Source organism: Anabrus simplex, chromosome 6 (assembly GCF_040414725.1).
Source record: "Anabrus simplex isolate iqAnaSimp1 chromosome 6, ASM4041472v1, whole genome shotgun sequence".
In the NCBI taxonomy this organism is placed as follows: domain Eukaryota; kingdom Metazoa; phylum Arthropoda; class Insecta; order Orthoptera; family Tettigoniidae; genus Anabrus; species Anabrus simplex.
This window is the reverse complement of record NC_090270.1, coordinates 89,698,909-89,770,997: the sequence shown is the minus strand read 5'-3', so window position 1 is coordinate 89,770,997 and position 72,089 is coordinate 89,698,909. Positions and strand designations below refer to the sequence as shown.

The window sequence follows — 72,089 nt, the reverse complement described above, 5'->3', positions numbered from 1 at the left end:
TTGCGGTCGTTGCTATGACTTATCAAGGGATTTTAGGAGAGAATATATTAATATGTCGGTGAATTTAATACTTCGGCCAGATATTACGTAAATCAATAAACGAACACATCTTCTTTCTTAATTAGTTAATAGTTCTGTGTGAAGTTATTTGTTCTCAAAATATCTCTATACATGACCAACCTGAAGTATACAACCTCCACACAATTTCAGTTACAATGACAAACTTGTTGTTTTGGACTACCGGTAGATCAGTTCTATCACTCAGGGATATTGATAATTTCGTAACAGATCTTCTTCATCTTTTCCCTGTTTTTTCCCCCCAATTCCTTGAGGTTGGCACTTTGAATATAGTAAGCCAATTTTGACGGCCAGATACACTTCCTAACGCCAACACTATTTAGTGGGATTTATTCACTATTGCGTGTTTCTGTGGTGTATTGTGTGTATACGAAGAGAGGTGCTTAAGTCGAACACAAACACCCTGTTCCCATGCCAGAGGAATTAAATATTCACAGTTAAATCCTCCAACCCTCCGGGAATCCAACCCGGGACCCCCTGAACTGAAGGCCGGGTCACTAACCATTCAGCCAAGGAGTCAGACGCATCTTTCGAATAATCACAAACAAAAGTGGAGGTGTTGACATTTTTCTAGTTACTAATTTAGTGAAATTCAAATTATTACAGCTCAAATTATTATTACCCAGCGCGTTTAACAAACATTCATTATCATTCACAAGATAACTGCTCAGAACTGAACAAGCTTAAAACTGAGAAATAGAAAAGATCCAAAGGAAAGCAGCATTATTTGTTCTGAATGATTTCCGACAAACGAGTATGTTAATAAAATGTTACATTCTTTGGGCTGGGAACACTTGGGAGTGAAAAGACTAGCTGTTTGTATAAGCGGTATGTCCCAAAATGTCCATGCAGAGATAGCGTTGAATATTAGTAGACGAATAAGTTTGATTGCTAACGGTCGCAGCCGTGTTGAAACACCGGATCCCGTGAGATCGCCGAAGTTAAGCAACACTGGGCATGGTCAAGATTTGGATGGGTTGCCACGCGCTGTTAGTTGGGGGTAAGGGAATGGAGGAGCGGAAACTCCGGCTCAGACACACCTCTGCGGAGGTTCGGACCTGCCTTCGCGCAAAATACACCCTTACCTTACCTTACCTTAATAAGCTTGATTGTATTTTTAAAAGTAGGAAAGAAGATAAAGTTCTAATTCAAAAGGACAAATTGGAGAAAATATTAGTTTACCGGTTTTTGTGGTAAAGAAAACACGTAATTTTCAAGAGAAATTCATTTTGTGTTTATTCAAAATATTAGCCATCGGCTTTTACACACTTCGCCCATCTTTCAGGAAAGTTATGAGTACCGTGCCAGAAAAACTGCTTGTCTTTTGCGGTAAAACACTCGTCGAGTGATTTTCCAACTTCCTTGAAATTGCGGAAGTGCTGTTCTGCGAGCGCGTGTTCCATTGATGCGAAGAGGTGATACGCAGATAGCGCCAGTTCGGGACAGTACGACGAGTGCGGAAGGATGTCCCATCCAAACGATTTCAAGGTGTCTTTCACTGGTTTTGCTGTGTGAGACAGCGCATTGTCGTGTAACAAAATCACTTTGCCATGTTTTCTGGCCCATTCCGGTCGTCTTTCTATCAATGCGTGATTTAAATTAATCATTAAATGGCGATAGTGTTGTGCATTGACGGTTTCGCCGGACTTCATGAGTCTTCGCTCTTTTGTGGTCTACCAGAGCGCGCACTGTCCTTCACATTGAAATCACCACGTTTAAATTGTCGAAACCATGTCTCACATGTTCTAATCGATGGAGCGTGTTCACCGTATGTTTCTACCAGCAAACGACGACTTTCCACAGCTTTTTTATTTTTATTAAATGAAAAAAGCAATGCGTACCGCAAATTTTATTTTTCAGGCACAAACGTCGACATGATAACTGAACGATACAACACAGAAGCTAGTGTTTGACGGACTCAACTTGTGTTTGTTGGTAGGTTAATGTCAGACGAACACACTGACGTATGTGTCAAATTCATACGCTGAGGAATGCTCGCTGGCGCCATCTCTTAGTGAAACCGGAAAAGACGTAGGCCTATCCATAGATCTGATATAGAAAGAGGAATTAGGGATTAAGGCAAGGGTGTATTCTGCCTTTCAACTTGAAATCATTTAAGAAAGTACCAGCTAAAAAGCACACCTCGTATCAATTGTTGATGGATGCAGTATTTTTGCACTCGCTTGTTAACTTGTTTTCTTGTACAGCTCACGAGCATTCACTAAGTTACTGAAGATCAATGGAACGACCTAAACGTAATTACTTGCATCTCCTTAATAGAGAATTATACTGTTTGATCGCTAGTTGGATCCATGTTGTAATCATTGTATAGTCTGTAATAGTGTATCCATGTATCCAGTTTACGATATTCTCCCTATAAGAGTTGATGATCCGTGAAACTTCTCTCCATTTATGATGAATAAGAAAACAGGCTTCAAGTTAACTGCACCAGCGTTTTTCAAAAGATCTTATTTTAGTGCATCTTCTCGGGATTCTATTCCTTTTTTTCAAACACTCTTACCTATTTTATTAAATACCTATCAGTACAACATCTAAAACATTAATTACATAGTATAATGATGCGTGACATCTCTTTTGTGCTCTCTTGTAAAAAGCGTTTTCGTGACATGAAAGAGCTTATTTAGAATATTTTCATTCTCAGTAAAAGAATAAGCTGTCTGCTGTCAGGATAAATTCTATAACTAGAAGTTAAAAAGAATTCAATTACCGTTAATGTGTACTATAAAGATAGAATTAGTTCTCATTCACTTCTGTGTTTTGTATGAGCCATATTACATTCAACAGTTCTGAGAATGTGAGACGAGATTTTGCTGCTGTTTAAAATTGCATTAAACACTTAAATAGTAAAGCAGCAGAGGCTCTTTTACCAGATATATTAATTAAATGTTAAATAGTATGTAATCTGGAACAAGAAGTACGTAGAAAAACACTTCGAGTGCTTTGTGAAGGTTTTAATAGTTCCATTAATTGGTGCCATGAAATGCATTGATTTTAAGATCACGTTTCTCATAAGAAAAGGAAGGTATATAGCATTAAGTGTATTTAAGACGAGGAGGTCGTGAGATCATCAAAATTAAAGTAACATCAATGGGGGAAGAGAAAAAACATTAGCAAATAAAGAAATGTAGAAACCGGACACACAACACAGAAACAATGTCATAGACATAATTAAGTTAAATCCACAAGCCAGGCTGAGTAATTCAGAACACCGGCCTTCTTAGCCCAAGATGGATGAGTCCGATCCCAGTTCACTGGCATAGGATAACAAAGCTTATGTAGGACAAAATTCAGGTAACTCGGCGTCTCCGAAAACCGTAAAAACAGTTAGTGGAACGTAAAATCAATAACATATTATTCGTCGCCATACGACTTCCCTGATTCGATGTGACGTAAATCAAATAATAAAGAAGAACTACCTATATATTGTTTAAAATTCGGGAAGTTTTCGTCCGAAAAATTCATCATAAATATTGTAATTAATTCGTATAAACAGATTTTACTTTTATTGAGAATGTTTTACAAAATTCAAAATATTCATTCTTGGTTGTATTGATCACCTCGTTTTTAATAAATAAATAAATAAATAAATAAATAAATAAATAAATAAATAAATTAATTAATTAATTAATTAATTAATTAATTAATTAATTAATTAATTAAATAAATAAATAAATAAATATAAATCCTTAATGATAAATGTGAATTTTGGTCTGTTTGTCTAACTTTCTTTCACGTAAAGCTACTTGACCCAGTGAGCTCAAATTTGGGAAGCTTGTAGCTGATATCTCCGGTTAACTCGGAGTTAACTTATAAGCAACTTAAAAAAAAAATATATATATATTACAAGTCTTTACGTAGCACTGGCACAGATTGATCTTATGGTGACGATGGGATAGGAAAGGGCTAGGAGTGGGATTGAAGCATCCGTGGCCTTAAAGAGCGAAAATAGGTAACCACGGAAAACCATCTTCAGGGCTGCTGACAGCGGGGTTTGAACCTACTATCTTCCGGATGCAAGCTCACAGCTGCACGCCTCTAACCGCATGGCCAGCTCCTCGGTGAGACTGAAAAATAAATACTGAAAAATCCGAAATATTTACGAAAATGTTAACAGTAATTCGGGGTGTCTTCAGAAGGCTATCTAGCTGTATTTCCTCTTTTATTTTGAAAAAAAAAAGAATACCCATGTATATAAGTGTTATATTAGGAGAAGTGGCAGGCTGCATAGCCGAGATGTGCTTTTGGTTTACTTAGAATGATGTGAGTTTGACTCCCCGCCAGAAATTCTATATAAATTAAAAAACAAACTTCTACCCCTGGAAGCCATAAATAACTCTCTAGTTAACGTAGCCTACAACATAAATATGAATGTTAAGTTAAATCCTTGGAAGAACGGTCGCCGGGTACGCAGCTAACCACTCAATAATGTTATTTACTTTACGTCCCACTAACTTCTTTTACGATTTTCGGAGACGCCAAGGTGCCGGAATTTAGTCCCACAGGAGTTCTTTTACGTGCCAGTAAATCTACCGACACGAGACTGACGTATTTGAGCACCTTCAAATACCACCGGACTGAGCCAGGATCGAACCTGCCAAGTAGGGGTTAGAAGGCCAGCGCCTCAACCGTCTGAGCCACTCAGTCCGGCTCAACCTATCTTGGCCCTGAGGTTACAGATAGTAGAGACCTTTATCCACCTCTCCTCCAGGAGCCTTCGTTGCCTGTACGGAAAAATCATATATTTTAAACATCGAGTGTTTTGGTGAGGTATTCCATTTCAAAAAAGTTTTCATATATTGTACATATTTCCCTTCTTCTTCTTCTTCTTCTTCTTCTTCTTCTTCTTCGTAATCTGTTTACCCTCCAGGGTTGGTATTTCCCTCGGACTCAGCCAGGGACCGCACCTCTATCGCCTCAAGGGCAGTGTCCAGTGTCTAGTGGGTCGGGGGGATACTACTGGGCAGAATGACCTCACCTGCTATGCTGAACAGGGGCCTTTTGGAAGGATGGGAAGATTGGAAGGGATAGACAAGGAAGAGGGAAGGAAGCGGCCGTGGCCTTAAGTTAGGTACCATCCCGGTATTTACATGGAGGAGAAGTGGGAAACCACAGAAAACCACTTCCAGGATGGCTGAGGAGGGAATCGAACCCACCTCTACTCATTTGACCTCCCGAGGCTGAGTGGACCCCGTTCCAGCCCTCGTACCACTTTTTAAATTTCGTGACAGAGCCGGGAATGGAACACGGGCCTCCGGGGGTGGCAGCTAATCACACTAACCCCTACACCACAGAGGCGGGCATTGTACATATTACTTACGGCATTTTCTATGCTTATTTTTCATAATTAGTTGCTAAACAAAAATTTCGAGTAGTTAAAATGATGTTCCATGAAGAGAACAGTAAATAATTATTTAGTTAATTAATTAACAATGTTATTCCTTTAACGTCCCACTAACTACTTTTATGGTTTTCGGAGACCCCGAGACACCGGAATTTTCCTTCTTTTATATGCCAGTAAGTCTACCGACAAAAGCTGGCGTGTTAGAGCACCATCAAATACAAAAGCCTACACCAAAATGAGTACCACGTTAATTCTTGGAGGCAAAGGCGGCCGGGCGTAGAGCTTAGACCTAACCACTCTAGCCCATTAAGTGCCAAGGTTACGGATAGTGGAAGGCTTTACCTTCCACCCCTCTAAGGGCCTTCATGGCCTGTACGGAGATGAATTTGCTTTAAATACCACTGGACTAAGTCAGGATCGAGCCCAGAAACACAGCACTCTGCCATCCGAGCACTCAGCCCGGCTTAGACTAAGAATGTCCATCTAAACAGAATTATTAAAATGGAGCCTATCTAGATCTTATTCTGAACTGTTCGTGTTTCATGAAAACGGCATTTTACGGTATATTAAGGTATATAAGTTTTTATATCCAAATATGTACATATTCATTTTCCGAGCACTCCACAAAGGATTAAGTATCTATTCTCTGTATTCTTCTTCCTACTCCTTCTTTTAATGTATTATTCATTAATATTCTTCTTCTACTGCTTTTCTCACATCTGTGGGGTCGCAGTTGCGAACGGTGTCACACATATGGATTTCGCCCGGTTTTACGGCCGGATGCCCTTCCTATATATGGAGGATGTGATCACTATTGTGTGTTTCTGCGGTGGTTGGTGGTGTAGTGTGTTGTCTGAAGATGAAGAGGAAAGTGTTGGGACAAACACAAACATCCAGTCCCAGAGCCAGAAGAATTAATGAGGCGCGATTAAAACCCGCGACCCCACCGGGAATCGAACCCGAAACCCTCTGAACCGAAGACCTCAACGCTGACCGTTCAGCCAATGAGTCGGAAAATTAATTATTAATTGATGTTAAATAATAATTAACTAGTAATAAATAATAAGACTGTTAATGATTTTACATCCCGCTAACTACTTTTACGGTTTTGGAGAGGCCGAGGTGCCGAAATTTTTCTCCGCAGGAGTTCTTTTTCGTGCCGGTAAATCTTCCGACATGAGGTTGGCATATTTGAACACAACCGAACTGAGCCAGGATCGAACTCACCAAGTTGTGTTCAGAAGACCAGCGCTGCTACCGCCTGAGCCACTCAGCCCGGATTATTATTTTCTTCTTCTTTTTATTATTCTTCCTAGCCTTTCCCCAATTATTTGTGGTCGGCACTTTGTATGGATTTTCCCCTTTTTACGGCCGAACGGCTTTCCTACGTAGTCCTACGTAGTGGGATATATTCACTATCACGTCCTTCTGTAATGGTTTTAAATGAGTATGTGTATTAAGATGAACACTAACACCCAGTCCCCGAGCTAAAGGAATGAACCAGACGAGGTTAAAATCCCCGGCCCGGCCGGGAATTGAACCGGGCGCCCTCTGAACCGAATGCTACTAGGCTGACTATTCAGCCAAGGAGCCGGACCTTATCATCATCATCATCATCATCATCATCATACTGCAATCTATGTATGTTGTTCAGTAGGAAATTAGGTACTGTTAAACTGAACTCAAGTAAATCATTTGTCTAAACTCCTAGCCCTCATCCCTCATAACTCCCAATTAAATTTACCTCCTTGTAAGCATGATGAGCTACAAACATGTTATTTATTATCTATCTCCTTTGATATAAACCAAACGGGATGTTTTTAATTTCAGGTCCCAGTACCAGCTGATAAGGCACTGTGCCCCACTGAAGGTTTCCACCCGTACGAAGGAGACTGTCACATGTTCTACAGGTGTAAGAGAAGCGCCACTACAGGTCGAGTAGAAGGCTACATGTACCAGTGTCCACCACAACACGCTTTCTGGGAGGTTTCTCGACGTTGTGAGAAGGTATCCAAACTTCCCGCTTGCACCAGAGGTTCCTACGACACCGAGACGTCGCGTGTCCCTGCCTGGAGGTTCTCAAATGGTCCACCAGTTGAAACGAGGAATGTCGGAGCTCGCCGCCTAGTGTCAACGTGATGAACTAACTGCATTAGATCTACGGCTTCCAACGCCATCTTTCCTCCGTGTGTGAACGATAAAGAATTTTATCAAAACTCCATGAGAATCGAATATCTTCTCCCTTTGCTAGTGATAGGGCAAGGTACGCCGACATAGAATGCTCACATGAAAGTCCTCCTATTATACTTCTCATCGTACTACGCTTAAGCCAATGTTTTAGTACCTTGTATATCTCGATATAATATAAAGCGGGCCACGAAATCATTGGCTTAACCTCATTTCAACACCCTGTACAGTAATTCGAAAAATAAGGAAAAGTACCGTACAAAATCTAGGACATGGACTTTTAAATTTTAATCTGTGAAGGTTGTGTTCGAGGTGGACGTTTAGATCAACCAGTGTGACTGTATTCGTAACTTCTCAAGCAACGGAAGGAATATGTTCCATCTTAGTTTTGATACATTTCTTGAACAAGTACGATACTAGAATAACCAATTACTGTCAAGTGTCTGAACTGTTTCATAAGTCTCATATTGTTCCTGTTTACTAAACAATAACCAAATGAATAATTTTTTAAAAAAGTCGTAGCATATTAAGTATTTCTGCTTCATGAAGATGTGCCGTTATCGATGTTGACTAATGTCTACAGAACTGTAAGAAGTTTGCTGTTTTCCTTGTTGGCCAAAATAGAATAATTTGGAAGATGCTGGCGTCATTCAGTTTTATGCTTCTGCCACCGAAGTTGGAAATCAGAAGTAATCTTCTGAAGAAGGAAATGATAATGAATTACTTTACTCAACACCTCGATTTCTATTCATCATTTAGACATCGAAATGTAAACAAAGAACAAGGCTATGTTAATCGCTTGAAGACATGGGGTAGGTATAAAATGGAGTCAGATTAAAGTACGGTACATCTTTCCCCATTTTCCGATGAAGTGCCACAATATATCATATGAAACAGATAATATTTAGTGCATCGATCTAGTTTGTGAAAGTTGTTCAGGAATCCCGGTAACGAAAATTACAAAGACCCTCAACTCTGATAGTAGAATTAATATATTATTTTTCAACTATGACATAGACATTTTACTAAGTCAGGCGGCCATTGATTCTAACGCGTACCGCTGCAGTAAAACAAAATCAGCTCTCTAATTTGACGTCCAGTGTTAATTTTAGACTAAGTTGTTGCAAATGAGATTTCTGAAACATAATACGGATTTCTGGGATATTGGTGATGGGAAAATTGCTGACTCAAACCAGTCAAGATGATCTTTCAAGGAAGGTAATATTTCTTTATCTTTTAAGGACGAAAGAACGTAAAGAGAATATACAAGCTTGTGTCATTATAATTAAGGGAACAATTCATATCAGTTCCACACCCCAGTAATCATTGAGGAAGAATAAGATTTATTGAGACATACACCGTCAATATTAAGACATATTAAGTCAAAAGTACGGTACCTTCTTTGATACAATCATCTGTCGTTTGTGAGGAAAATATTGGCTCTAGCTGACACTAAGCTATGTTTATTATATTCAGTTTTACATAACTTCTTGATGAGTAACACAGTGTACATAGCTTTTTGTTAGTAGAAGCCTCTTCTCATGATCGAAATAACCTATGTTACTAATGTATTTATTATATTTATTAAATTATTTTGAAGATACTTTTTGAGACTTGAATATGATATAAGTACCAGTATCAGATACTTAGCAACTAGGTATCAGTACTTAACACATTTTCTCAGTTCAAAGGATGTCCGAATCCGAAAATAAATAAATGCAGGATAATTTAATTCTCATTTGATATTGAAAAGCATAAATAATATGTCTTCGTGAAATAGTTCGCAATTTATTGGGAATCTTTATCACAATTAATTCATCAAAACAATGCACAAGAAAAAAATTGTTATTTCAGCCCCCTCCACGTTGTATGGGATTGTCAGGTAGACTCAACGAGAATTTCTTATTCCTTTCTTTCCTAAGGATGAAGACCCGTGTTACAGTATTTTGTAAATATTTGATGAACTAATAGTGATAAACAAGCCTGCGAAAATATTCCCATAAGCAACTCTCTCTTATTTAATTATCAGTTCTAAATGTCCCTTATAATTAAAAGTATTCTATTTAGAATGCAGTGCATGTATACATTGTAGAATATATGGAGTAATATTAACTTTTTCTTTTCAAATTACGGATTTCCAATCAATTTTGTCTACATACAAACATGTTTGCTCAATCGTTTCCTTTTCTAGTTTGCATGATTTGAAATTTGTTAATATTTGCATTTTCCTGACATTTTAGGTGATTTTTTATAACATAAAGATTACTGAAATGGAGAGTACGGTTTCGCATAATTGTGTCAAAACGTGAGAAAATCACAGTTTGAGCGAAGATAAAAAGGAACTGATAATTAAATAGACAAAGTTTTCCATAAAACATAGGGTCTAGTTTAACATTCTGATAAGAAAAAATTGTGTTAAATTGCTACAAAACTGTGTACAACAAAACAAATGTATGATTTATAATAAAGATAATAAAGACAACCATTTGTAATAATATTGATTTATAAAAGTCTCAGTCAAATTCCTTTATTCCGCTTTTCGATCCAGATATTAATAAACAGATGTCGAAGTATAAGGATGTATAAAGGTAGGTATGAAAATGAAACTAACATGAATTAAGGAGGTATTTCCAGTCATGTTAGGAGCTTGTGCATGTGAACCGGATACCCCGAAGATCCCCAGAAAAATGGAAAATTTCCAATAACCCACTAGGGGGCGAAATGGTGTGTTGAAAATTGAGGCTCAGAAGCAAAACGGTGTAAGTACTCAAGCGCAAGCAACTTTTTTTTCATTTAGTGAGAAACTTCCTTTCCGAAGACATAAAGTACATGTACTTGGTAACAAGTCACGCGTATTGACACTTAAGAGGAAAGAAATAATATACCCCTATTTTCACACCAGACAAATGTTGGGTCTGTACCTTAATTAAGCCCACGGCCGCTTCCTTTCCACTCTTAGCCCTTTCCTATCCCATCGTCGCCATAAGACCTAATTTTATCGTTGCGGCGTAAAGCCAATTGGTAAAACAAAATAAAAAATAATGTACCTATATACATGTAATACAGAATGTATTTTGGCCCTTTAACTTGAAGAAAGCTTTGGACCTGATTCGCCAATTTATTAAGTATATTATAGTACAACACGACCCCTTCAAATGAAAAAATGATTTTTTTCTTAAGCCTCATTGCGATTTTTAGCGCATGGTTACCTTTAGTTCATTCTTCTTCTACTTTTCTACCGCTTTTCCCACACCTGTGGGGTCACGAGGGCGAACTGTGTCGTACAAGTGGATTTGGCCCTGTTTTACGTCCGGATGCCCTTCCAGACGGCAACCCTATATGGAGGGATGTAATCACTATTGCATGTTTCTGTAGTGGTTGGTAGTGTAGTGTGTTGTGTGAATATAGAGAGGAAAGTGTTGGGACAAACACAAACACCCAGTCCCTGAGCCAGAAGAATTGAAATGAAATGGCGTATGGCTTTTAGTGCCGGGAGTGTCGAGGACAAGTTCGGCTCGCCAGATGCAGGTCTTGTGATTTGACTATCGTAGGCGACCTGCGCGTCGTGGTGAGGATGAAATGATGATGAAGACGACACATACACCCAGTCCCCGTGACAGCGAAATTAACCAATTAAGGTTAAAATTCCCGACCCTACCGGGAATCGAACCCGGGACCCCTGTGACCAAAGGCCAGCACGCTAACCATTTAGCCATGGAGCCGGACGCCAGAAGAATTAATCAGTGGTGATTAAAATCCCCGACCCGGCCGGGAATCGAACCCGGGACCGTTTGAACCGAAGGCCTCAAAGCTGACCATTCAGTCAACGAATCGGACGGACCTTTAGTGCATTATAATCATATAATGAATGTTATCGCTTTTTATCATTTCTGTCTTTACACTCTAATCATACTACTTAGTTAATTAACTTGAGCATTTCCATATCATTTTTGGAACTTCCACAGAAAAGTCTTGGAAAGTTTTTCATTCTTTCTGACTTGAAAACATCAGTCAAGAAAGTAACTGGTTCTTCTGATAAACCACTCACCAATCTAGGATATATTGCACTCGAAAGCTCCGAAAAAGAAGGTGACAAGCATATTCTTTCTCAGTTCTTTGAGTCATGAATGTTAACGTTAAATCCATCGACGGATAGATATGTTCGATGCACGCCGATTACGTCACATATTTTACCGCTGAGTTCCTGAATGCCGTTCAGACTGCTGAGGGATTTCAGCATCAAGTGAAGGTGGAGGTGGTGGTGGTGGTGGTGATTATTGTTTTAAGAGGAAGTACAACTAGGCATCCATCCTCTATTTAACACTAATCAGAGGGAAAATATGGAAGGGGCCCGACACTTCGAAAAATGAAGGTATCGGCCAAAGAAAGGCAAGGGCCACGAAGGGCGTGAAAATGAAAGACTCTCTAGCCCTCGCAAACCTAATAGCGTCGGGGTCGGAAAAGAACAAGAGTTGATCAAGGGAGGTCGGATAGGATAGATGAAAGTCAGGAGCCTGGCACAAGTAAGTGGAAGCAATACCAGAACTCAGCTAAGGCCCCCGTGGTCGCCAACCCACGCTCCAAAGTTCAGAGCCCCTGAGGCCTCTTTAGTTGCCTCTTACGACAGGCAGGGGATACCGTGGGTGTTATTACACACACACGATTCTCATCGTATACTTTTATACTACACTAAGTACATAATTTGAAATCTATGTGTGTAATTTTCTTTTTTTCACATTTTGAAACAGAATTCAGTAGTAGTGGTTAGCGTGATAAGCTGCCACCCGCGGAGGCCCGGGTTCGATTCCCGGCTCTGCCACGAAATTTGAAAAGTGGTACGAGGGCTGGAACGGGGTCCACTCAGCCTCGAGAGGTCAACTGAGTAGAGATGGGTTCGATTCCCACCTCAGCCATCCTCGAAGTGGTTTTCCGTTTTTTCCCACTTCTCCTCCAGGCAAATGCCGGGATGGTACCTAACTTAAGGCCACGGCCACTTCCTTCCCTCTTCCTTGTCTATCCCTTCCAATCTTCCCATCCCTCACAAGGCTCCTGTTCAGGTAGCAGGTGAAGCCGCCTGGGAGAGGTACTTGTCCTCCTCCCCAGTTGTATACCCCGACCCGATGTCTGACGCTCCAGAACACTGCCCTTGAGGCGTTAGAGGTGGGATCCCTCGCTGAGTCCGAGGGAAATGCAACCCTGGAGAGTAAACAGATTAAGAAATAAAGAAGAAACAGAATTAAATGTACTATTTGCTTTACGTCGCACCGACACAGATATGTCCTATGGCGACGATGGGATAGGAAAGGCCTAGGAATGGGAAGGAAGCGGCCGTGGTCTTAATTAAGGCACAGCCCCAGCATTTGCCTGGTGTGAAAATGGGTAACCACGGAAAACCATCTTCAGGGCTGCCGACAGTGGGGTTCGAACCCATTATCTCCCGATTACTGGATACTGCCCGCACTTAAGCGACTGCAGCTCTCGAGCTCGGTGAAGAATTAAGTCATTACCTTCGCTTTCAAGTTTCGTATTCTGACGATACACAATTTTTTTTTTTTTTTTTTGCTATTTGTTTTACGTCGCACCGACACATATAGGTCTTATGGCGACGATAAATACACAATTCAGCAACTTTCGAACGAAAATAAACTGCACTGTCCCGTTTCTCTACGGGGTCGGGTATGAAATTAGATTAATCTTCGTAACGAGTTTTTACGACCGGATGCCCTTCCTGACGTCAACCTCAATAGGGGAGTCAATAAGATGAAATGAATGACGTGATATACGATAGGAGGAAGGGAGAATAGCGTCAAGGAGTCTGCTCAAGGATTAACGTCTCCATCCCACGGACAAATCACTATCATATGATCTCACTCCATATGAAGACTGCGGAGAGGTTTGGAAATAGCGCGCAATCTAGTCATTGTAGATTGTATACCATCAACTTGCCGGTCAACATTGTGATAGTGGATATTTTTTTCGACCAACGGGACTCGAACCTATTAACCATGTGTCAGACTATTTAGACTTGACGCGTTAACGATGACCACCAGGCGAGCTAAAATAAACTCCATTACTACTGTGAAATATCGGCTGTTTTATAGCCGACGAAAACATCATAAAATTAGTTCCGCAAATGCAATGACAATCGACACATTTCGTCGCAGGATCACCAACGACTTTGCTGATTCATCGGTTAATTTCAGTTTACTTTAAGAACTGATTGATTCCAACGAAGAAGTCTCCAGTGACTGTAAAAACTCACTCATATCAATATTTATATAAAATCTCTATCTACGAGATAGCTTCCGGAAAGAAGCGAGCCAGAAAGCGAGATGTGTTAATTCTGGCGTTATCCGCTGCACGGCGCTGCTATGGCCTATTTCGTAATCCGTAAGAATTGGATGAAATCTTAACTTCAAGAAGCAAGGAAAAACACTATTCTCTTCACTGTCACTGAAGAAGAAGCTCGTTTTGAGATTTACATTCTATCAACTCACCTCTTAAGCTATTAATGTAGCAAATAAATATTATGGTATTTGCGGCTCAAAAGCTTCAACCCTAGACCACTACTGACTTCTCCCGAAGACATAAACTATACGGTTCAAAAATTTCGTGACAAATATGTTACCGAGAGTCTGTTGACTGCGTTCATGGCACCTGAACGCGTTTTTAAATTTACAGACGATAGTATATTTACATAGCCTACTTTATATACCAGGCAAGTTAGCCGTGGGGTTAAAGGGGCGCGCGGCTGTGAGCTTGCATCCGGGAGATATTGGGTTCGAATCCCACTGTCGACAGCCCTGAAGATGGTTTTCCGTGGTTTCCCATTTCCACACCAAGCAAATGCTGGAGCTGTACCTTAATTACGGCCAAGGCCGCTTCCTTCCAACTCCTAGGCCTTTGCTATCCCATCGTCACCATAAGACCTATCTGTGTCGGTGCGACGTAAAGCCAAAAGTAAAAAAAAATGCATACTGTATATTGTACGTACTGGTACATAAGATTGTAGCGCTGCAACCAGTTACTCAAATCAAGTTTCTATTCCAGTTTTCATGACACTGACTCAAGGATTCAACTGAATTTTATAAGATAAAATATAACCTTGAATAGCGATGCATCAGAATTCTTTTTATTGAAATCTTATTCGAATCTAGTTAAATAAATGGGGCCGATGGCCTAGATGTTAGACCCCTTTAACCAACAACAACAATACTCATCATCTCTCCTAGTAAAAAAAAAAAAAAAGAAATCCATGTTTGACCCCCACTACACCGAGTCATGGTAGCGTCCATTTAGTAATTTTGTCTAAATTATTATTCACTAAAGTAAATAAGTCTGTTAGAAGGCCATGATAAAGGACAGATTCAAAGAAATTGTAGTGTCAAAGAAATTGAATTTCCCCCAGAGAGCTTGGTATACTAGAGTGAAATCCAAACAAGTCGCAAACAAAATATTCGTCAGCTGTTCCATTGTTCCAGTTGCACGTTTCTCGTCAAATGTCAGTCGAGCTGTCCCCGTAAGGAAATGCTTAGTCTGTACTTGGTGTCAGTGCAGTAGGACAGTGAGGCCGAATAGTGCAACTTCGGAATGTGGAATGCGTCAGACACGATAGCAACGACTCGAGGCTTGCAAGTCCACGAGGGACGTGGCAGATTCATGTTCATATGGTGCAGTAATAGTCAGATATGCTAGCATAAGGAAGTGCTCTATCAGCAGTCATGGATTCACTGTCTAAGGTAAGAGAAAATTTATTTTAATCTAAAAATTAGCACTTGTAACTCCAATCCTCTAAGCTCAGAAATTACTCTCGACCTGGAGACGAATGTTTTTATTACTGTAAGTATATTGTGTATTGATTGGGAATGCAAGGAAGGCCAATCAATCTATCAATCATTGATCTACATTTCGGGCTGTCGTCCATGTGGGAGATTTATCATTTGCTATTTGCTTTACGTCGCACCGACACAGATAGGTCTTATGGCGACGATGAGACAGGAGAGGCCTAGGAATGGGAAGGAAGCGGCCGTGGCCTTAATTAAGGTACAGCCCCAGAATTTGCCTGGTGTGAAAATGGGAAACCACGGAAAACCATCTTCAGGGCTGCCGACAGTAGGGTTCGAATCCACTATCTCCCGGATGCGAGGATTTATCATTTGTTTACGTAGTCTTTCCCTAAATGATTTCAAATAACTTGAAATGTACCGAACATTTTCCTTGATAAATTAGTCCATTTCCTAATTCCTCTCCTCATAAACAAATGTTTGCCCCTATTTTTACTCTTGAATTCCAACTTTATCTTCATATTAAGATCTTTCATATCTGTAAGGACTCCACTCTAGCTTATTCGTTTACTAATGTCATTCTACCCCATCTCTCCACTGATAACTCGGAACATACCTCTTAGCCGAGTAACTCATCTCCTTACTCCCACGTCTTCCCAGACCAATGTTTGCAACTTTTTCGTTACACAGTTCCTTTGTCGCAAATCACCCATAATAAAGCGGGCTGCTTTCCTTTGGATTTTCTCCAGTTCTCGTATCAAGTAATACTGGTGTGGGTCCCGTACACTGGAACCGTACTCTAATTGGTGTCTTACCAGAGACTTAAACGTCCTCTTCTTTACATCCTTACTACAACCCATAAATACCCACATAACCATATGAAGAGATCTGTAATCTTTATTTACAACCTCTTTAATGTGATTACCCCAACGAGGATCTGTCCTTATATTAACACCTAAATACCTACAGTGATCCCCGACAGATAACTTCACCCCATCAATACAGTAACTAAAACTTACAACCTGACTTATCATCCCGTTTTTCATTATACCATTGTCTACTCTCTATCTCACATCATAGTCGAGGTCTTTATCCTGTGGCTCACAATCCTTTAACTTATTTACTACTCTGTACAAAAAGTCTCTTCCGTGATTCTATTTCTTTTCTCACATTTATATACATAAGGAAACCTAATGTCCAATAACACTGCCCAGCGATACCCCTTTCTTAATCGTTAGAGGATCCGATAATGCTTCACCTACTCTAAATTCTGTGAGATCTATTTTCTAGAAATTTAGCCACCCATGCATTCACTGTTTTATATAGTCCAATTTATTGCTCTCATTTCCGTCCACAATCTCCCATGGTCTACCCTTGTATAGGTCAACAGCAACACAGCCAATTTGACCTCCTGAATCTAAAATATCTATTATATCTTGCTGGAATACTAAAAGTTGAAATTCAATGGAATAACCTTTACTAAAACCGAGCTGCTTTCTATCAAACCAGTTAGTAAGTTCGCAAAGGCGTCTAATATAATTAGAAACAATGCTTTCCCAAAGCTTACGTGCAACTCATGTCAAGCTGACAGACGTGCAGTTATCCGTTTTATGTTTATCACCCTTTCCAATTTTCAACAATAATTGATTTAAACCTATCCGATAGGCTGTTTACATTTTTATTTACCCTTTTCCACTGATCATAATTACGTTTTAATTACTTCCTACCATTCCTGTGTTATAGATGCATATTAAATGCTGTAGGAGCCTACCCGAACACTTCAAACTTCTCAGTAAATTTTTGGACATAATCCAATGTTTTGTTTTTGTTTTGTTTTATACAATATTTGATTAACTTCGCACCGACACAGATGAGTCTAAGAGTGGGAAGGAAGCGGCCAAGCCTTAATGAAGGTACAGCCCCAGTATTTGTCTGCTGTGAAAATGGGAAACTATCTTCAGGGCTGCCGACAGTAGGGCTCGAACCCAGTTTCTCCCGAATGCAAGCTGACAGCTTCGCGCACCTAACCGCACGGCCAACTCGTTCGGCAATAATCCAGTGTTTGTCTTACGTTAGTTCAGTTTGTGGTGGTGCTTTTGTACCCATCCCGCATGTTAGGAGTTATAGAAAAATATCTTTTTTATGATACCTCAAGTAGCAGAGAGGAGAGATCCTTCCTCGATGCTCGCCAGATACCCCCCAGTTATAATGCTTCCTAAGTAACAGACATGTCGCACTTGTTCTGGTTTAGAATTTCCTATTCTTATGTTTGTATTAACTTCACTGCCATCTTTGCTCATAACCAAAAATTTGGTTTTCTTATTATTGATTTTAAGTTTGTAATATTTCAATGTATCGCACACAACAGTCTATTTAATTCCTTCTCAGAGTCTGCTAATATGGAAATGTAATCAGCAAATATAATACTGTGGATTATTTTCCCATTTATCTTTATGCCTTTCCTTTAAAACACACATTGCTTCTTCAATAAAGAAATTGAAAAGGTATGGTGAAAGTGGACAACCCTGCATCACTCCTTTCTTAATTCTTGCCATTCTTGTACATCCATTCACCACTACATTTTCGTACACTGGTTCTTGTAATTTTTCCAGATGAGTCTCCTATCTTTGCAGTCAATTCCCACTTACTTCATACATTTAAACAATACTTGCCAGTTTATCATGTCAAAAGCTTTTTCCAAGACAATGAATGCTAATAAACACCTTTCTGATCATTAAAAGCGACACAGTCTGCCTCTGTGGTGTAGTGGTTAGCGTGATTAGCTGCCACCCCCGGAGGTCCGGGTTCGATTCCCGGCTCTGCCACGAAATTTGAAAAGTGGTACGAGGGCTGGAACGGGGTCCACTCAGCCTCGGGAGGTCAAATGAGTAGAGGTGGGTTCGATTCCCAACTCAGCCAACCTGGAAGTGGTTTTCCGTGGTTTCCCACTTCTCCTCCAGGCAAATGCCAGGATGGTACCTAACTTAAGGCCACGGCCGCTTCCTTCCCTCTTCCTTGCCTGTCCCATCCAATCTTCCCATCCATCGACAAGGGCCCTGTTCAGCATAGCAGGTGAGGCCGCCTGGGCTAGGTACCGGTCATTCTCCCCAGTTGTATCCCCCACCCAATGTCTGAAGCTCCAGGACACTGCCCTTGAGGCGGTAGAGGTGGGTTCCCTCGCTGAGTCCGAGGGAAAAACCGAACCTGGAGGTTAAGCAGATTAAGAAGAAGAAGAAGAAGAAAAGCGACACAGCCTATAAGTGAAAAATGGGACCATTTTCTTTGTTGTTATTGGCCAGCTGTGATCGGCTGTGATCAAGGGTTGAGTCATGAGACCCATTTTTTGGATAATTTAAATATTTCGTTACACTAATAATCATACACCATATTAAACCGACTGTTCTATGTGATGCTTCATATCCACTGCAGACGAAGCCCACTTTCTCCATCTTCTCCACTACTTCCACTTCCACAGAATGAAAATCCATAGCAGATTTCCAGTCATTCAACCGGGTCAAGAATGGAATGAATGAAGCCCCCATCTCGCGGCGAAGACAGGAATTGTGCCGGCTGCCGAAGCCTGTCGCACTCCTCTGGGGCAATGATTATGACTGACAGATTAAATGAAACGATATCGGAGAGTTTTGCTGGAATGAAATATGACAGGTAAAACCGGAGTACCCGGAGAAAACCCTATCCCGCCTCCGCTTTTTCCAGCACAAATCTCACATGGAGTGACCGGGATTTGAACCACGGAATCCAGCGGTAAGAGGCCTGAGCCAGGGAGGCTCTTTCCACTTCCATTACTTCCTCCATTTCCTTCCACCATTGCCCTCATTTTGTCCGTTACCTGCACTTCCGTCGCTGCCACTAATTTCTGTCGTCTATTTATTCTAAAACAAAGTTTTCAACATTATGTTTGACACTATAATTCATAGAGAGCCTCCGTGGCTCAGACGGCAGCGCGTCGGCCTCTCACCGCTGGATACCGTGGTTCAAATCCCGGTCACTCCAAGTGAGATTTGTGCTGGAAAAAGCGGAGGCGGGATAGGTTTTTCTCCGGGTACTCCGGTTTTCCCTGTCATCTTTCATTCCAGTAACACTCTCCATTATCATTTCATAGCATTTATCACTCATTAATAAATCACCTTGGGAGTGGCGACCCCATTGTAACAACAGCCTATATATGCTTCATTCATTACATCCCTGACCCGGTCAATGACTGGAAAACAGGTTGTAGGTTTTCATTTTCATACTATAATTCATTACTGAAGTTAAAAAGCATACATGAGACATTTCGTTGCGCAAAAACACGTGCATGATTCATCACTGTCAGAGGGATTTTGTTACAAATTAGCTCGCAGTCTAAGCTGCCAATGACAATAGTTTTCGGTGGATCCTTATTAAGCCTGCTGTATGAATAATGCTTACGTGACCACAGCTAACGTAACCTAGATTAATATGACGCAACGTAATCTGGTTTTGATGGCAAGTATCACTGCTGGTTAGGTCATTCTACCACCTCATGAGTTATTTTCTTCTTCCATTAATATTAAGAGGGGCTAAATAATCACCTTGTTTTGATGTTCGGCGGATCAATTCTTAATCGATCAGGTTGATATTAATATTCTTCCCGACCTTTTATCCAGTTATCTGCGGTCAGCAATATTGTGGATTAAGACCAGTGTTACAGTGATAAAGCCTGAGACTTATCTGGAGTTAAGTATTCACTAATTCATTTTACTTCGTCGCACCGACACAGATAGGTCTTACGGTGACGATGCGATATGAAAGAGCTAGGAATGGGAAGGAAGTGGCCGTAGCCTCAATTAAGGTACAGCCGCAGCATTCGCCTGGTGTGAAAATGACAACGGAAAATCATCTTGAGGGCTGTCGGGAGTAGGGTTCGAACCCACTATCTCATGAATGCAAGTTCACAGCTGCGCGACCCTAACCTCACGGCAAACTCGCGCGGTATCTTATAAATAAAATTCTAGGGGGCCCGTTGTCTGTAATGTCAGTTATTTCGCCAAATTTTGATATATTTGACCGTTTTAGGTCAGTTCAAGACCGTATCAGTAGCTTTTAGCTTTCGTGTTTGTTTTTTGTTTATTTGTTTGTTTCTTCCACCATCACGGATAAACGGATGAATAGATCTCGACCAAACTTCATATTTAGAGTGTACTCATCAAGGAGCAGGTTTCGATATGCATATCATTTAAAATCACTAAATAGACTGGCGGTTTATGGGAAGACTAGAGGAGTTCCTTTCAATTTCCTCTTACACTATTGAATATATTTCGACCAAACTTCAAATTTAGGAGCAAGTTCCAATATGCATATAATTTAAAAATCTCTGAATAGACTGGGAGTTTATAGGAAGGCCAGAAGAGTTTATTTCAATTTAATCTTACACTATTGAATTTATCTCTACCAAACTTCATTTTTAGAGTCTACTCTTCCAAGTGCATGTCTTGATATGTGTATCATTTAAGAAACCACTGAATAGACTGAGGGTTTATAAGAAGACTGGAAGAGCTTTTTCAATTTTCTCTTACACCATTGATTATATCTCGACCAAACTTCGTATTTAAAGTCTGGCCCCATGGTTAAATGGTTAGCGTGCTGGCCTTTGGTCACAGGGGCCCCGGGTTCGATTCCCGGCAGGGTCGGGAATTTTAACCATGATTGGTTAATTTCGCTGACACGGGGGTTCGGTGTATATGTCCTCTTCATCAGCATTTCATCCTCATCACGACGCGCAGGTCGCCTACGGGAGTCAAATCAAAGGACCTGCATCTGGCGAGCCGAAGTTGTCCTCGGACAGTCCCGGCACTAAAAGCCATACGCCATTTCATTTGTTCGCATTTAGAGTCTACTCATCCAATCATGAATAGAGTGGGGTTTTATACGGAGACTAAACTTTTTTTCTCAATTTTCTCTTACACTATTGATTAAATGCAAAATCTGTAGACTATAATTGTGTGAAACGCCCGTTAAATAATTTTTGTTATGTACATAATTTCGCTTACTCTTCAAATGCTCTGCTGCCAGTGACGGACACCCTCGCACACCTACAGTTATTTGAAGGACCCCTAACAAAGAAAATCAGAGGATGCATAATATTTTGCTGGGCTTGAAAAATTAACCCCTACCTAATGTATCTGAACACCGAGGTAACATGAGGTAGAACTTTTCTCTTTGGTGTCTGTCTGGTTATCTATCTCTTTGTATATTCTTAAAGGTGGAAAACTGCTAGATTAACTTCAACCAAACTACGTATTTGGATTCTACTCACTCGGGATTGTGATATCAGATGCATGTGATGTCGTGATCATCACATGTAGTTGGTATTTATAGGAAGATTATTCTGAAATATTTTCGTTAACATTAGTTTATCAAAAGACTGTATACAACAAATGTTTTAAGAATATGCTATTTCCGTCCCTTTATGCCATGTACGTATTTATCGTACGGCGGATAATAACGCAGATGTTTACGAAAATTTGGATTTTTAGTCCAAGTCCCGTGGGACATGTCGTGCATGTCACTTTCAAGATAGGCAACGGAAAAAACTAAAGAGCCATTTTACTCTTTTCGACAGTACAGATATTAAGGGAGGTGTCATTAATATCAGAGTGCCATGCCATTAGTCAGAGAAGCAATATGCAACCTTTGAAGCTGGGAGAATTTCGCACAACTCTGATACCGTACAATAAATTGGGAAATCGTCATCACTCTCTCACGACTTTGTTCAACTTCATCATATTTCACGTTACAGCCACGTTTTTTGTACGAAAATATCATTTTAACGCGTCGCATTAAACGTAGGAATAGAGCCATGTTACTTCGGATAAATTCCAGAGGGTAACATGTAATCCACTGCAAATTCCCGTGCGAAGAACGGGTACAAATGCTAATTATTATTATTATTATTATTATTATTATTATTATTATTATTATTATTATTATTATTATTATTATTATTATTATTATTCCTGTCTCAGTAGCGTAACGGTTAGCACTATTAGCTGCCGTCATCAGGGACCAGGGTTGGATTCCTGGTACTGCCAGAAATTTAAGAATGGCAGGAGGGCTGGTATGTGGTTAAAATGGTACATGCAGATCACCTCCGCTGCTAGTGTGCCTGAAAACAGCTATACCACCTCAGGACGAAGACATGAGTTTACTTTTTACTGTTATTATTATTATTATTATTATTATTATTATTATTATTATTATTATTATATGCCTTTGCTGGTAAGATGTAGTGTTTACAGTGCGCTATATCTTATGGTATGGGCTAGAATAAAATTGTTACTTTCATTGTCCTGTCTCAGTCTCATCCTTGGCTTTGACAATATGAAAGTGGCTGAGGTATGAGTGATGCTAGTAGTGCCATTCCTTATGCAGCCAGTCCCTGCTATGAATGGTGTGAAAATGTCGCTCATAGGGTCGGTTGGTGCAGGCATTTCAGTGGGCTTGGCAGACTGATGTGCAATAGCAACTTCTGGCTCGGTGAAGAAAGCAACGGGAAACTACCTCACTCCTCATTTCCCTAGTACGCCTCTTCAGTGACACCTAGGCCATCTATGACAGCTGTTGGCGGAGCTGCAGAGGATCAAACCAGCCTTCGGGCTGAATACCCAACATACATATACATATATTATTATTATTGTTATTATTATTATTATTATTATTATTATTATTATTATTATTATTATTATTATTATTATTATTATTATTATTATTATTATACGATCGTCACTCCATGTCGTAAGATGCCGGCATATGAAAGATTACTGGTGACACATTTGATGTTTACTCAACAAAAGTAATTAAATCTGTCGCGTAGCTGTGAGCTTGCATTCAGTAGATAGTGGGCTCGAATCCTACCCACCGAGCTAGATAGATGCAGTCGCTTAAGTGCGGCCATTGTGCAGTATTCGGGAGATAGTGGGTTCGAACCCCACTGTAGGCACCCCTGAAGATGGTTTTCCGTGGTTTCCCATTTTCACACCAGGCAAATGCTGTGGCTGTACCTTAAGGTCACGGCTGCTTCCTTCCCACTCCTAGCCCTTTCCTGTTCTATCGTCGCCATAAGACCTATCTGCGTCGGTGCGACGTAAAGCAACTAGTAAAAATGTCGAATCCTACCGTCAGCAGTCCTGAAGACTGTTTCCCGTAGTTCCCCATTTTCACACCAGGCAAATGCTGGGACTGCACCTTAATTAAGTCCATAGCCACTACCTTCCCAATCCTTGCGTCGACGAAAACCTTCGATGTGATAGTGCAAGATTAAACCACTAGCAAACAAAAAAGGAACAAAAAACAAACCAAAAACTAATAAAACTCAGCCGAAGTTCATCCAGTAGACATACGTTTCTCTGCCATCTAGTAGAGTAAATGAACGTCGAAACTGACACACAAGCAGCCTAAATGGCATAAAATCAAGCTGCCTGCATACGGTAACTGAGGCCATATGATTATCAACATATTTTTTTTATTCTTTTCAATAGCATACAGGCCTAGGCAGTGGCCACATTCTTCTCGATCCTAGGACAGATTCTTTACAAATTACAGATACTACAGCCACGAAGGTTATCACACAGTCTTCCCAGGCACTACGAAGTCTGGGTTCTTGATCACGATGATTCAAAACCCAAATATGAAATATCACCAAATAAAAAGCGCTATTTAAGCGCTGTTTTCGAGGTCAGTGCTATGCCGTAACACCTTCGCTTGCATCAGCTGTAAATTGTACGATTGATCGCTTATGCTTTCACAGCAGATATCAGTCGTGTTGACAAACTGAGACAATTCCCCGGGTTTGTATTTCTTTTAATACATTCTTCAACTCATTAACCCCACTACCACAACATAATATCAGCCCCACCTGCTGATGAGAGAGTAGAAAACCTCCAAGGTATCCACTGCCCTTCCTAAGAGGTGACTAAAAGAGGCTTAGGCTATTTATCAGAGACTCTCGGCTTGGGAAAGCCGTGTGGGTGGGGCCGCCAAAATACATCCACGGTATCCCCTGCCTCCGTAGAAGATGACTAAAAGGCCCCAGGGGCTGTCATAATGGGAGCCTGTGGTTGGTGACCACGGGGTCCCTAGCTGAGTCCGGCATTGCTTCTTCCACTTGCTCGTGTCAGGCTCCTTGCTGTCATCTTCCCTGTTCGACCTCTCTTGGCCAACGCATGTTGTCTTCCGACTCCGACGTTATTAGGTTGCGAATCCAAGGAAGTATTTCACTTTCACGCCCTTCGTGGCCCGTCCCATTCTTTTGCTGATACCTTCATTTTTCGAAGTGTCAGACCTCTGACTGAAGACAGGATGGTTACACAGTTGTACTTTCTATTAAAACAGTAATCCCTCCTCCTCCACCACCACCACCACCACCACTTTCCCGAATCTGAATTACCCATATTATGCTCTACAGCTAATAACATGCCACGTAAATTTTACATTTTTAGCCATTGCCTGTTCGTTAGGAAGTATTCTGGAAGAGTTGTACGAGAGTGGTGTAGACAATTCTTTTAAGGGAAGTAACTTAAAAAAAGGAAGAATGGAGATATCCGCAAATATATATATTCATAATGGGCCTATATATATTTGCTATTTGCTTTACGTCGCACCGACACAGACAGATTTTATGGCGACGTAGGGATAGGGAAGGCCTAGGAGTGGGAAGGAAAGCATTTGCCTGGTGTGGAAATGGGAAACTACGGAAAACCATCTTCAGGGCTGCCGACAGTCGGATTCGAACCTACTATCTCCCGGTTGTAAGCTCACAGCTGCGCAACTCTAACCGCATGGCCAACTCGAACGGTAATAATAATAATAATAATAATAATAATAATAATAATAATAATATTGGTTTTTACGTCCCCTATCTATCTTTACGGTTTTCGGCAACGCCGAGGTGTCAGAATTTTGTCCCGCATGAGTTCCTTTTACGTGCCAGTAAATTTATTGACACGAGGCTGACTTATTTGAGCACCTTCAAATACCACCGAACTGAGTCAGGATCGAACCGGCCAAATTGGGAATTAGAAGGCCAGCGCTCTACCGTCCTCGCGACTCAGTCCAGCAGGAGAATGCCTATAGGCGAAATAACTGGAAGTCATAAAAAAATGTGAAAATGAAAGACCTCATGGACTTCATAAATCAAATACCATCGGGATAGGAAGAGAATGGCCAAAGAAGATCGGATAGGAAAGATGTACTGTAAGTGAGAAGCTGGCACAAGTAAGTGGAAATAATGTTAGCTTGGGCCTCCGTGGTCTCATGCCACGTTTCCAAGTTGAGATCCTCTTAGGAATGTTTTCTGCTTCACATTTCTACCCTTTCTGGGATGGATCTTTTCCTCGCACTGTATAAAACATATATACGGTGCCAATGAATATTTCGAAATAATTACCTCTACAGGGCCAGAAAGTAGTAGACTTAGAAATGAAGTTCCTCCTCTACTTTCTCCAACAGACAAGGAGAGACAAAATAAGAAATGAAGAGATTCGCCATCAGCATGGGCTGGAAAGGAGATTGTGTTCATAACTTTAGAACCAAAATATGCTAAGGCGATATTCCTCCTGGGGTTGGTTTAGGGAATTAGAATACAGCCACAGTAGTCCCTGCTCGTCGTTAGAGGCGGTTGAGAATGGACCCCAGGGATTCCCAACTTCGGAGGATGGGCTGGCGACATGGACCCCCTAGCTGAGTCTGGCATAGCTTCCAAATACTTGTGCCAGGCTCCTCACTGTCACCTTTTCTGTCCGACCCCCTTGGTTGACAGTTGTTCTCTTAATATCGGACGGTATTAGGTTTTCGAAGTTTAGGGAGTCTTTCAATTTCAAGCCCTTTGTGGGCCTTCGTTTTGTTTTCACCGATACCTTCATTCTTCGAAGGGTCAAACCTCTTCCAATTTTCCTCTGATTAGTTGCCCAGTAGTACATCCTCTTAAAACAACAATCACCACCACCAGCTCCACTACCACCGCCAGACTAACGTGATATCGCGTGGTTCTTCAACTGAATGATCAGCGCACTGGCCCTGGTTTCGTTTTCCCTGCAGAGCTCCTCCTGTGGATGGGGGTTGCAGAATACAGCAACTGTATCCTTTGACTGTCGTAAAAGCCGAAGAACTGGGGACACTGGGGCTTTCATATTGGGAGCGTGGGTTGGGAACCATGAGTCCCGCAGCTGAGTTTGACAATGCTTTCACTTACTTGTGTCAGGCTCCTCGACTTCATCTTTCCTACCCGACCTCCCTTGGCCAGCTTTTGTTTTCACCAACCCCGACAGTATTAGATTTGCCAGGCCTACGTTATCTTTCATTTTCACACCCTTCGTGGACTTTCCCTTTCTTTTGTCGACACGTTCGTTTTTCTTCTGATTAGTGTTAATAGAGTATCATTGACCTATAGGGTGTTTCACTCAAAGTGGGGCCGGCGCAGCGTAACGGGTAGACGGGCGAGCTGGTCAGACGAGCACACGGCAACTCGCTGAGCTTGGGGCCGGGGGAGCGCCCATATGAATCGCATGTAAATAATAAGCACACATAATAACGCATAATCAAAGTCAAATAATTTGTCACCTTATCACAGAATATGATGAAAATGTCTTCCGCCTGCATCTACTCATTTCTGGCTTCATCTAAGGAAATTTTCATTCATACGCATTAGTTCATCTACCGAGATAGCCTCAATTTCTCTCGTGATATTTTGTTTAGTTCATATACAGTAACTCATAATTATTCGGACACAAGTCAGTTGCCGTGCAGAGGTCGTGTGTAGAAGAACCACGGATAGTGTGATGTGTACAAATGAAGTGAAAATGGGCCGCAGAGGAAGAGAGAGTACAATCGAACAGCGGCAGCTAGTAATTTTTCACCACGCTACAGGTAAAAGTTGTCGTAAAATTTCTGAAATGTTAAAAATCAAGAAAAGTGGAGTCTCTGATATTATCACAAGATTCCGGGAGGAAGATAGGATTGAACATCTACCGCATATGGGACGTCCAATAACTTTTTCTGTGAGATAAGTGGGTCATATCGTCAGGAAAACAAAAAAGAACCCAGGTTGGGAGCTGCAAAACTCGCTACTGAGATTGCCACAGACACCCGTATTACAAGAAGGAAGCCCTTCATAAATCAAATAAATCGAAGAAAGAGAATGCCGTTTGCCAAAGAGCATGTTAGAGAAGACAATGAGTAGTGGAGTGACGTTATATTTGCTGATGAGAGTAAATTTAACATACTTCAGTCTGATGGGAGAATAAGAGTTTGGCGGCGTCCAAATACTCAGCTTCAAGACAAACATCTGAAAACAACTTTGAAGCATGGCGGAGGACATGTAATGGTGTGAGGGTGTATGTCGGCGAATGGAGTTGGTGAATTGATTTTTATTGAGGGTAAAATTATCCACTTTCAATACCTTAGAATACCGAGGGACAATATGAAAAAGAGTGCCGAAAAGATAAGGGTTGCTAAACATTTTAAGTTTTATCAAGATAACGACCCAAAGCATATGGTCTGGAATGTAAGGATGTGGTTATTGTTTATTTGCCCAAAATGCTTCATCTTACCCCTGAATCACCAAACTTCAATGTGATTGAGAATCTTTGGGACAAACTTGATAAAAAAAAAATAAGAAAAAACAATCACATCTAGGGAACAGCTAAAAAACCGACTTCACCGGGCGAGTTGGCCGTGCGGTTAGGAGCGCGCAGCTGTGAGCTCGCATCCGGGAGATAGTGGGTTCGAACCTCACTGTCGGCAGCCCTGAAGATGTTTTTCCGTGGTTTATCGTTTTCACACCAGGCAAATGCTGGGGTTTACCTTAATTAAGGCCACAGCCGCTTCCTTCCCATTCCTAGGCCTTTCCTGTCCCATCGTCGCCATAAGACCTATCTGTGTCGGCGTGACGTAAAGCAAATAGCAAAAAAAAAAAGTCGACTTCAAGAAGAGTGACAACATATCTCCCGTTTACACCCGGAAATTAGTGACGAGCATGCCAAGTCGACTCAGGGAAGTAATTCGAATGACAGGAAAGTAGATGCGTATGAATGAACATTTCCTTACATTAAGCCAGAAATGTATAGATGCAGGTGGAGGACATTTTCAACATCTTCTGTGACAATGTGAGAAATTATTTTTCTTTGATTATGCGTTATTATGTGTGCTTGTTATTTACGTGCGATTCACACGTGCGCTCTCCCGGCCGAAGCTCAGCGAGTTGCCATGTGCTTGACCTTCAGCTCGCCCGTCTAACCGCTGTGCTGCGCTGCGCCGGCCGGCCCCACTTTGAGCAAAAGACCCTGTACTTCCACTTAAAACAATACTCACTACCACCACTATTCCCTGGCCGGGCCGGGCATTTGAACCACAATGTTTAATTCCTTTACCCCTGGGAATTAGTGTTTGTGCTCATTTTAACTCTATGCAGCACAAAACGTGTTCATCTTTTATGTCCCATCAGGCAATGAATAAATTCCCCTTTTTTATTAATACATATCACAACTTGTCTATTATAACATAAAAAATGTGATATTAAGTTCAAAATTTTTCAGTTCTCACATCAGTTTGTGTCCGAAAATGGATGGTTAGTAGCGGTGACCACCATGCAAATGAGGAAAGCATAAAGTAGGTGGTGAATGACGCTAATTATTTAGTATGAACGGACTAATTTTAGGCGGTAAAGACTGCTAACCACCGTGCTGCAAAGAGTCATTACCAGGCCTAGGATTTTGATGACATGTCACCTTTTGATTGGTTCACAACAGACATTGTTAACATGTACAGAGATCCCCATCATAGTTCCCACATTGTAGCAATGCTAATTTATCAGGAAATTTTTGTCATGTTTTGCCATTTTGTATTTTTAGGTCAGTTTCTAAAACTAAACGTCATTATTTGGTCACTTTCTTTCTTTCTTTCTTTCTTAATCTGTTTACCCTCCAGGGTTGGTTTTTCCCTCGGACTCTGCGAGGGATCCCACCTCTACCACCTCAAGGGCAGTATCCTGGAGCGTGAGACATTGGGTCGGGGGTTACAACTGGGGAGGAGAACCAGTACTTCGCCCAGGTGGTCTCACCTGCTATGCTGAACAGGGGCCTTGGTGGGGGATGGGAAGATTGGAAGGGATAGACAAGGAAGAGGGAAGGAAGTGACCGTGGCCTTAAATTAGGTACCATCCCGGCATTTGCCTGGAGGAGAAGTGGGAAACCACGGAAAATCACTTCCAGGATGGCTGAGGTGGGAATCGAACCCATCTCTACTCAGTTGACCTCCCGAAGCTGAGTGTACCCACGTTCCAGCCCTCGTACCACTTTTCAAATTTCGTAGCAGAACCGGGAATCAAACCTGGGCCTCAAGGGGTGGCAGCTAATCACGCTAACCTCTACACCACAGAGGCGGACTATTTATTTAATTGATTAATTTATTTATTTATGTATTTATTTTTTATTTATTTAGCACATGGTATTTAGTGTCGGGAGTTTTCGAGAAAATACTTTGACCAGGCTTTGTAAGTCTTCGCCGGGCTGAGTAGCTCAGACGGCCTTTTGACTTTTGCCCCCAACTTGGCAGGTTCGATCCTGACTCAGTCCGGTGGTATTTGAAAGTGCTCAAATACGTCAGCTTCGTGTCGGTAGATTTACTGGCACGTAAAAGAACTCTTGCGGGACAAAATTTCGGCACCTCGGCGTTTCTGAAAACCGTCAAAAGTAGTAAGTGGGACGAAAAGACATTATTATTATTATTATTATTATTATTATTATTATTATTATTATTATTATTATTATTATTATTATTATTATTATTGTCAGTTTTCAACCAAAGGTTGGTTGGCTCCTCAAAGTAGCACCACCATAGTTTATACAGTTATAGACAGCGGGGCCACTTTCTATAGATTTAGACGATGTTTACGGCCAGTAATTGTTCATCTCTCGAATTCTGCCAGATCAAACCTGCACCTGGCATACATTCATTGTTTTTCCCTTCAAAATTGCCCTTTCTTTCCCACAGTCCTGACTCTCTGGATGTACTGAAATCATCATCTGTGACATACTTCCTACATTCGGAGGATATGATAGCTATTCTATAAATATCGTGCGTAAAAACAAGAGGCTTGTGAAAGAAGTGTCAAGATTGACTGTTCAAACAACTTTATGACATTAACGAACTCAAAAACTACATGGGCCATTAGTGAAAGACTTCGGCGAACGAATATACCGGCTTGCCTATGATTTGAGTAGGTATCTCTGTTGAAACGTGGAGACAGGTGCACGTGTATAAGAAGACGACATTAGGATTTAATACTGCAGTTCCGCATATAGTAAGTTACTTAAAGTAAAGTATCTATGTATGTATTTTTCAAACATTATATTACTTTCTTCTTGAACGAGGGATGATAATTTCGATGTTTCAGATCAGCAAAATGATTACCAACCCAAAACAAAGTTTCTGACACAGAAGAGATTTGGTAGAAAGTATACGCCTGAGCTACGGCTCAACAAAGTAACAAATTGAATTAATATTCTTGTTTTTTAAATGGCTTGGCTAAAAATGATTCTTTATTGTAGACTGTATTATTATTATTATTATTATTATTATTATTATTATTATTATTATTATATCCCTATAATGCCCGGCGTGACAAATTTGTCACACGACTTTCAGATGCTATCAGAAGCTATAATACATCTCTTTTATTCTTAAGGCCACGGCCGCTTTCTTCCCACTCCTAAGCCCTTCCTATCCCTTCGTCGCCATAACACCTATCTATGTCACTGCGACGTAAAACCAGTTGTATTATGAATATTTTATTTCCTTCAATATAATTCCATATATCCATAGATGGATCAAAACAATCGAAACAAAGTGAATAAGATCACACGGAAAAAGTTCATTTCATGTTTTTAATTTTTTTCACAAGGTCATCGTATTATCCTCTATTCGCCTACGTGTTCTATTACCTTATTCTGAATAAAAGTAATATATTGTTGTTGTTTGTGATTGCTCAAGGCCATTTTTTTATAACTAGCTGAAGTACCCGTGCTTCGCTACGGGATTCTCAGAAAGACTGTCTTTGTGGTTTTCTAACTGAAGTCAGCATAGGTCATTACAATAAACGTTAGTAGGAATCTAGCGAATAAAAGCAATGTCATCATATAAAATACTCGATCAAATGAAAAAAAAGCACATTTTCTCACTTCTAACGAACAGTACTACGGTGCCGATATAACAGTCCAAAGTCCCAGTGCTGGAATGACCAGGAAGCAGACAGCTGTGAACACTCCTCTGCCATTGTTAATGTAAGTGAGCACACTGCTCATTCCAATCATTGCCACGGAGCAGGGATTGAACAGCTCAATGCTATGATGAGCCAGTGTGCTACGTACCAGCAGTATCAGAAAATTTATGAACCACGGGAATGGCATGCTAAGGAAGAAAGTTATCTAACTCCCCAGCTACTTCCTACCAATATTCAGGCAAGCTGTTATACTCGGTACAACTGGGCGAGTTGGCCGTGCGGTTAGGGGCGCGCATCTGTGAGCTTGCATCCGGGAAATAGTGGATTCGAACCCCACTTTCGGCAATCCTGAAGATAGATTTCCGTGGTTTCCCCATTCTCACACCAGACAAATGCAGGGGCTAAACCTTAATCTAGGCCACGGTCGCTTCCTTCCCACTCCCAGCCCATTTCTATCTCATCGTCGCCATAAGACTTATCTGTGTTGGTGCGAAGTAAAGCAAATTTAAAAAAAACTCGCTATGGAACAGTAATCCCATCTATCGGAAATGAGTGGGAACAGAAGACACAAAGCATATCACAACAACGGGCAATGTCATGTTATTGTTGAACAATTTAATTAGTTTCCCATATTGTAGGCCTTCACATTTAGTTTTCTTTCGACTCGATGATATTAGGGCGTCTTATAAAATTACTTATAGCGTACATTGTAGTTCCTTATTCCCCAGCTTTACATACCGATTTTCATTAAATTCTGTTCACCCATTTTCTCGTGACGGCGTTGATATGGAATTAAGCAACAAAAATCCAAATTCATGAATATCTCTGTTATCATAGCCGATACGGTAAAAATGTGTAAGACATAAATCATCCAAAATTTAGTACTATACTTTAGTTATGTAGTATTTATTGACAGGGCCACTAATAATATAAATATTTAAGAATTACATTCTAGGGCCCGGTCTCTTCAACTCTATGTTAAATTTTGCTTAACAAATGTTAACTGACAATTGTTACTAATTTAACAGTTCTACAGTTCTACATGTCTACATGTCTCCATTTTGAAATTTTAGCAACTGTTAAGGGGTTTAACACAGGGGTGCTGCTAGGTTAATTTAACACAAGATTTAGCAATTGTTAGAGTTAACAATTCTTGATGAGACGACCATTTTGTTAAATTGTGTGTTAAGTCTCCTTAACAGCAGTGTTAACACTTAACATTCGTTGAAGAAACTGGGCCGTAGAAGACGTAAGTTTGAAGCTTTACTGCTGTATGAGGACTATTTATAAACTGAAGAAGGCAAAGGACGACCCATACTAAGAAATAACGACCTTTTAGAGTTGTCAGAAGAAAGATTTCTAATTACCGAAGCCATAATGAACAAAGTACCTACTAGACGATATAGGTTAGAGTTTCCAACAGATTGCTACTTACCAATCTCTCCAGTGCAGCAGTTGCTTATAGATTTTACAAGGATGGGTCAGACCCTGCGTCCAATCGATTTCAACTAGCTTAATGTACCTGCTGGGGGATACTCAACAGTAACCCGTGTAGAAGGGTTTGGGTCAATACCGTACAGTTTCGTTTTCGAAATAAATGAGGACAAATGTCATGAGGCAGGATCCGCTTCGGACCACGTGGAGGGGATAGAACATTAAAATGCGAACACATTTAACTTGAACTTGTTAGGTCCGCAACCTAGTAATTTCTGAAAAAAATTACGAATTCCCGATTGTAAAGCACCGCGTATATACTTGAAAAGTTGCACACTAGTCAAGTGTAACCACGACGATGAGAGTTCGAGTCCCGCGTTAGATTACTTTTTTTAAAATACAAATTTAATTAATTACTTCAGGGAATGTGAAGGTAAAAGTGCGAATAAAAGTAATGATCAAATTGCAGTGGAACTTTATTTCCTACCTCAAATTAATATAGTCCGCCTCTGTGGGGTAGTGGTTAGTACCCCCGGAGGTCCGGGTTCGATTTCTGGCTCTGCCACGAAATTTGAAAAGTGGTATGAGGGCTGGAACGGGGTCCACTCAGCCTCGGGAGGTCAAATGAGTAGAGGAGGGTTCGATTCCCACCTCAGCCATCCTCGAAGTGGTTTTCCGTGGGTTCCCACTTCTCCTTCAGGCAAATGCCGGGATGGTACCTAACTTAAGGCCACGGCCGCTTCCTTCCCTGTCCCATCCAATCTTCTTTCCATCCCTCCACAAGGCCCCTGTTCAGCCTAGCAGGTGAGGCCGCCTGGGGGGGTACTGATCATTCTCCCCAATTGTATCCCCCGGCCCAAAGTCTGAAGCTCCAGGACACTGCCCTTGAGGCGGTAGAGGTGGGATTCCTCGCTGAGTTCGAGGGAAAAACCGACCCTGGAGGATAAACAGATTAAAAAGAGATCCAGCAGTAACTGTGAGAACGTTTAGACCTATATTAATTTCAGGTAGAAAACGAAGTGTACCTGTACTGCAATTTGCGTAATATTTTTGTTCCAATTTTTAAATAATGTTCCCTGAAACGAGACTCGAACTCACGTCTACGACGCTCGCAGACAAGTACGATGACCACTATGCCACAACTCCTAAATATATACGCCTTGCATTGGAATCGGTGTTTCATCAATTTTTCAGAAGTTATTAGGTTGCGGACCTGACATGTTTAAGTAAAATTTGTTCGCCTCTAGTGTTATATCACCTCCACTTCGTCCGAAGCGAAGGTTTGTAATGACATCTGACCTCGAGACACTTTCCATGTAGGCCTAATTGTAGGGGCAAATGATCTTCGTAGGTCGACGTCCCGAACAAATAGTATTTTAAAAAAAGAAAAAAGGCCTAATTGTAGGCGACTATGTTCACGAGGGCAAGAAAAGAGTGTGTAGAATTCTACAAAGAATTCTTGCTGCCATTGCAGCATTCACAAGGTATTACATTATTTTCCCCGCAATAAAAGAATGCCCGAAAATCATTCAAAACATATCAATTATCACATTTTCCCGGTGATGTAGGAACCTTAGATTGCACTCCTACAAGAATAGGCTATATAGAATGTTGTGATATAACAGTCCGTTATTTCATGTTTTAAGCGCACTCGCATGATTTTAAATTAAAACTATAACAACATTTGTCTCGCATTCATCATAATAACGCTATTGTTGCCTCTTACTTGACATGTTTACTTCTTAGCGGTCTCCGCTATCCATAACCTATAATAATGTCAACCATGTGTCTGTATGTCAAAATACTATTCCAACACGCCACTAGGAGCGCTATATGTAAAGAAACAAAAGACGCTCACTGCCAAACGCGTTCAGAAATCTTACGGAAATGTGTTAATTTGTCTTTAACAATTGTTTCGTAACAAATGTTGGAAATGTGTTCGCGAAACAGGGAACTTTTAAACGAACTGTTAAATTAGTAACAATTGTTAGTTAACATTTGTTTAGCAAAATTTAACATAGAGTTGAAGAAACCGGGCCTACATGTCTCCATTTTGAAATTTTAGCAACTGTTAAGGGGTTTAACACAGGGGTGCTGCTAGGTTAATTTAACACAAGATTTAACAATTGTTAGAGTTAACAATTCTTGATGAGACGACCATTTTGTTAAATTGTGTGTTAAGTCTCCTTAACAGCAGTGTTAACACTTAACATTCGTTGAAGAAACCGGGCCTAGGCCTTCCCCTGAACTACCGTTTCCCTCAGCGTGAATAAAAGTATTTATAGCCTAGATTATAGCGACTTACTCCCCTACTTTTTATACCAATTTTCATTAAGATAGGACCACTAATAACAACAATATTTGAGAATTAAAGTTTAGGCCTTCCCCTGAACTACCATTTCACTCCGCGTGGATAAAATTAGTTTATGCTAGATTATAGCGACTTACTCCCAGACTTTGCATACCAATTTTCATTAAGATAGGACCACTAATAACAAATATTTGAGAATTAAATTTTATTCCTTTCCCTAAACTACCATTTCACTCAGCGTGAATAAAATTATTTATGGCCTAGATTGTAGTGACTTATTCTCCGATTTTGTATACCGAATTTTCATTAAATTCTCTTTAGCCGTTTTCTAGTGATACGTGTACAGACAGACAGACAGACAGACAGACAGACAGACAGACAGACAGACAGACAGACAGACAGACAGACAGACAGACAGACAGACAGACAGACAGACAGACAGACAGACAGACAGACAGACAGACAGACAGACAGACATTACGCAAAATTAAAATTAAAAAGTGCATTTCCTTGTTACTGTGGACACAACCGATACATAAATACCATCATTTTTCAATTCTGAATAATGTACAGACAAAACTCTCATTTTATATATATATAGATTAATTGCCCGCCTGGTGGCCATGATCGTTAAGGCGCTGAAGTCTAAAAACGGTCTAACACCGAGGTTAGCCGGTTCGAGTCCCGTTGGTCGAAAAAATTTTCACCATCAGAATGTTGGCCGGCAGGGTAGGGGAGGTGGTGGTATACAATTTCTAATCACTAGATTGCGTGCCAAAAGCCTGGATTAAATTCCAAACCTCTCCACAGTGCTCATATGGAGTGAGGGCATATGACGCTGTTGATGGTGATTCGTCCGTCGGATGGGGACGTCAAGCCTTGAGCAGACCCCTTGGTGCTATTCGACAGGAGTAGGCTATGTGCCGGCACCGGGTTTCACCCTCTCCCTACTATCATATATCACGTCATTCATTTCATCTCTCATTAACTCCTCTGATGAGGTTGACGTCAGGAAGGGCATCCGGTCATAAAAAACCGCCACGACAAATTCATCTCACCTCATACCCGACCCCGTAGGGAAACGGGACAAGGGTTGGACATAGATTAATTGCTATTAAGAAAGTTCGGTTCCTTACCGAGCGGATTTGCCGCGAGTGCTCACGCACTACGGCTATGCAGCCCCGAGCGTAAAAATTATGCAATATAGATTCATCTCACTGCATCCCCGACCCCGTATCAAGAAACTGGACTAGCGTCGGCAGTCCTGAAGATGGCTTTCCGTGGTTTCTCATTTTTACACTAGGTAAATGCTGAAGCTGTGCCGTAATTAAGGCTACGGTCGCCTCCATATCACTCCTAGCCCTTTCTTATCCCGTCGTCGCCATAAGAACTACCTGTGTCGGTGCAACGTAAAGAAAATTGTAAAAAAAAAATAAAAATATATGATCCCAGCGTCCTGGCTGAATAGTCAGCGTTGATTCCTTCGGTTCAGAGGTCACGGGTTCGATTCCTAGCCGGGTCTAAAATTTTAATCGCGTGTGGTTAATTTCTCTGACTGAGTGTTTGTAGTTGTTCCAATTCACTTCTCTTCATATACATACAACACGCCACACTACCAACCACCACAGAAACATGGAATAGTGAGTTGGTCTACATTCCTCCATATGCGTTTGCCGTCATAAAGGGCATCCGGCGGCCGTATAATAACAATCTGATAGGTATGATCCGAGCTCAGTCTGGTGGCATTATTATTATTATTATTATTATTATTATTATTATTATTATTATTATTATTATTATTATATGCGTTTCAGCAATGCGTGCGCCGTAATTAAACAACTTTTTATACTGTTTCTAGCTCTTTTTCCAGCACCCATTCATTATCTCGCTCACTCTTGCCCGTTCTTCTTCCGGGAATACTGTTTTTGTTCTCCTTTCTTTCTTTTGCAGTTTTCATTCTGAACACTTTCCTGTTTCCTGGACCTAGCTGAGTAACTCAGATGGCAGAGCGCTGGTCTTCTGAGTTCAAGCTGACAGGTATGATTCCGGCTCAGTGTGATAGCATTTGAAGGTGCTCAGATACGACAACCTCGTGTCGGTAGATTTCCTGGTGCGTAAAAGAACTTCTGCGGTTTCTCCGAAAACCTTTAAAGTACCGTAGTTAATGGAACAAAAACCAATAAACTTCTAGCTTGGGTTGATGGATCTGTAATACAACATCCAACTTTGGTCCTTTGGCTCGGAGACTGGATGTTTGTAATCATATTAATACAGGTCTTCATTTACGTACGACTCCGTGCCTTGACCGTATCACGAACCCTTGTTCCAAACACATAATAGAGTATAATCGTAAATACAGTACTGTAAACTAACACACATCCCATCTCAAGTCAGAGAGTTCTTTATTTTGTTGAAATTACATTAATTAATAATAACTTATTGACATACAACCTCCTGATAATGTTAACAACAAATATACTTGAGAGAGAAAAAGAGGATCATATAGATATTTCTAGCATTGTAGGGGGTATTTATCTACATATATATTAAATATGAATGTATATATTAATCAATATTAATTAAAGAAATGTGTTGATCAGATTAAAGCTGCTAACTTCTTATTTTAATGGTTTAATTTCATTAACATTTCTCAATTTATATAGTTAAAATAAAAAATACATTTTCATTGTATAAATAATATATAATTATATTTATAAATACTTAAAAATGAATCAACTTCCCCAACATCTTCAGTGTTGTGCTCTGTACAAGCTAAGTATAAAATCAACATGATCAACATAATAATTCATAGAACAAAACTAATTAAATAAATTTTAATACTGTATGTCCGTCTGGAAAGTGTTGTTAGTATAAAATACATAATGTTATTTAATCATAATATTATGTTTGAACAGCTTTCATTCAGGAGACTCAGTCCGGTGGTATTTGAAGGTGCTCAAATACGACAGCCTCGTGTCGGTAGATTTACTGGCACGCAAAAGAACTCCTGCGGGACTAAATTCCGGCACCTTGGCGTCTCCGAAGACCGTAAAATTAGTTAGTGGGACGTAAAGCAAATAACATTATTATTATTATTATTATTATTATTATTATTATTATTATTATTATTATTCTTTCTTTCTTTCTTTCTTGCGAACCGGCCAAACTTAGGACCACGCCAATACCACTTCACTTCCTTCTAATCATCCCTTCTTCCTTCCTCTTTCTCCACAGTGCCTTCATTCTTTCAGAATGTTGCGCTCTTCTCTCTTCAGTCCATCTTCCCCCTCTGCGCTCTTTCTTTTCTTCAACCAGAACTTTTATGTTGGAAAGTCTTTTCCTGAATTGGTCTCTATCACGACATTCTTCATCTGCAATTCCTAACCTCTTGAGTTCTTCCTTCATCTGCTTGGCATATCCCCCCTGGCTCTTCAAGTAGTATATTTTATTAAAAATTTGTTTATTTAACCTTGTTGGATCCATTCTGACCGTGTGCCCATAGAATCGCAGCCATCTTTTCCTTATTGTTGTTTCCAGGTCTTCTGTTCTTTTGTATATCTCCTTATTTGAGCGTAATCTGTAGTTTCCCTCTACCACCCTTGGGCCGTAAATCCTCCTCAATATTCTCCTTTCAATCTTTAGTAGTTTTTCCAGGTTCGTTAGTGTTGCTGTTTCCACCCCATACAGAATCACTGGTTTTACCACAGCATCATAATGTCTTAGTTTCGCATTGATGGAAAGATTCTTTTTGTTGTAAATGGCTTTGGTGGTAATGTTTAGCCTTTCCAACTTAAGTCTTCTATTTTCCATGGCCTCTTTATCCATCCCGTTGCTGCTGATAATTTCTCCCAGTATTTAAACTGCTTTGTGACCTTCACTTCGCCATATTTCGTCTTCATTGTTCTCTTCACATAATTCCTGTCCGTGCTCATCATCTCTGTTTTCGTGAAGGAGATTTTTAAACCTGTTTTCTCGGCTATCTCCTGTAGTTCATTTATCTGTGTTATTGCTTCCTGTTCTGTCTCAGCGAAGAGTGGCAAATCATCAGCAAAGGCCAAACACTTGGGTTTGACATGTTTATTTTTACTACCTATTATAGCACCTGAGTCATTATGTTTCCACAGTATTTTCATGACCTTATCTAGAACCAGGAGATAGTGGGTTCTAACCCCTCTTTCAGCAGCCCTGAAGATGGTTGTTCGTTTTTACACGTTTTTCACACCAGGCAACTGTACTTTTGACCTTAACCAAGGCCATGGTCTATTCTTTCGCACTCCTCGCCCTTTCCTGTCCCATTGTCGCCATAAGACCAGTCTGTGTCGGTGCGGTGTAAAGCAAATTGTAGAGAGAGAGAGAGTGTGTCAGCGAAATGTCCGTCTTCATGGCTAAATGGTTAGCGTGCTGGCCTTTGGTCACAGGGGTCCCGGGTTCGATTCCCGGCAGGGTCGGGAATTTTAACAATCATTGTTTAATTTAGCTGGCTCGAGGGCTGGGTGTTTGTGCTGTCTTCATCATCATTTCATCTTCATCTCGATGCCCAGGTTGCCTACGGGCGTCAAATCAAAAGACTTTCATCTAGTGAGCCTAACATGTCCTCGGACACTCCCGGCACTAAAAGTCATACGCCATTTCATTTCATTTTCAGCGAAATTAACCAATGATGGTTAAAATTCCCGACGCCGCTGGGTATCAAATCCGGGACCCCTGTGACCAAAAGCCAGCAAGCTAACCATTTAGCCATGGAGTCGGACTGTAATCAGTGGATCTCACACACTTTCACGGAATATCGCAGTGGTTGAGGAAGGACGGAGGCTGGCCAAACGTGGTCGCACTACTGGGAGTAGGCTAGCGGGCGAGGCACACAAGTCTTTTAAAAAATAAAACTGACTTTAGTTTCCACCATTTAGCCAGCCTATATTTGTAATGAGTCATTATTAACCACAACGTGATGAAATTAAATAGGGTACTTAAAAGTTGATGATGATGATGATGCTTGTTGTTTAAAGGGGCCTAACATCTAAGGTCATCGGCCCTTATACTAAAAAAAGCACAATTATAATGTTAAGGACAACACACACACCCAGCCAGTCGAATGAATCAATTAAGGTTAAAAATCCCCGATCGAACATGCGGCCCCTTGAATCAAAGGCCAACTCCCTAACCATTAGCCATGGAGTCTATCACCAATAACATTACACTGGCTATTATTGTTAGTTAAGGTAAGCTCCATCTCTTCTGCTGTACTCTTCTCTGCTTGTAATAGTACGTTTATAATACCTCCGTGAGACGGTTGTCACAAACCCTTATGATGTATAGTTATTCAGTAATTATTTCTTAAGTCTGATGTTAAAAAAAATGAGAAGTGCTCTATTTTGTAAACTGTCAATTATTATTGAGAAAGTGTTGGGAATATAGAGTATTTTTATTCTGGAACTCAGTAAGTCCACGGTTCCGAGAGTTAACTACCTTCGTGAAGTAAGGCACTGACGTTGTGAAGATGTGGCCACTTCTTCGGAAGAGTTCGGGACGACAAATGAAGACTCAAATTAAAAGGAAGTGAAAGCTGTATAAGTGGAAACACAGGGTGTTATTACGACAATATTCGGTACGACAGCGTGTCTGTCGTTACTATTCGCATCATAATTGTTAGAATGTAACAGTTAACAACATTTCTTTTTTATTCCTTTCTGATCTGGTTTCAAGGTCTAGACGAAACTCGTCATAATAGCAACCTGTGTTTCGAAAAAGTAGTACATTTTCAACAAGTGTTCAAATCAGTGAAACTTTGTTAAGCTAATGCATGTACTGTGACAACACCACATATCAATGGTGCAGCTTGTTATAATATCTACACAAGATGAGTGAAGTATGTCGTCATGACAATCAATCACTACTGATCTGCATTTAGGGCAGTCGCCCAGGTGGCAGATTCCCTATCCGTTGTTTTCCTAGCCTTTTCTTAAATGATTGCAAAGAAATTGGAAATGACAGCAGCAACTTAAACCAATACACTATAGAGTATATTATACACTATAGTGTATTTGACTTAAAACAATCTCCTACGGAAGCGCTCTCACTTGGAAGACAATCGTACTATCTGAACTCTGAAGGTCACATTCTGTGTCTGTAAGCTGCTACTTGTGACAGTTGCCACTTCCCAGTTACTGTTTTCACTAGTACGTCTTTCTGTTGTCGTTACTCGGTAACCTGTTATTTTTTGTCCTCGCTGCATTTGTAACAGTGACATGCATGAAACTGTGACAAAGTAACTGCTACGTTATTTTTCAGCTAAATTGAAGACGCTAACTCTCGATAGAATCCAGCGGCAAAACATAATACAGTATGTAATAGTGTTTTGTGTTCCCAGCTACGAATAAGGTATCAATATTTACCTCCTTGCCAAGTCTGCAAAGTGTACAACTCCGTACAGCCCATGAAGGGCCTTGGAGGGGTGGAAGGTACAGGCTTCACTAGCCGTAACCTCGGCACTTGATGGGGAAGAGTGGTTAGCTCTCCCCCCCCCCTCCCATCTTTGCTCCCAGGAATTAACCTGATACTCATTTTTGGTGTAGGCTGAGTAAACCTCAGGACCATGTGCACCTCTGGAAGTGGAAATATCAGTTCTTAAATTTTACGACTTTCTGACGGGGATTCGAACCCACCTCTTTTCGGGTCAACCGAGTACGCCTTTACCGCCTCAGCCAGGCAGCCCCTATCTACTGTAGGTAGAGTACAAAACTATAAAATTAAAATACCTATTTTTATGCGAGTACTAGAAAATTTAAATGGCCCCTAGGTTTGAGTGCTGGTTCCTAGATTCAAAACCATTTTTCTTTGTCCGCTGTTGTTCCAAACGATGACTACAAATGGTAGTTTATAAGCAATTGTTTTTCTTATGCACTCTATTTCAGGTTACAATTTTTCTATTAATATTAAGGAGAACGTCCAAGTTTGTTTAATATCAGGGTCCACTTTATGTGTATAATAGTGAATCGCGTCACGCATAAATTGCCAACGTACACAGCTAGTTATTTTATAGCCACTGTGGAGAAGTTGTTTCAAGTAGCTAACCTAGGTCCAGTTCCTACACTTCTGGTATTTTTCAGGGGTTAGTTAAGGCCCAGAGCAGATGTATTAAAACACAGTCTTATGGACACGCCTTGAGAGAAGAGAAATTCATCATGTTCTATCTATTACTTACTTAAATTCGAATGATCCACATCGGTGAACTCACGCAACCATTTACTAGCATTATTATTATTATTATTATTATTATTATTATTATTATTATTATTATTATTATTACGTAGAATCAGTGAAGTACAGAATTATTCCCAACTGTGAATCAAGTGTAATAACTATTACATTACAAATGGTGACCAAACATGGTTGCAGTACCATTGTGTTACACCCTAGATGATATTAGTGCTGCAATTACAAAATATAACCCGTCAACACGGGGTAGACACATTTTGAAATGAATTTGGAAACTTTACCCAATAACGGAGTGAAATGTTTAATAATGAATTTTTTCTTGGTTTTCCAGACATCACTCGAGTCAGACCCAACAGAGGAGCGCTTCCCATTGCTATTGCTGCTGTTGGAGGATGGAAGTAAATTGAAAGGCTCCGGGCAAGACGACGAGCCTTCTCGATTTCGCAGTGTGGCCCGAGGAGCAGCTTCCCTGATGTCTCGATGGCCCTGTCATATCTTATCCGTCGTCCTGATCGCGTTAGTGATCGCAGTCATATCCCTTGTCACGCTTCTCATTATGACCATCATGTCTTCTTTAATAACAGGTCAACAAGGCGTACACGTGTACTGGAAACCAACCTTCCATCCACCTTTAAACATCCGAAGTTTGGGAGAATCTTGTCAAGACTATATCATCAATGAAAATCGCACTTCCTACAACCATGTATCATCATCATCATCATCATCAGGTTTTAAAACAGTGGACTTTGTTCCTTCTGTCTTAAGTAATACCACTACATCTCCAGCAAACACTACTGTTGTCACACCATTTAGTACTCACATGCATGAAGCTAAACAACATAGAATATTCTTCGTTTATATTGACGCAGAGAATATTTCTTCTCACCATGTGTGTTCCATTGAATCTGCAGCGAAATTAAATCCCAACATGACCTGTTATATTATGATCATTCACAAGACAGAGTGGTTGAGTCCAACAGTAAAAAATAAAAACCTTACTTCTCTGGCAGAAGTTTACAACAATATCAGATTGATAAATGTAAATGGTGAGGATTACTTTGCTACTTCTCCACTTTACGGACTTTGGAAACACTGTAAAGAAAATACGTCTGTTATAAAGTTCGCTGCTAGAGTAATAACGTTGTGGCAATATGGTGGCATCAATTATGATTTCGAAGTGTTAACCCTCAATCAGACCGCAGCCGAATTTCTCATAAACAGCGATGAAGAGACAGCAATGATGGATATGAAACAAGGTTTGATTATGAGCGTAAGACAGCTATGCCATGCATTTTTGTATGAACTCATGAAAATGCTTTCAACTTTGACGTATAGTTTAACAAATGAAAAAGAATTTTCGGTAGGAAAAGTGATTGCGCAGACGTTAGTACAGTTCTGCAACAGCGGCAAAGTTACATTCCTAAACGATTCCATCTCAGTAAATTATACATGCCATGGAATCAAAAAGATCCCAGATGAAATGTTCTGTCATAATTATTCGGAAAATAATGATTGTTTATGGACAACAGCAGAGTTACCCCGTAATTCAAGCTGCATGAGGAATACTTGCCCAACTTCTTTAAAAGTTCCTTAGTGAAAAATGTTTTTGAGAGAATTTTATCCTGATCGTCGAGAACGAGTACTGAATGACAGATATTTTGATAACGAGACTGTATCTTGAGCATATATGAATGTGTTTGATTGTGTGTTTATTTATTTATTATTTATTCGAAATAAATTGATAAACGTCAAGGACAAACTGAGGAAGTTTCTTGTTATTTGTGCATATCACTCTATTGACTATTTTAGTGAATAATCCTATTTTTTGAGCAGTTAGGTGTTGCATTAGGTAATTGGTATTATATTATAGGAGTTTATCAGTCAAAAGTGGCATTAAAGCTATTCTAATCCACAGCGTGTTTCCAGTCATTCGACCGGGTCAGGAATGGGATGAATGAAGCCCCATCCAGCGGCGAGGATAGGAATTGTGCCGGCTACCGAAGCCTGTCGCACTCCTCTGGGGCAATGATTAATGCCTGATAGAGGAAATGAAATGATGTTGGAGAGTGTTGTTGGAATAGAAGATGACAGGGAAAACCGGAGTACCCGGAGAAAAACCTGCTCCGCCTCTGTTTTGTCCATCACAAATCTCACATGGAGTGTCCGGGGTTTGAACCACGGAAGTCATAGGTAAAACGCCTAGCACGATGCCGCCTGAGCCACGGAGGCTTTAAGTTAATTATACCAAGATATTATTTTACAATCTCATATCTACGATGTACAAATAAAATTAAAACATTTTTTGTACACTTCTGCTGGATACTTTGCTTTTATCTCGGATTATGTAGCCTATACAAAAATATATACGACCATGCCATGATTATTCCACCGGTTCTCGTCCGATCACCGCACTAACCCTGGAGTGGTCGCATGGGTTTTGTCAATATTAATGGTCGCACCGGGTCTCTCAGATCCATTTTTTCTCAGTGTTTTACTATTAGATTTTTATACTTTACTTCCAGTTACAGTATTATATGACATTATTTCGTTTATTTTAATGCAGTTTGCATGACTACAATACTTAACTATCCCGTTTCTTAACCAAAAAATGTATGTTTATAATCACACTGAAACATTGATTGTTTTCTGTTAACTTGTGAAAGGTAAAACATGTGTGCCATTTCACTGTTCTATAGTTGCTGTATTTGGAACAAAAATGGCGCTCCGGCTATTAATGGATCAGAATAAAGCAATTAACAGCGGTACGAACTGAAGAGATAATAAATTCAACCGGCAATCACGGAAAGAACCACTTTTAGAAGGCGGTGCGAAAGAATGACGAGAGCGGATTATTTAAATCGATTATTGAAAAAAAAGTCTTCCATTAGAAAAAATCTCAATTGAGCACTGCATCGAAGAAAGACGGAATCGCGTAAAGAAACCCACTACTAATCGGAGTCTTTAATCAACTGTTGGAGATAAGATCAAATCTACGATAACCCGCAAAACATCAGCTGTGATTGACATATACGTGAGATTAAAGACCAGCTGATAAGAAACGTCAAGTTGGAGCTGTACTACGTCACGGTTGGGCTCGGAACATTGTATTTGCCCGATACTGCACAACGTCAAGAGAGCTGAATTAAAGGGAAAATAGAGTGCAATACTAAAAGCACGTGAAATTCACTCAGTTTCGGCGAGCAAGGCAGTTGAAATAAGACGATATTTAGAGTCTTGTAGGCAAATTAGACGGACATTATTAAGCAGATTACAGCATGTACAAATCAACTAATGCCTTGTGTTATTCTGTCCTTGATGCAATGAAGACCACCATGATGTTCTAAGAAGCTGAGGCAAAGACTACTCTGGCTATGGTGACGCTTGACGAGCTGGATGATCCAGGAGGACAGTAGTCAGCTGTGATGACGAGATGAACCCTATTACTTAAGCCGAACCATGGAGCGAGGCCTACCATCCCATGACGATCAACAGCGAGATGGAAGTCAAAATCCAATAAGCAAAGATAAGTCCCCATTTGAGTCGTGTCGTAAGTAGAAAACCTTATTCTTTTGGTTAATATATAATGTGCATTATGACATTGTGTGTGCGTAATTAATATACGAGTGTGCTTACAAGGGAATAGGTATTCATCCAAAGTTACCGTAAATTCCAGACATAGGCGTTAAAATACCAGTGAATGCCGTTCGTAAGTTTGTCAATATGATAGTGGAGAAGTGATTGATATTTTTCCTTAATTCGTTGTCAGTGAAGTGTTAGAGTATTAAGAGGAAGCTAATATTTATATGCATGATGGCTTTAACAAATAGCGTGCGTAAAGATCGTATTTAGGGAGTGTTACAATGAAATATAGTGGCACAATTTTAAGGTTACGATGTGCTGTTCTTTGATACTATGACAGTAATGATAATGATTTATATACGTGTTGGTTATGGCACATATGTTGCTTTTTGATGAAACGAGTGCTTTGAATATAAATGCTACGCGATAATGGTAGTGTTAAATGGTGAATGTAATTAGCATATGAGTTGCTAGTGTATTTTGATGGTGATAGTTATTGTTATTTAGGAAGTTGGTCATAGTATTTCTTCGAGAGATGGTAGTATGTGTAGGTTGCACATGCTAAGTATAGGTATTGAAACGTACTGTTTCCGATTGCTATTTTATTCCCTAATATATATATGATACAGATTAGGATACGATCTTAATGCCATCACTATAGAATTAATTAAGTAAGTAGGATCATCAGAAGAGCCGAGAGGTCACTTACGTCAATATTTAGGCCTTCACTGACATATCTACAATCATTTTCATGTATTCTCACTTACGGCAATTCAACTTATGATTTTATGGGAGCAGTATAAGACATCACTGGTAACTTAGTCTTTCATATGTGGATTTTAGATGGAGATAGTCTTCCTATGTGTTAATTTTTCCACCCATGGTATTATTCGTTGGAATATTAATTGAATACACTTGGTAATGTTATGTTAAGTCATATACGCACTTTAACTGAATTTTAACCATGAATTAAGATAATAATTGAATGATTTAGCCATATAAGCCTTACGATGGAATTAATTTGAGAATGCTTACGACTTAAAGTGGACTTAGATTTGCTTATATGGAGGCCAACTAGCACGAAATATGAAACGTTTAAATAATTTGGAACCTCAAATAGAGAAAATCCCAAATGGACAGACATTAATCTTCTCACACGATTTTTTCTACTGTGCGTGGACATTGATATGAAGTGTTTCAACCGAGTGATATGCATTTCTGTAATTGCATGTGAATTTAGGTTCAGACGATTCAATTTTGGTAATTTTGAGAAGCAACTTAGCTTAATATTGAGAGATTCCAGATCTTAATTAATTAATTAATTAATTAATTAATTGATTAATTATTGACCAATTTCTTTGCGTTTTTCACATTTTCAATTGAAACCCAATTTGAACATTGTATATAGTAGGGATATAGCTTATTTTACTTGAATCTTTTGGGATGCATCCAATCATTACAATCATTATAATTATTACAATTATTACAATTATCCAACTTTCACAATTATGTTGAATAATTTTTCTTGGTTATATAATTTATTTTTTTTTTTCATTTGAATCCCTTGGATACTACTTAATTATAATACAATTCTTTGACAGGCCAGGACTATGATTCAGATGAATGAGGCCTAATTTCATTTATTTATTAGAGGTTTTCCTAAACCTATTTTCTTCAAGGCAACATCATTACATTATTTAGATGCTGATTGCGTAGGAAACCAGCCATAATGTATAAATGATTTTTCAAGATAATCTACGTTTATTTCAACTCATACTTAGACCAATTTATGAATAAAAGCTGAGTAGTGAAAACATTAAATTCTTTCAATGTCTACTTAGAATAAGTACTAGATATAAGCTTGTAATGACTAATTCTGATTGCGAATATGATGATGATGACATGTACGGAGTTCTTGACAAGCCATGATAATCTGATTTTTACGATAAATTCCGGTATCATACATGTACGGTAACCGACCCATAGCGTGTTGAAGACGTTCATCTACGTAGGTTGGGATTTACCGTAAGCCATAGGTGTTCTTTCTCATGCGGAACTCACAACCCAGGAATATTTGGCAGATGAAATTATTATTAAGAGCTAGTCTGGAAACTCGTGTATCCCACCTGGACGCGGGTTGGTGCACATGGTAACAGTAAAATGTATTTTACATCATTTTGTTCACTTTTCCTTGCATCTACATGCACAAAGCAACACTTTCATCTATTTTCTACACAGTCTTAATAAAACATATTTTTGAGAATTTCACACTTGAACTATTGGTAAAAAAAATATGGATTTTTTAGGTATTTATGAATTATGTGTCATAATTCATAAAATCAAAATCAAGTTAGTTTTAGAAACACATCCAAATACAGGGAAACATCACTTTAATCAATGTATATGCACAGACAAGTTGTCCATGTTCTCCGCAAATGGAATGTTGGCAGTTGGGACAGATGAAGGATGTTTTCCTGTCTTTGTTTGTTGGGCGGAAATGACCAAGAGCTTCTTCATCTTCAGATTCCTCCAATATGGAACGAATCCAGGCAGAATTAGCTTGACCCATTGTTACACAGAAGAAAAAGTGTACTGAACTAACAATGCGAAGTTTGACAAAAAGACCAACGTTAACAGTCGCACCGGGTCTGCGAGACCCTGAACAGGCTGTACGCGCAGTTTAAAGGCAACTGAGAGCGGGCTACTGTGTTCGGTTGAAGGTCGGGAGCCAAACAGATACCAGGGATGGGGAAGATCTCGGTTACATTCCAACAACAGGAACACCAATAAGTATATCCGCGTACCGAGCTCGATAGCTGCAGTCGCTCAAGTGCGGCCAGTATCCAGTATTCGGGAGATAGTAGGTTCGAACCCCACTGTTGGCAGCCCTGTAGATGGTTTTCCGTGGTTTTCCATTTTCACACCAGGCAAATGCTGGGGCTGTTCGGCCGCTTCCTTCCTAGTCCTAGCCCTTTCCTGTCCCATCGTCGCCATAAGACATATCTGTGTCGGTGCGACGTAAAGCAAATAGCGAAAGTATGTCCGCCCGGGTCTCGTAGACCCATCGCGACGTTAAGCAACATTGGACGTGGTCAGTTCTTGAAATGATGACCGCTTGGGAACACCACGTGCCGTTGGAGTTGGCTCAGTTACCAAAGGCTAGATAAACAACTGATAGGTAATCTATCATCTGGGCAGCTACCCTAATTAATTAATTGATTGATTTAATCTAAAACAGATTCAGTGCAAATTTTGTTAAGATATTACAGGAAAACAACATTTCTCGAAACTCAGTAAAGATGATTGGTAGTCGGGTTGTGCATTAGGCTATACAGGGTTATTCAGCTAAGGTGTCCACCTCAAATAACTCGTGAACCGTTAAATATATCGACAAAATTATTTCATTTGTATGGCTGTCTTGTACTTGAAATAAACTTTCAGTTTATTAGGTTGTGTTCAGTACATAGACCTACGTATAGTAGACATCGAAGAGATGTTAAGTACAGAACAAAAGTGACCTACCGGTCCCCAGTCAGATCCGAACTCACAAACTTCCAACATGTCCTAGGCTATCATAGTTCAATGGTAGAGCACCCGCCGCGAAATCTGAAGGTTGTTGGTTCGGGTCGGACTGGTGTCAGATTGGTCATTTTTGTTTTGTACTTAACAACTTTTCGATATGTACTGAATACGGTATAATAGGCTGAAAGTTTAGTCCTATGTCGAGTACAGTGAGGTCATAAAAATCATTGAAATGGCTCACAACGGGCGACAAGCATGCATTCTACAGTTGTGCTGGCACTAGTGTTCATAACATTTCCAGCAGCCCAAATATGACCTAGGCCATCATAGCTCAATGGCTGAGCATCTGACGTGAAATGAGAAAGTCGTAGGTTGGCCACTCTTGTTCTGTACTCAAAATATTTTCGTCCGGCTCCGTGGCTAACTGGTTACCACGCTGGCCTTTTGTCTAAGGAATCCAAGGTTCGTTTCTCGGCCGGGTCAAGAATTTTAATTGGTGGTGGTGGTGGTTGTGATTCTTGTTTTAAGAGAAATTACGATTGCGCAACCATACTCTCTTAACACGGGTCAGAAGAAAGTGTCGGTCCTCTTACATTTTTCTTCTGATTAGTGTTAATAGAGGGTGATTGCAAAACTGCACTTCCTCTTAAAACATTAACCACCGCCATCACCATTGTACTGAACATGACATAATAAGTTGAAAGTTTATCGAATTCTGTTTTCACTTCATGTAATTCTTCCAAGGGGTTCATAGCCGAATTTGCAGTACTTTTCTAGGGAGTCTGCGTAATACCCAGCCTTGAACTAACAGACATAGAAATTCAACGATACCATTATTTCGATAAATAGGACAATATTTTTCTCGAGGAAATGGAATGTATTCGTACGTCATTCATTTGCCAGCCATGGGTCGACTGTGTGATTGAATCACAAAACCAGGCAGCCATAAGAAGCGCTTTGTATAAAACATAGTTGTTAACATACAGAGTTCCTTCACCTTCCCCTGGCAGCGAAGTATTCACTCTATAGCGCCTATAAATACGCTATGAAAAATTGTATGATTTAACATCCTTCATGACGTTGTAGGTACATTATGTAGCCAAATGCCCCCGATCTCCCCTTGCTGTTCATTCCAGAGATGCCAACCAGGAAACTAATAGCGTGTAGAATCTCTGTTTGCTTCTATTATAGCGTTTACTCTTCGCGGAAGGCCTCCCACTAAGTTCTGATACACTGAAAGTGGAATTTGTTTCCATTCTTCCTTAAGCATGGTGAATAGTTCTTGCCGGCTTGTTGGGCGAATAATTGATCTGTCATGCAACCGACGCTTCATTTCATCTCCTATATGTTCGATAAAGAGCTTCCGTGGTTCAGGTGGCAGCGCGCCGACTTCTCACCGCTGGGTTCCTCCTACTTTTAATGACACCACTCGAACTTATTCGTCTACTAATGTCATTCCATGCCATCTCTCTGCTGACAGCTCGCAACATACCACTTAGTCGAGCAGCTCGTTTTCTTTCTCCCAAGTCTTCTCAGTCGAAACTTTGCAACGTTTTTGTAACGTTATTCTTTTGTCGGAAATTACCCTGAACAAATCGAGCTGCTTTTCTTTGGATTTTTTCCATTTCTTGAATCAAATAATCCTGGCGAGGGTTCCATACACTGGAACGATACAGTGCTACAGAATATACCCTGACTCATACTCATCACACCACAAAATCTTCCACGCCTCTACAGACCAAGGACGGCGTTTTTGGCACCACTCTAAGCGATGTCTCGCATTCGTTCCTGTGATTCTCTGAAAAACGAGACATATCGCCTCTCGACAGTTCGTTCTGTCACTGACTTCTTCCTTGACTTGCAACGGAAGTCCTCTGTTAAACTGTAGTTGACAAGGACATCTGACGATTGCTTCGTACAGTACGCTTTAGGTTGCCTTCACACATACCACTTTGCAACTACAAAAAATGTAGTTATTGAATAATTCAGCTGTGGTTACAATCGACCACTCTTAACCACAATTGCGTGGTTATTTGTGGTTATTGGATCTTCCTATCGAACACAATCCAACCACTCTGCACCCGTAAGTATCCAGTACTGAAGCAGATTTCGAAGAGGAAGCATTGCTGTGATTTTTGTTACGTCAACGAAGACGGCGCCATCGAAATGGTGTTTATTGGATTTATCCTCTTATAGAAACATTCGCTTTTGCCTACTCTATTCGGTTGCTATAAGGAGCAGTTGAACAGTCCCTAATGTTTGGTAACTTACGTACCTGTAGTGTCGCTATAACTCAGCCAATGTGCTACGTCGCTACTTCCGGGAAAGGGATGACGACTGTACTAGCCTCCACAAAAAATATTCCTCAGTCAATCAATCACCATTGATCTGCATTAAGGCAGTTGCTTAGGTGGTGGATTTCCCATCAGTTGTTCACCAAGTCTTTTCTTAAATGATTTCAAAGCTGGAAATGCATCTCCCTTGGTAAATTATTCCAGTCTCGAATTCCTTTTCCTACACACGGGTATTTGCCCCAATTTGTCCTCTTGAATTCCAACCTTATGATTTTTCTTACTCTTAAAAGCTCCTTTCAAACTTGTACGTCTACTATAATTCCAAGTCATCCTCAGCCTCAAATACAACAGAAAAATACGCTCAGTTTTCCGGAACTTATCATAAGTTAATAATAATATTACTATTGATAATATTGCCATTATATTTATGAATATTTACATCGCTATTTCGTACCGAGCGGAGTGGCCGTGTCAGTGGTGGTGATTATTGTTTTAAGAGGAAGTACAACTAGGCAACCATCCTCTATATAACACTAATCAGAGAGAAAAAAGGAACGGATCCGACACTTCGAAAAATGAAGGTATCGGCCAAAGGAAGACAAGGGCCACGAAGGGCATGAAAAAGAAGGACTCCCTAGGCCTCAATACGTAATACCGTCGGTGTCAGGAAAGATCAAGAGTTGACCAAGAGAGGTCGGATAGGATGGATTAAAGTGTGGAGCCTGGCACAAGTAGTGGAAGCAATGCCAGAACTCGGCTAAGGGCCCCCTGGTCGCCAACCCACGCTCCAAAGTTCAGAGCCCCTGGGGCCCCTTTTAGTCGCCTCTTACGACAGGCAGGGGATACCGTGGGTGTTATTCTCCAGTCCCCACCCACAGGGGGATGGGCGTGTCAGTCTCTGCATTCTTGAGACGCGTGCGTTCGTGCTTCACCGTCGGCTGTTCTGAGAATGGTTTTCCGTGGTTTCTCATTTTCACTTCTAGGCAATTGCTGGGGCAGTTCCTATTCATAAGCCACAACCGATTCCTTCACTTTCTTAGAAATACAACGGTCACTCAGCGGCAGAGATATAATGCGGTTACAATACCACTTCAATAAACAATTTCGTACCAAAGGCATCACTTTCGTTCGTAATTTTGCAGCAGCACTAGAGCGGAAACGGGTATCACTGGCTGGAAACGAAAGGAACAACTGAAGTGAGCAGGTGTGCGCGAGGTTCACAGCACTACCACTGGCGTGTCGCCCGCGTGAATTGCGTTCGACCACTGCCAGCGACGTTTTTGTGAGTGATATCGTCCACAGATTGCGACAGTTGAATTTGACTGCAGAGTGTGGTACGTGTGAAAGCAATATTGCGTTTTCATAAGAGCTTGAGACCGCCCACAGCCACCCACTGTTGTGTGGTGCGTGTTTCTGCTGGCTACTGGGTGTATGATTCGAAGCAGTGCATCGATTCATTCAAGTGTTCGATTGAATCGATTCAAAGGAACGGCGAGCTCACGGCGCACGGTTCAGTTGACTCGTAGCAGACAGTGCTGGGTGGCTCACTCACGGATCAGCGAGACAACACACACACTGTTCATTATCGGCACATTGGACATGGGCGGGGAGCCGAACTTCCGCTGCAGCGAGACATACAGAGCCATGGCACACTGAAAGAATCGTTCGCTATAACGGACTCCCGCTCTCAGCTCATTTGAAAATAATACACACTTGCATCCACTGTCCTCTTCTTACAGGGAGGTATAAATAATAGATGGATTTTGTACCGGGCGGTACACCTCCACGCCGCTAATTTAAAATGTGCGCCAATTGAAACTCCTCTGCTGGAGGAAGTCTGAACTTTATTGACGGTATTCATTTTCAAGTTTCTCAGAAGATGTCACTACGTGGAAAGTTTGAAGTTTTTGAACTGTGCCACTTTTGATGTATTTTTGTTTTACCGGTAGTAATTAGTGTGAACTTTCTCTTCTAGAGGACCCTACTGAAAATCTACAATGGTGCACCCTCGTGCGACGTGAAAGAACTTTTTTTTTTGAGAAATTTTTATTTCAAAAGTTTGTTTCTTGTTAAATTTCTTTCTGTTATTGTTTAAGTTGGCTGTATACCCCTCTCTTTCCCCTTGTTTTGTATCTAGCCAATCCCGAATTTCTTTAATTAATTTTCCACCAATAATGTGTTTCTTCTTCATATTGTGTAGGGGTTTTCGTTATCCACCAATAAAATGATTGTGGGCGGGTGTTTTCCTTCCTGAAACGCCTCGAAGTTTCCGCGAGAGTATATAAACTGCTGATTTTAGGGTCTCTGCGCCACTTCTGTTCCATCTTTCAGTGTGTAAAGTACATAGCAGGGGGCGGGAAGCGCCTCTTTCTTCGGCAGCGGTCAACAACAAGGTAATGGCCGATTAATAACTTCTTTCTTTGCTAGCTCAGCAGTTTAACTCTCGGGGCGGGTCCGAAGCGTTTCTACCATGTAACCTTTTCCTAAAATGTAACTACTCTTAGCATCTATTATCTTTTAAGGCTACATATTGGGATAGAGAGTGCTTAACCCTCTCGAGCTCCCACTCATTTTGTTTTGAGGTGAACTTATGTAATTAACCTTCTTCTCATTTAATAGTCCTCAGTAGGTTGGGTATTTTACCCCTGTGTATATGCCCTTAGAGGACAGCTTGAAAGTGGAATTAGGTGTGGCCTTTGACAGGCCTGAATTTTGAGAGCAAGTTGCTCTTTTCTCGAAAATTTTGTTTTCTGCGCGCCTCAAGGAGGCCTTACTGTGTAATTTGGAGCAAGTGCTCCTAGGCATGAATGGGGTTTTCTGCCCCTCTGTTGAAACTTGTGTTTGGGGTAAAACTGGGCTAATTGCTCAAGAATTGTGAGGCTGAGGCTCGAAGCCCAAATCCTGTAAATATTGTAATTGTATTTTTATTGCCTTGCTACTCTGTACCTGTCTTTCGTGTTATTTCTGAATTTTGGAAAGAGAATATAACCTTGTTAAATTTTACAGTAACTTTAATTTCGTAGTTTGAGACCCGTTCACACCCGCACCTTCTTTCACCTCTAACTACCGCAAAAACACGGTAACAGATTTATTTGCAATGTTAAAAAGGTAGCCAAAACATAATTGCAAAGTAAGTAACAAATAAATAGGTAGGCTATTAGTTTATTCTATTTATTAGTTTAATGAATCAATTTTATAACAGTTGACTTTCGAAAAATTAATTCAACTGAACTCTCCAGCCTACCATATGACTAAAAGTCATGCTCATGACCACTCAAAATTGACATTGCACCAGACTTCAGTAATCGAATCACGAGATCACCCGTGTACGTGGACAGTGAGTGAGCCGACTGACGCAATAACATGAATAGAAAGATGTTGAATCAGAAAACCACAGGGTTATTATCTTCGGCAGCCTATACAAAATATAACGATTTAAAAAATCCTCTACTGATAAAAATTGACATATTTTCAAAGATGACCGAGCGAGTTGACCGTGCGGGTAGGGTCGCATAGCTATGAGCTTGCATTTGGAGGATGGTGGGTTCGAATCCTACCGTCGGGAGCCGTTAAGACGGTTTTCTGTGGTTTCCCATTTTCACACCAGGCAAATGCTGGTGTTATACCTTAAGTAAGGCCACAGCCGTTTCCTTTCCACTCCTAGCCCATCGTCGCCATAAGGCCTGTTCTGTGTTTGTGCGAGGTAAAGCAACTTATTTGATTTATATGTGTAGGCTAATTATTGCGAAGTAATAGAGTTGTGTCCGCCTCCGTAGCGTAACGGTTAGTGTTATTAGCTGCCGTCTTCGGGGGCCCGGGTTCGATTCCCGGTACTGCCAGAAATTTAAGAATGGCAGGAGGGCTGGTATGTGGTTGAAATGGTACATGCAGCTCACCTCCAATGGGGGTGTGCCTGAAAAGAGCACCACCTCGGGATGTGGACAGGAGTTTGTCCGACTCGTTGGCTGAATGGTCAGCGTACTGGCCTTTGGTTCAGAGGGTCCCGGGTTCGATTCCCGGCCGGGTCGGGGATTTTAACCTTCATTGGTTAACTCCAGTGGCCCGGGGGCTGGGTGTTTGTGCTGTCCCTAACATCCCTGCAACTCACACACCATACATAACACTATCCTCCACCACAATAACACGCAGTTAGCTACACATGGCAGACGTCATGGGCTGCACTCGGCTAGATATAGCCACACGAAATTAGAGTTGTGACTTTCCGAGAATTGTGGGATAAATATAATTAGTGTATACAATTTGAGTTATATCAGTTCTTCGTATTATTATTAACTACGTAAGTTGAACTCGCTTACCTCATAACCTGTGGAATAGTGAGCCGCGCATTTGGACCAAGGTTATGGTCGCGGAACAGCACACGTCAGCTAATGAATAATAGAAATACCAAGAACAATGCAAGTATCTTCACATTTGAAGCAACGTTTCATTTAGTGTGTGCAGTGCCAGTGCAAAAGACCATTAACGAAAACTTAAACTTACTTTAGTTCAACTTTCATGATACACTTTGCGCTCTCGGGCAGAGCACACTTTAACCAACGTGGGTGGCATATAGATATTTGGTCTTAAGATGTTCATCAAGTGGTTCCAAAGAAACTTTTTTAAAATATTGCGGATTACTGTAATAATAGTAAGTTATTTCTCTGTTTTGGCTCATCCTTCGTTACATATGAACACATGGTCCAGGGCTTCGATCATATAATTTCGTTCAGGCACCTCATGTGTCTGTCTATTCGTTTCATATAACCGTAGACAGCAATTGCCACACACAAGATAGCATCTTGCCTGAAGAAGGATGCGAATATACCAGGTGTAAGCGTAAGATTTTACCGGTTTTTATGGTAAAGAAAACACGTACCGTAATTTTCAAGGAAAATTCAGTTTTTGTTTATTCAAAATATTGGCCATCGGCTTGTACAAAATTCGCCCATTTTCCAGGTAAGTTATGAATCATGCCACAAAAACTGCTTGTCTTTTGCGGCAAACCATTCGTCAAGCCATTTTCCAACGTCCTCAAAATTGCTGAAGTGCTGCTCTGCGAACGCGTGCCCCACTGATGCGAAGAGGTGATAGTCAGATGGCGCCAGGTTGGGGCAGTACGGCGGGTGCGGAAGGATGTCCCATTCAAGCGATTTCAAGGTGTCTTTCACTGGTTTTGCTGTGTGAGACGGCGCATTGTCGTGTAACAAAATCACTTTGTCATATCTTCTGACCCATTCCGGTCGTCTTTCGATCAATGCATGATTTAAATTAATCATTTGTTGGCGATAGCGTTGTGCATTAACCGTTTCGCCGGGCAAATGCTCGTCTTCGCACTTTTGTGGTCCACCAGAGCGCGCTATTTTTTCACATTGAAATCACCATGTTTGAATTGTCGACACCATGTCTCACATGTTCTAATCGATGGAGCGTGCTCACCACATGTCTCTACCAGCAAACGATGACTTTACACAGCCTTTTCCTTTTGATTAAATAATAAAAGCAATGCGTACCGCAAATGTTCTTTTTCAGGCACAAACGTCGACATGATCACTGAACGATACAACACAGACGCTAGCGTTTGGCGGACTCAACTTGTATGTGTTGGTAGATTAATGTCAGACGAACAAACTGACGTGTGTGTCATATTCATACGCTGCATACTGATCGCTGGCGACATCTCTTAGTGAAACCGGAAAAGACTTATGCATACACCTGGTAGGTTTAATGGTGAATGGCTCTAGTTCATGCTTCGACTAGCGATGAGGGTGCAAAAACATATCTCCAAAGACAACCCAATATTTTGATAAAACAAAGTCTTACAAATTGTCCAATTTAGGATATTTTATTATTTCCATTAACACTGGACAGTTTGACGGATGACTCACGAAGGCTGCTTGCCAATGATCTCGTTGAAACGTGTAGTTCCGATCCACAGGAACAACTCCAGACCTGAAGCAAGATAATTATAATATTCAACAAACATCAGTCTCGAATAAATTAATAAAGGAAAATACTGTATCTCTGTACTGAAGCAACTATTTTTCACTGAAAACTAACAAAGGCAAATACTTCCAACAACCTTAATATGCGAAGGGATATGGTAGCCATTTCTTCTCGTATATCCGGTCGCTGTTATGAATAATATTAAATTTTTCTAATGTTAATAATAATGGTAGTGTTATTGGTTTTACGTCCCACCACACCAACTACTTTTATGGTTTTCGGAAACGTCAAGGTGTTGGAATTCGCGCTATTTTCCTAGTCTAGTACAACAAGAATCACCCGATATTTTCCTCACACACTTGAGTAATAGCTGATAAAATAAGATCACTTAATAGTCGATGTGTCATTTTTCTTGACCCAGGATGGTATTACTTTACTCGTGATCTAATTCGTGGGATAAAACATGACTGCCCATTATATTTAGAACGTAAATATATTAGAACATAATTTGTTTCACAGTTCATAAACGAACTCCTGTAGAAATTCCGACTTGACGTCTCTGAAAACCATAGAAAATATTGGAACGTAGAACTAGTCGGCCAAATCAATTTTTATTTTACAATTTGTTTCACGTTACCTCGACACAGATAGGTCTTATGACGGCGATGGGATAGGGAAGACTTGGGAATGGGAAGGAAGCGGCCTTGGGCTTAATTAAGGCACAGACCCAGCATTTGCTTGGTGTAAAAATAGGAAACCACGGAAAACCATCTTGTGGGCTGCCGACAGTGGGCCACTACCTGCCGGATGCAAAATCTCTTATTAAGATGTCATCGCTATAGAGATATTCAAGCCGAATTTATATTTACAATCCCTGCATAGAGTACGGTCAAATACTTTAATACACCAATACCGGACAGCTCTATCTCAACAGCATTGAGTCGAGTGCGAACAGCGATGGTGGTGACATCTAGCGTGTTGGTGTGAACTGCATACTCGTCTATGCTACAGTTGAGAGGAATGCACTACACTCATTGGAAATATTTTTGTTAAAATAATTTAATAATCATAATAATTAAGAATGAAATTTTAAAATATGAAATGCCTCTTTCACAAACCTCCAAACGAGCCTTATGTTAGCCGTGCCTTTCGCTATGTCCTGAAAATTAAAAGCAGCATTTGTTTGAGGATCCACCCATCCTCTGGGGGAAATATTTAACAACTACCTACTCTCTCCAGTTTTTTCTAGCCTGGCGAAGGACTTTGTATGGACTTAGCCTAGTTTTGCGGCCGTTTGCCTTTCCTACCACCAATCGTATGTGGAGGGATATATATTCACTACCTCGTGTTTCTGTAGTTGTTTCTCGTGTGACATGTTGTATATATTTGAAGATGCGTATGAATGCGAACACAAACCCGTAGTCCCCGATCTACAGGAATTAACAGACGCGAATAAAATCTCCGATTCAGTGAGGAATCGTACCAGGGTCCTCTGGACCGAAGGCCAGTACGCTGACCTTTCCGTGGTGGTGATTATTTTTTAAGAAGAAGTACAACTGGCCAGCCATCCTCTATTAACACTAATCAGAAGGGAAATGGAAGAGATCAAACACTCCGAAGAATGAAGGTATCATAAAAACGGGGGGCACGAAGCGCTAACCATTCAGCCAAAGCGCCAGAGCGGGCAGATAACTTAACAACATCCATGATTTATTACAATTTTGGAAAGAGAAGCTGTAATTAAGGAACAGGAGTTCTGATCCATTATTTTGACTTCTCCTTCTTTTTCTTCTTCTTCTTCTTCGATACGGCCGATCTTCCCGAATGCTACAGGAGAACTCAGCTCACGCTGCTCTCTCGTTTTCGCTGTACTTTGAATTTTCTGTTGTACCTCTGAAGACAGAAATACATAATATGTTTAACACAGTGGGGTTACGGTGAGTGAACTAGGATGTTCTTGACAAGGAAGAAGTGTTCAGAATTTCCTAAAGTCTCTTTCACAAATTTATGCATGAAGAATTACCATACACACCTATTAAATTAGTTGGACTGGTGTTCAAGCCTATGCCTGTAATACACTGAAATAATTGTCTTGCCCGCTTCTGTGGTGTAGTGGTTCATGTCATTAGCTAATACCCCCGGAGGCCCGGGTTCGATTCCCGGCTCTGCCACGAAAATGAAAAGTGGTACGAGGGCTGGAACGGGGTCCTCTCAGCCTCGGGAGGTCAACTGAATAGAGGTGGGTTCGATTCCCACCTCAGCCATCCTGGAAGTGGCCATCCTTCTCCAGGCAAATGCCGGGATGGTACCTAACTTAAGGCCACGGCCGCTTCCTTCCCTCTTCCTTGTCTATCCCTTCCAATCTCCCTACGCCTCCGCAAAGCCCCTGTTCAGCATAGCAGGTGAGACCGCCTGGGCGAGGTACTGGTCATCCTCCCCAGTTGTATCACCCGACTCAGAGTCTGAAGCTCCAGGACACTGCCCTTGAGGCGGTAGAGGTGGGATCCATGGCTGAGTCCGAGGGAAAAACCGACCCTGGAGGGTAAACAGATAAAGAAGAAGAAGAATTTTCTTACGCCGGGCTGAGTGGCTTAGACGGTTGGTGCGATGGCCTTCTGATCCAAATTTCGCAGGTTCGATCCTGCTCAGACCGGTGGTATTTGAAGGTGCTCAAATACGTCAGCCTCGTGTAGATAGATTTACTGGCATGTAAAAGAATTCCTGCGGGACTATATTCCGGCACCTCGGCGTCTCCAAAAACCGTAAAAGTACTTAGTGGGACGTAAAGAAAATTATTATTATTATTATTATTATTATTATTATTATTATTATTATTATTATTATTATTATTATTATTATTATTATTATTTTCTTACAGTAAAAAAGTGACTGGATTCGAAACTCATGGCCTTCAATTTTCAATTTCAAGACTACCGCGATAACCATTACGCTACAGGCTCACAAGTTTTCGATTGTGAAATTTATGGTACTGTTTAACAATGTGGATCCTCAAGTTTGAGTATACTAGAGTTCCATATATGTTAATATTATTGCTTTTACGTCCCACTAACATTTCAGTAGAGTATTTGATTGACTTTCTTAATATTAAGGGTCATAGAATGTAACCTCAACACAGATGCGAGGTCATTACTTTTTTAATACTTGCTGTCCTTATCAGTTCCTATGCCCATTATCTTGTGGGTAATTTGTTCAGCGCATAACACTTTTCTTGGAACATAACTGCAATGTAAGATTATTTAGTGACAAACACTGATACATTATAAACAACACGACAGTGCGCCAAGAATCATACAGATGGCTATGTTATTGAAGAGTTGGTCACACCAAGCCATGTAGGTAGCAGCACTATCGACTTTCTCACTGAAAACAGCAAGCCGTCCGGTATTATCATATTAAAGTATTTGGTACGGTCAATTGTTCATTTGAGGACATCCCACAGAAAAAAAGCCTGATATAGTTAGACGAGAATTTTGTGGCCAAGAATCATTCCACATCACATGGCCCCGAAAAGAAAAGAAATAAAGAGAAAGAATAGCAAATTGAGTTGAATTGAAAAGGGTTTTTCCATATGAAATGTTACACTTGCAATCATCGGACTGAAGACAATGGATTTGGTTCTCCTAGACAATATTTGTGTTCTGTGGTTGTTTGCCTAGTATAGTCGTTATCACTGTGGAGAGATCAACCAGCGGAACCTCGATATCTCGAATCACCTCGGGAACTAAATTTTATTTCGAGTTATCGACATTTCGAGATATAGGGAATATCGTTTTTGAGCATGTATGGCACATACTTGAATCATATGTTCCTACGGACTTATACTGAACAAAATATTTTTAACAGTATTTAAAAATATACAAACCAACTCTATTTTACGGCATCACTTTAATTATAACACCTATTATGGAAATTTTTTAGAAGACACGATACAGTACATACAGCAGTGAAACAAGAAACATACCTCGGTTAACACCTTTGAAAAAAAATCTGTTAGTCTCTTCTGATTGTGACGGTTAACCTTTCTTCCCTTCACTTTGAAATACCACACAGCCAATATTCGTAAATGCAGCTTGTCATCCGCGATTTCAGGGGTTATTTTCGCACGTGACCGGTAATTAATTCACACCCGAGAAACAGCGAGGCGTCACCGATTTTCCGATCATTAGAAATTTTAGTTTTTCGGTTCCCGTCATATTAGTTCCCAGCGTCACCGTAAACCTTTCTTTACTTGCTAACTGTTCCTTAACAACATAGATGCCGTATTGCACAGTTAATGTTACACAAAACTCGAGTTACAAAGTATTTTTTGCTTCAAGGGAGGAAATGTTTGCTTTGAGAAATCGAGAAATTCGTGTAATCGACTTTCCAGTAATAGAGAAATAAAATGCACGTGAAGTATAGGACAAACGGCAGGGAAATTTACGTTACTTCGAGATACTGAAAATTCGAGTAATGGAGGTTCGAGATATCGAGGTTCGACTGTAATTGTAATTACAGAACATGGAAGTAATACACGATACTGTTAAGTTGTATGAAGAAAGGGATTATTCGTTATTGTAATATTATTGTTTTATAGGTTTTATTTGACTGCCTCCGTGGTTTAACGACTAAGCTGCTGAATTGCCAACCATACAACACTTCGAGGTTCGTTCTTAATTTTAATATGATTAATGTTTCAGTAACTACAGAACTATACTCTGTAACCGATATCGAAATATCGGTTATAATAATGTATTCGATTACAACACAGAAAAATATACGAACAAAATTAAATAAAATATTATTCAAATAAAGTTTGAAACATACTAAATCGCAAAAGTGATAATTGAGAAACTTCACACAAAGAGAGCTCGTTCGAAACTGAGTCTACTGATCACACGTCATTACGTAATCTGCGAGCCTTCGCACTGAGCAGCGGTCACTTGGTAAGCCAAGGTTCATTAGGGATAAAGCACTGTATGGTTTGTTAGTATACTTTACAGTGTTTCTGTGGAATCAGAGATAAGGCTTTTTGCAGATGATGATATTCTGTATAGAGCAATAGGCCTAACCAAGTTACAAGATTGTGAGCAACTGCAAAATGACAAATACTGTAGGAAAAGTCTTCTCAGATTTAATTACTGCGTTGATGGGGTGAAAGTTCCTTTTGGGGATCATTGTAACTGTCTAGGTGTTAATATAAGGAAGATCTTCATTGGGGTAATCACTTAAACATAATTGTTAATAAAGGGTACAGACCTCTGTACATGGTCATGAGGGTGATTAGAGGTTGTAGTAAGGATGTAAAGGAGAGGGCATATGAGTCCCTGGTAAGGCCCCAACTAGAGTAGGGTTCCAGTGTATGGGACCCTCACCAGGATTACTTGATTCAAGAACTGGAAAAAATCCAAAGAAAAGCAGCTCGATTTGTTCTGGGTGATTTCCGAATAAAGACTAGCGTTACAATGATTTTGTAAAGTTTGGGCTGGGAAGACTTGGGAGAAAGGAGACGAGCTGCTCGACTAAGTGGTATGTTCCGAGCTGTCAGCGGAGAGAGAACGTGGATAGACATTAGTAGACGAATAAGTTTGAGTGGTGTGTTTAAAAGTAGGAAGGATCACAATAAAGTTTGAATTCAAGAGGACAAACTGGGGCAAATATTCGTTTACATGTAGTGGGGTTAGGGACTGAAATAACTTACTAAGGAAGATATTCAATAAATTTCCAATTTATTTACAATCATTTAAGAAAAGGCTAGGAAAACAACAGATAGGGAATCTGTCATCTGGGCGACTGCCCTAAATGCAGATCGGTGTTGACTGATTGACATTATTTCTTGTTGGTTCGATTCGCGGTTCTGCCACGAAATTTGGAAAGTGGTACTAGGGCTGGAACGGGGTCCACTCAGTCTTGGGAGGTCAACTGAGTAGAGGGGAGTTCGAATCCCTCCTCAGCCATCCTTGAAGTGGTTTTCCGTAGTTTCCCGCTTCCCCTTCAGACAAATGGGGGGCGGTACCTAACTTAAGGCCACGACCCGACCGCTTACCTCTCTTTTCCTTCTCTATACATTATCATTATCTTTCCATCCCCCCATAAGGCCCCTGTTTAGCTTAGCACGTGAGGCCGCCTGGGCGAGGTACTGGTCCTCTTTCCCAGTTGTACCCAATGTCAAAGTCTCATGCCCCAGGAAACTCCTCTTGAGGCAGTAGAGGTGCGGTTCCCTCGCTGGATCTGAGGAAAAAACCAACTCTGGAGGGTAAATGGATTAAGAAAGAAAAAGGAAAGAAAAGAAATGTGTATTGCCACCTAAAAGAAGAAATGCATGAAAATCCACAGCCTGCTCCCAGTCATTCGACTGGATCAGGGATTGAATGAATGAAGCCCCATCTAGCGGCGAGGATAGGAATTGTGCCGGCTGCCGAAGCGTGTCTCACTCCTCTGGGGTAATGATTAATGACAGAGAGGAAATGAAATGATATTGGAGGGTGTTGCTGGAATGAATGGCGACAGGTGAAACCGGAATACTGCCCTGCCAGCGCTTTCTCCAGCACAAATCTCATATGGAGTGACCGGGATTTGAACCACGGAACTCAGCGGTGAGACGCTGGCACGCTGCCGCCTGAGCCACGGGGGCTCTAATAGACAAAAGCATATTCCTACGAAATGTTTAAACCATGTAGCTTACTTTATAATGACAATTAGAATTTATTGTTGTTGTTGCTTGATGGCGAAACCTGCAGAAATTTACGTTCTGCACGTATGACTTTCTGAACAGAGCTATACAAAAAAAAATCGTCTCTGTTTGATAAGCAGATGACAGTGATTACTGCAGAAATAATGTTCCACTCATGTTAAGTTGAGTTAAAAGTAAAAGATGTAACTCTTAGACAAAATAGTAAGATTAGTATGGCCTCTTGTGCTTCTCAGAATGGGGCAGATGACCTAGATGTTAGGCCCCTTTAAACAACAAACATCAAGCTTCTCACCCTAGACCAGGGCCTCTCAAACGCCCAAAATCTCATGCAGAGTTCCTGTGCACAGTGTATCGGTCCCATTCGGCTCGGCTCGGACCATGGCTTCGTGTCTGGGCTACTCGGCTAAGCTCGGCTCAACTAGGCTCGGATTTGGAGCGCTACGGAGCAAGTGAGGAAGAGGGAGACAGGCGGTGCATGCACTTTGAGAGGCCCTGCCCTAGACTTACGCTCGCAAGTGCAGGGAGAGGAGGAATAGAACGTCCACTTTAAATGACCGCAAATTACTATACTACGGAGAGATGAGTACTCGTACATTGTGTGCATGCCATTAGTTTTATATTGGATTTGGTAAGCTTTGCCAAAAGGCGGCCTTGAATACAAGGAAGCATTTACAATTAAATTAATAATTCCTTTCCCCTCGATTGTACATAGTTAATGAATTGCATTGGGAATGGTTATAATGTAATCATTTATCTAGGAGTACTCACCGATGAATGCGGAGAATATGATGGAGTGAAACAGAGCGCGCAGGACACCGTAATTCCTCATCAAAAAGCAGCTAAAGAACAGAATATCGGCAATGTCCCCTATCATGTCTGCTGTGAGCAGAGCGATGGCAGGCATACACAGCAGTGGCTTGTCCTTTAACAGAGTATTCAACATAATATTATGTATTCCTAATATTTTCAATAACAGACAATTATAATTTTAATGCAAGGCATTATGAATTAACTTGGTTAATAATAAATCAAGTCGTGCTCGTCAGAAAGTCTGAACATTTAGAAACGAGACTTCCACTTCTGAAGAGGAACATGGCCCTATGGCAATGAGCAATTCCTGTGGCAAAGACATCTGGCATAGCCGCCTGTAGTACAAGGCTGCGGCGTGAGAAACTTCAATGTCGTAGCGAAGTGTGGCTATCGGCAGCTCGCACCATTCACTTCGATGCAGTAACTGAGGGATCAGTTACATTTCTTCTGATTTACAGCTTGTAAGTTCAGAATGATATAGTTAAGTTTGTAGAAATGTCTAGTTCTTATGTAGCACCCGACTGTAAGAGCAATTACGCCTCTCAATTAAAATGCAAGGTCCTCCCCTGTGGTGTAGTGGTTAGTGTAATTAGCTGCCACCCCCGGAGGCCCTGATTCGATTCCCGGCTCTGCCATGAAATTTGAAATGTAGTACGATGGCTGGAAGGGGGTCTACTCAGCCTCGGGAAGTGAACTGAGTAGGGGTGGTTCGATTCTCACCTCATCCATCTTCGAAGTGGTTTTCCGTGGTTTCCCGGGCTGGTACCTAACTTAAGGCCACGGCCGCTTCCTTGTATATCCCTTCCAATCTTCCCATCCCCCAACAAGGTCCCTGTTCATCGTATCAGGTGAGGCCGCCTGGGCGAAGTACTGGTCATCCTTCCCAGGTGTATTCCCCGACTCAAAGTCTCACGCTCCAGGACACTGCCCTTGATGCGGTAGAGGTGGGATTCCCTCGCTGAGTCCGAGGGAAAAACCGACCCTGGATTGTAAACGAATTAAGAAAAAAAAATTAAGTGCAGAGCTATGTAAGGACTTCCTAAAATTGTAGCACGTTTGGAAGAATGTATTCCACCAAGTGGGAATCAAATGACTGGTCGATTGTTTGCTTGAGACATTTTCATGTTTCAGACTTTCTGGCTGTACAAAAATAGAGCACATAAGATAAGGACTGCAAACAATGCGAATAAATGAAGGCCCCGTTTTATGTTTAATTTTTAGTTTCCATGGCTAAATGGTTAGTGTGCTCGCCTTTGGTCGCAGAGGTACCGAGTTCGATTCTCGGCAGGATCAGGAATTTTAACCATCATTGGTTAACTTCGCTGGCACGGCGGCTGGGTGCATGTGTCGTCTTCATCGTCATTTCATCCTCATCGCGACCCGCAGGTCACCTACGGGCATCAAATCGAAAGACCTGTCCTCGGACACTCCTGGCACTAAGAGCCATACGCCATTTCATTTTCTATGCATTCCGTCTTAGCAGCAAGGAGAGTATCTCTTCTTGTCTTTCTCTCGTGTCTTACACAATGGAAACGGATTGCTGAAGAAAATTCGCTGTCAGTCTTTATGGCATTGGATACTTACCGTACCGTTACACTTTTGTCTTGGAAGAAAATTCTTGGCCATCTTTTTTTTTTTTTTTTTTTTTTTGCTAGGGGCTTTACGTCGCACCGACACAGATAGGTCTTATGGCGACGATGGGATGGGAAAGGCCTAGGAGTTGGAAGGAAGCGGCCGTGGCCTTAATTAAGGTACAGCCCCAGCATTTGCCTGGTGTGAAAATGGGAAACCACGGAAAGCCATCTTCAGGGCTGCCGATAGTGGGATTCGAACCTACTATCTCCCGGATGCAAGCTCACAGCCGCGCGCCTCTACGCGCACGGCCAACTCGCCCGGTCTTGGCCATCTTAATGTATAGGCTAGAATATACCACCAGGGACATTTGAATGTAGCAATCTATAATCGAGGTTTGCACAGTAGGCCTATATACAACTAGCCGGAGGTAACTACAGATCACACTTACCCAAATTCTCGAAGCAGAAAAGAAGATAATTATTAAAAATGTTCTTGGTCATCATTCTGCGAGATATGGAGTTGTTACCTTTAACTAGATAGTACGGTATCAAATCCACTAGTACATTGAGATACCAGATATGAAACTTTGGGCATAAGTCAATGTGAAACGTTCTTAGAGGTTCTGGAAGAGAATTGTCTGGAAAATACTGAATTTGATGAGCCTATTTTTCTGTATCTTTGTGGTTATGAAGGTTTTAAGATTGCTGCAAATGTAAATTGCAGTTACTGCTGTGAATTTCTAATTAATAGCAACAGTTGTCACGATGATAATTTTCAGAGAAAGAACAGGGGAGGATATTTTGTGAATCGGAAAGCATGTAGTGGGAACAGCACAAACTCAAGTATCAGCGAAGTATCAGCGAAGTATGAAAGCATTGTTTCTTTTTACAATTGGCTTTAAGGCGCACCGACACATATAGGCCTTATGGCGACTATGGGATATGAAAGGCCTAGGAGTGGGAAGGAAGTAGCCGTGGCCTTAATTAAGGTACAGCCCCAACATTTACATGGTGTGACAATGGGAAACCACGGAAATCCATCTTCAGGGCTGCCGACAGTGGGGTTCGAACCCACTATCTCCCGATTACTGGATACTGGCCGCACTTAAGCGACTGCAGCTGTCGAGCTCGGTCAGACATCAATTAATAAATCCTCAGCCATAACTTACTCAACGTTAACATAGAAATTGAATATTCAAAAACAATATTAAGCTTTAGCAGCAACTATGTAGACACACAGCTATAGCTGACCCAACTTAGACGTAATAGATTCAATGAAATAGTATAATATTCCTTAAGAACAATTCTGTATGAAAGAGAGAAACAGTTAAATGTTACCATTTCATCACCTGACGATAGAGTATAAACTCTAATAATAATGTTATTAGCTTTACGTCCCACTAACTACTTAATCGATTTTCGGAGATGCCGAAGTGCCGGAATTTTGTCCCGCAGGAGTTCTTTTATATACCAGTAAATCTAACGACACGAAGCTGACGCATTTGAGCACCTTCAAATATCACCGGACTGAGCCAGGATCGAACCTGCCAAGTTGGGGTCAGGAGGTCAGCGCCACAATCGTCTGAGCCACTCTGTCCGGCAGTATACACTCTGAAACGTGTTGTAATATTCAAATTAATAAACAATTATGACTGGTAACAGTATTAATTAATGATTTCATAACGAATTCATTGACAGTCACGGACAAGGCCTACATTAAAACATGGTTATGTTTAAGGTAGGGCCTGCCTGGCCGAGGCGGTAAAGACGTGCTCGGTTCACCCAGAAGGACGTGGGTTCGATTCCCCGTCAGGAAGTCGAAAACATTAATAAACGAGATTTCCACTTCCGAAGGTGCACATCACCCCGAGGTTCACTCAATGAGTACCAGGTTAATTCCTGGGGGTGAAAGCGGCCGGGGGTATAGCTAACCACTCTACCCAAATAAGTGCCGAGGTTAGTGGAAGCCTTTACTCCCCACCCACCAGGGGCTTCATAGCCTGTACGAAGATGGTGTGCTTTTTTTAATGTTTAAGGTAATTATTAATATTTCGTACAATCCGTAGTTAAAAGTGTTTAAAATAGGTAGTGGTGGTTTTCAGAGTAACTTGTTGTAAGTCTCAATACAAACTTTACCGTATTCTTCTGAAGGATTATTTTTTTGCTATTTGCTTTAAGTCGCACCGACACAGATGGGTCTTATGGCGACGATGGGATAGGAAAGTCCTAGGAAGTGGAAGGAAGCGACCGCGGCCTTAATTAAGGTACAGCCCCGGCATTTACCTGGTGTGAAAATGGAAACGACGGAAAACATTCTTCAGGGCTGCCGACAGCGGGGCCCGAACCCACTATCTCCCGATTACGGGATACTGGCCGCACTTAAGCGACTGCAGCTATCGAGCTCGGTCTTCTGAAGGATAATGCTCATCTTGTGTCCTCTCAGGAAGTCAAATTTAATACTGAATGGATGTATTTAGTATAACGTGTTTCTGTGGTATTTGGTAATGTGGTGTGTTGTATGGTGAGAAGTGTATTAAGACGAGCACACACATCCAGTCTTTGAGCCAGTGGAATTAACCATACGCAATTAAACTCCATAGCCTGACCGGGAATTGAAGGCAGGGCCCTCTGAACCGAATGCAAGTACTCTGACTATTCAGCCAAGGAGCCAGAGGATAGGAAATCTGTTTGTCTAATGGTGATGTCTAATTTATGATAGCACATACTTACTCCAAAAGTGCTAATTATGACGAGAAGAGACGAGAGTAAAGTGGCCACAGCGTAGGCAGTTCCGAAATCTGAAACAGATAATGGTTAGTTGATAAACAGTTCATGTGATTTATCTACGTTAGACTTATTAAAACTACGGCCTTTCATAACTGTAAATTAGTGTAATTAGTGCATGTCAAGTATGATGTATGGCTCCAGTGGCGGTGATTAGGTACGGGTGGGGGAGGGGGGCAGTCGCTCTCAATTTTGAGGAGAAAAAATATTTTTTAAATTCCATTTTAGCCGCCGGAAGCTAGGAATTATATATACTTCTTTCTTTCTTTCTTTCTTTCTTTCTTTCTTTCTTTCTTTCTTTCTTTATGTTTACCTTCAGGGTCTGTTTTTCCCTGGGACTCAGCGAGGGATCCCACCTCTACCGCCTCAAGGGCAGTGTCCTGGAGTGTGGGATATTGGGTTGGGGGATACAACTGGGAAAATGACTAGTACCTCGCCTAGGCGGCCTCACCTGCTATGCTGAACAGGGGCCTTGTAAAAATGAAATGGCATATGGCTTTTAATACCGGGAGTGTCCGAGGACATGTCCGGCTCGCCAGGTGCACGTCTTTTGATTTGACTCCCGTAGGCGACCTGCGCGTCATAATGAGGATGAAATGATGATGAAGACGACACACACCCAGCCCCTGTGCCAGCGAAATTAACCAATTATGGTTAAAATTCCGGACCCTGCCGGGAATCGAACCCGGGACCCCTGTGACCAAAGGCCAGCACGCTAACCACTTAGCCATGGAGCCGGACAGGGGCCTTGTGAAGGGAGGGAAGCTTGGAAGGGACAGGTAAGGAAGCGGCCGTGCCCTTCAGTTAGGTACCATCCCGGTATTTGCCTGGAGGAGAGTGGGAAACCACGGAAAACCCCTTCGGGGATGGTTGAGGTGGGAATCGAACCCACCTCTACTCAGTTGACCTCCCGAGGCTGAGTGGACCCCATTCCACCCCTCGCACCACTTTTCAAATTTCGTGGCAGAGCTGGAAATCGAACCCGGGTCTCTAGGGGTGGCAGCTAATCACGCTAACCACTACACCACAGAGGCGTATTACCGGGCGAGTTGGCCGTGCGCGTAGAGGCGCGCGGCTGTGAGCTTGCATCCGGCAGATAGTAGGTTCGAATCCCACTATCGGCAGCCCTGAAAATGGTTTTCCGTGGTTTCCCATTTTCACACCAGGCAAATGCTGGGGCTGTACCTTAATTAAGGCCACGGCCGCTTCCTTCCAACTCCTAGGCCTTTCCTATCCCATCGTCGCCATAAGACCTATCTGTGTCGGTGCGACGTAAAGCCCCTAGCAAAAAAAAAAAAAAAAAAAAACAGAGGCGTATTATATATACAAAAATGCAATTTGTACAAACCTTGTCTTTTTAGCTAATTATTTCCTTTAGTTCATTTAAATATTAAGGAAAATACTTAAAGGAAATAAGCATAAAATGTCGTTTGTCTCTGATAACCGATTTGTACAGCGTCACAGCAAGAAGTGGAGACCCGCGGAGCAATATGTAGCATGTTCAGTGACGAAAGGTACCAGGGGTATAATTTTGCCAAGGTCATGGACATGCCGCGCCCATTCTTCAGTGTGGCAGTCTGACTCAGTCAATGTGTCTATATTACTTCCGAGTGTTTAGTCAAATAATAAATTATTCGTAATTGCGTAATCACGCCGTACTTCTATCCGATTGTATTACATGTGTAATATTGTTCCTTTGGTGAAAGTTTTACTGTATAGTATTGAATCACTATGTCAAAATACTATTATTACTGCACATACGCTGGCAGACTGTCAACCTTTACGTATCTGTCGAAATTCGGTCGTACAATTTTTGTAGCTCCATCCCTCCTCTCCCCCCCCCCCCCCTGTATCCCTCAGACCCGAGTACTTTTTTTGTCTACAAATGCTTGTGCCCCTTTCCCACTTCAAATTCCCAATCACCGCTACTGATGCACGCACTGGTGTGTGTCCATGTGTGTGTGTGTGCAATTGTGGCTACAGTTTTAAGAAGACTCTGAAGCTCAGGTACGTGCCATTTCATTTCAGAAATTACACCTACATTTGCCGGGATTCGAATCACGATATCCTTCTTGAGAAGTCGAACTGACTGTCGGTAGCCCTAAAGATAGTTTTCACCGAGCTCGATAGCTGCAGTCGCTTAAGTGCGGCCAGTATCCAGTAATCGGGAGATAGTGGGTTCGAGCCCCACTGTCGGCAGCCCTGAAGATGGTTTTCCGTGGTGTCCCATTTTCACACCAGGCAAATGCCGGGGCTGTACCTT

At 41.0% G+C, this 72,089-nt stretch overlaps 2 protein-coding genes across 2 annotated transcripts in view; both read left to right on the top strand.

Moving 5' to 3' along the window:
- Positions 1-7,579, top strand: part of LOC137501286 (dentin sialophosphoprotein-like) — a 16,392-nt gene extending 8,813 nt beyond the window's left edge. The window contains exon 3 of the mRNA XM_068228233.1: positions 7,271-7,579. Within this exon, the coding sequence (XP_068084334.1) occupies positions 7,271-7,579 (309 nt within the window). The remainder of the gene's footprint in view (positions 1-7,270) is intronic.
- Positions 7,580-15,156: 7,577 nt separating this feature from the next.
- LOC136875482 (uncharacterized) lies at positions 15,157-45,244 on the top strand. Its single transcript, XM_067149027.2, has 2 exons — positions 15,157-15,366; positions 42,958-45,244. Exons 1-2 carry the CDS (start codon positions 15,349-15,351, stop codon positions 44,218-44,220), a joined length of 1,281 nt encoding a protein of 426 aa, XP_067005128.2. The 5' UTR covers positions 15,157-15,348; the 3' UTR covers positions 44,221-45,244.
- Positions 45,245-72,089: the final 26,845 nt, after the last annotated feature.